Raw genomic sequence first — 65,769 nt, forward strand, 5'->3', positions numbered from 1 at the left:
GCTGTGTGTTTTCCTGTCTTCTCGTTTTGCTTATCTTACTGTGTTTGGGGTCTCCTTTTTGCAGGCTTCAGGTTCGTAGTTCCTGTTGTTTTTGGTGTCTGCCTCCAGTGGCTAATGTTGTTTCAGTGGGTTGTGTAGGCTTCCTGGTGGAGGGGACTAGTGCCTGTGTTCTGGTGGATGAGGCTGGATCTTGTCTTTCTGGAGGGCAGGTCCACGTCTGGTGGTGTGTTTTGGGGTGTCTGTGGACTTATTATGATTTTAGGCAGCCTCTTTGCTAATGGGTGGGATTGTGTTCTTGTCTTGCTAGTTGTTTGGCATAGGGTGTCCAGCACTGTAGCTTGCTGGTCGTTGAGTGAAGCTGGGTGCTGGTGTTGAGATGGAGATCTCTGGGAGATTTTCGCCATTTGATATTATGTGGAGCTGGGAGGTCTCTTGTTGACCAGTGTCCTGAAGTTGGCTCTCCCACCTCACAGGCATAGCACTGACTCTTGGCTGCAGCACCAAGAGCCTTTCATCCACACAGCTCAGAATAAAATGGAGAAAAAGTAGAAGTAAAGAAAGAAAGAAAGAAAGAAAAGAAAGAAAGATGATAAAATAAAATAAAGTAAGATAAAATAAAGTTATTAAATAAAAAATAATTATTAAGAAAAAAATTTTTTAAAAAAGAAAAAACACACACACAAAATGGACGGATAGAACCCTAGGACAAATGGTGGAAGCAAAGCTATACAGACAAAATCTCACACAGAAGCATACGCATACACACTCACGAAAAGAGGAAAAGGGGAAAAAAATAATAAATCTTGCTCTCAAAGTCCACCTCCTCAATTTGGGATGATCCACAGATGCAGGGTACATCAAGTTGATTGTGGAGCTTTAATCCACTGCTTCTGAGGCTGCTGGGAGGGATTTCCCTTTCTCTTTGTTCTCACAGCTCCGGGGGCTCAGCTTTGGATTTGGCCCCGCCTCTGCTTGTAGGTCGCCAGAGGGCGTTTGTTCTTCGCTCAGACAGGATACGGTTAAAGGAGCATCTGCTTCGGGGACTCTGGCTCACTCAGGCCGGGGGCAGGGAGGGGTACGGAGTGCTGGACGAACCTGTGGCAGCAGAGGCTGGAGTGACGTTGCACCAGCCTGAGGCGCGCCGTGCGTTCTCCCGGGGAAGTTGTCCCTGGATCCCGGGACCCTGGCAGTGGCGGGCTGCACAGGCTCCCCGGAAGCGGGGTGTGGATAGTGACCTGTGCTCGCACACAGGCTTCTTGGTGGCGGCAGCAGCAGCCTTAGCGTCTCATGCCCGTCTCTGGGGTCCGTGCTTTTAGCCGCGGCTCGCGCGCGTCTCTGGAGCTCCTTTAAGCAGCGCTCTTTATCCCCTTTCCTCGTGCACCAGGAAACAAAGAGGGAAGAAGTCTCTTGCCTCTTCGGCAGGTCCAGATTTTTCCCTGGATTCCGTCCCGGCTAGCCGTGGTGCACTAACCCCCTGCAGGCTGTTTTCACGCCGCCGACCAGAACAACCTATTTTCTCTAACTCACTAACATGCTTATCATCCTAGAGAGGGAAGTAGTGAAAGGAATTGCACAAAATAATTGCAAAATCATTTGCAAAAATTAGTAACAGTAGAAAATCTGACAACCCTGCTGCACATGAACTGGGCCATTCCCCTGTATTCCTTCACACTGATGAGCTTGGTTCTTTTTTTTTTTTTTTTTTTTTGCGGTACGCGGGCCTCTCACTGTTGTGGCCTCTCCCGTTGCAGAACACAGGCTCCGGACGTGCAGGCTCAGCGGCCATGGCTCACGGGCCTAGCCGCTCCGCGGCATGTGGGATCTTCCCGGACTGAGGCACGAACCCGTGTCCCCTGCATCGGCAGGCGGACTCTCAACCACTGTGCCACCAGGGAAGCCCTGTTACTACTTTTAACAACATTTTCCCCATAGGCTTGAACATATTTGATCCACAGGGATAGATTGCATTTAATTATCCATTCACATATTCATTCATCTATTCAACAGATATTTACTTAATATCTTCAGTATTCCAGTCATCTAAGGTGGAGACAGGAGAAATGGGTCAGTACATTTTCCATGGTACCTTGAATTTGTGCTATAAGAGATTTGTACAAAGTGTTACAATCGCACAGAAGATAGACATTAGTTCCCCTGGAAGACTCGGGCAAGGGGAGACAGTAGAGTTGGCCTGGCTCTCTGGTTCCTGACCTGCATTAACCTTCATTCCTCCTCTTGGAGGTTTGTCAGATCTACATATCCATATCCTTTTTTAATCTTTTTTTTTTAATTCAATTGCTTCAAAAATAACCTCATTCTAAGCAATGATATCCATGGAAACATGATTAGTATTTTGATTTCACATTCAATATTATCCCTGTACTACATACTATCATCTGTGCCTACAGTGGTTTGCTTTCCACCCTTTGGGAAAAACCTGAGGGTTTCTCCTCCCTTCTCAGCAATCCAACCTCCTTTTCTGAGAGCATGAACTCGACAGGCAAAATAGAGGGAGCGTTCATGCTGTATTCTTCCTCTTCCTCCTCTTTCCTTCCTAGCCCATTTGATTTCACAGAATTCCACGGGCTTTACAAATCTCTGCCCTCAAACTTGTGACCCCAACATTACCTTGTACACAGTAAGTACAAGGTAATGGACTCGTGTGGACTTCCAATGTATGATGGGTAAGAATTTAGTTTGCTCCCTGTCAATTTAGTGTTTAACCACAACTTCCTCTTCTCAATGGAGTATTACATGAGTACAAGCAGAAAAGGGGAAGTGAATGAATTTCTCAGGAGAAATCAAATCTTTTTTTTTTTACAGAGTACTTCTGATGCCTGCAAAGGCAAGGGATGTCAGGAAAGGAGGTATTTTCTAGGACAGGTGGCACACAAGCCATTTTTCCCAGCCAAGGTGAGGGAGTATGCGCACTGAGTGGAGGGGCTGTCACCTCAGTTCTTCCCGTGCTTCCAGCCAGGGATTTCCAGTCTCGCTCAGTAGCCACGGTGATAGGAAAGGGGACCCCTGGTGAACTCAGGGAACCATGATTGTGGTTTAATAAAGACTCATACAACAATAAATCTAGGGGTTATTCAATATAGTGCTTGGTAACTAGTTTTTTTAATTGCTATACACTTTGCCCAAGCAAAATCCTTTGTATGTATCCTCCACATAGATGAAATTAAAGCAGTTTTATTCTGATTGAGGTGGAGTGGAGGTTGGTGTACTTAGTCCTCCACTTCTAACCTCTGGTTCCTCACTCCGCTGCTGCCACAATCTTTGGGATAACTGCTCATGCTAGAGAGCTCTAATGTGTAAGGGCATGTGCTGACTGCTGACTTTTCCCTTAGTTAAATAATCTCCAGTCCATTCTTATTCTTGGTGTTCTTCACTGCTGACAGTGTGGAAGCCCTCATGCTACATTCCTTACTATACCATACATTCCATCTTAATATCAACTATAGAATGTTCTTTAATGCTCAGAAGTCCAACTTAATTTGGTTCTGTTTCAAATTTTCAACTCATTTTGAGGTTGAGTTTCTTTTCTAACTGTTTTAAGCAAATCTTGCCAATGGTCTTTGATCAGAAGCATTCATCATTTGATGTGTCATGTTGAGGAAGCTCCACCCCATACCATCTCATCATATTTTATTTACTCCTTAGTCAATCGTTTTCACATGATAATTGACAGTTAGTGAATACCTACTGTGTGCTGGGTGCACTCTCTGAGACTTTGTATACTTTGTGCATTTAATCCTTACAAGACTCAGGTGGTAGAAAATGGGATTTGATCCCATTTAAAAAATAGTAAGAAGTTGATGCTCAAAAAGGTTAAGTAAGTAACCCAAGATCACAGCACAGGTGAGATGTGGAAAAGGCTGCTGAACCCTCATCAGTCTGACCCTAGAGTTCTGGTAGTCTTCATTCATTATGCTCCAGTGTCCCCAGGCCTGAACACATTCACACATCCTAGAAGTTCTCACTCCTAAGTGACAGAAAATATCACAAGGAATAAGAATTGGCACAATTATCTCCCACATTCCCATGAGACTAGGGAAGAAGAATTCCCATGGCACCAAAGGTCTGATGCCACATGTTCTTACCCTACAGTCCTCACCAGGTCTTTACTTCACATGGTATCCTTTTAGATTTTACCATGGAAATCTCCAGCTGGAAGGAGATTAATTAAGAAATGAAATCACACTTGATATGTTATGACATGGTCCAGTGGAGGCAGGAGGGAAAAATGAAACTACTACATGGAATAATTTGTAACCAGATTGACTTTCGTTCAAATTTTGTTTCCACAGTTCACCAGCTCTGTGACCTTGGGGAAGTTACTTACTGGTAAAGTACAGATCATAAAGGTTAGAATGTGGAAGGTGTCCTGTTAAGTGGTAGACCCCTTCTCCTTGCCTTTGCTTGTGTAATGTGTGGCATTCCAGGCTTCCTAAGACTGTAAAAACACACGGGCACAGTTTAGATTTATTCTCCTAGTCTCAGTGCTCTTATCATCCTTCTGCTTGCCTGGAAAATTCACTCCTCACCTTAATACTAGATGCAGTATCATTTGGGTATCCCATGGGTACAATATTTGCTCTACCTTGCTTTTTCTGCCTGAATTCAAAGGCCCAAGTATTGTTGTATAGCTTTCATTAGTGGAGCACTTTGCAAACATTTCATTTAATTATCTAAGCTTCCTCTTCACTTTTTTTTCTTAAAGGACAGAATTCTTATTTCCATTTTATGATTTTCCCCTAAAGGAACTCCTCTGCAGTGGTCATTAAGACATTCACGGATATTACTATCTCACTGGGAGGGGTTTCATGAAGATGAAAGAGCTGAGAGAACCATCTCCCTCCTCACCCAGCTGCTCCAAAAAGATGCTGTCTGAGGTCAGAATTTGTTTCTCACTGCTAGTCTGCTGCCACCACCACCATTGCTGGTAAAATTGATTGTCACTGTTGGCTAAAATTGGGCAGACTGGAACAATGCTGTTGCAGCCTGGTGCAAGGGAGCCATATTGCAATTCTTGAGAATCAAGGCAAATGTTCTGTCTACTGGCTGTGAAAGATGATAAAGGGCCCTCTTTGACCAACTCTAGTCAGACCCCACTAAGCCCTCTAGGCCTCAACCTTGGCATCCATTCTTTTTGGGCCTGCCTTGTCCAGTTGTAACAAGAATCTTCTAAAAGTCAGGTTAGCAGAACACCCTACCCTCGATATCTCTAAGTATTTGATTGCCTTGGTCAGCCTTCAGCAAGAATCCTGTCAAGTCAATTTAACCAGAGTCTCCCTCAACCTTAATGCTTCCTTTTAATAATTTTCTATCCACTGACGTCCACACTGCTCTTTGGCTATAAATCCCCCCTTGTCCATGCTGTATTCAGAATCAAGCCTAGTTCTATACCAATTCTCTCTCTCCCTATTGCAATAGCTCTTGAGCAAAATCTGATTTTACCATGTTGACTGCTGTCCAGATCTGTTTTTTATTTTTAAGGAAGGAGAGGTGCCATAAAATCACCTTGGGCCCTCAAAGTGGGCTCTCACTCAAGCCTCACAGTCCCACAGGGAAGTGCGATGATTGAGCTACTTGCTTCTAGGATCCTGTAATCCCCAACGGTTGCTGTGGAAAGGTCCCTGCTGGTTTAAAGTGTGTCACAGGCAAACTAGAGAGACCCAAAGGACTGCAACTCCTGTTGAGTCACCCTCACTTTCCCACCTTAATGTGAATCCTCTGGACCTCCTTCCTCCCTCTATTGTCTCCCACTGTCCAGGATTTCTCATTCAAATTCACCTGAGATCAGAAATGTTTGTGCTCCTTGGATTCACATTTGCTCCTCAGGGTGGTCACGTGATGATAAGAAGCAAGTTGCTTGTCTGTACCTGGAATCAGAAGTCTTTTAGAAGATTTTATTATTGCTATTTCATTTGCTCTGGTAGTTTACTCCATCTATTAATAATTTTCTATTTTTGCTACATTAATCAATATCTTTTCAATGAAAATTTTTTCTCTTTCTTCCCCTTCTTATCCTTGTCCTCTTTAATCCTAAAAGAAACTTTCCAGGATCATACTTCCCCTTCAAGCTACTTCTCTGTCTCTCTTTTGTCCTTCATAACAACATTTTTTTTGCAAGGAGAGTTTATACTCCCTCCCTCCACTTCCCCATCTGGTACTTAGGAGATGATCCATAACTATTGACTGAGTGAAGGAACAGATGAAGGGATGGATTTTTCAGGTTCAATTACTTGCAAAAATACCTTACTCTATGATTAGATTAGTTTATTTTATCTTCTTTAGGATGAATAATTGCTTAAAATATCGTAGAGAGAATGAGTGTATGTTGAGTGAATGGTCTGAGTGAGACATTGTACATAAGGATTGATATCCTTTCCCAAGGTCATTTCATGTCAGCTTTGACTGCACGCTTTGTTCATTTTCATGCCGACAATATTTCCTCTTTTGTGTAATTTATCAAACAATCAGTACGATATGCAGATTTATGGCATATCAGTACAGACAGAAACCACAGTCCTTGTACAAGCCAAAATATCTCTTAAGTGTAGCTCTTCCTAAGAAGTTCAAACTAAAATGGCTTGTAGTATGGATCAGCTGAGATTAGTCAGAGCCAGCCTCTCCTAGCCCCCAACCCTGTGCACAAGGGTTTGAGATATATGAGGATGCTCAGGACACCTCTGAGATCTTTGTCATGCTGCAATGACCAGACTATGACTTGCTTGTTTGTGTGTCTTTGGTTGTATGTTTATCTCTTACCTTCAGATCTGTTTTCTGTGAATCATGTTTAGATGACGAATCAGATTATGTTCTATTTTGCTAAATTTGCTTCTGTTTTTTGACAAAGAGGAATATTACACAATACAAAAAACTATAAGATTTGTATGCATTCTATTTTTATTTTTTTAGGCTATTCATTTCTCAGTTCTAATTTATTATAATGCCAACTGGTTTGAGCTATTGTTTTTCTTCAATTACTCAACACTTGATCAAATGTGCACTAGATGAAAGCAAAAATATTTAACATCTTTAGGGCTTTACACCTTTTACAAACATGATCTTAAGTCTGTCTTTGCAACAATCCTATAAGTCAATTAGGGCAGATACTATTAGTCACATTTTATAGATAAAGAACCCCTCACAGAAATTAAGGTACTTGCCTGAGATTGCACAGCCAGTAAGTAGTGGAGGAAGGAATGAAACTCGGGTCTTTGGAGCACAAAACAAGAAACCAAGCTCTCAGTGCATATCAGGAAACAATGCAGACATCTTGGCTTTTGAATGAATTGTTAAGGGAAGATAGATGATTATAGAAGCTTCACCTGTTTTCTCTTTGCTTGTCTGTATGTGTTTATTTGTATATGCTAACCATTTTTTCTTATCTCTCCTTTCCATTTTTATTTTAAGTACAAGTTGTCGAAAGTCAACTTTACCATTTAGTCTTTAGGTAAGAGATATTCTGTGACAGGAATAATACGAACAGACAGCAATGGATACAAGTACTATTGGGACTGTGTAGTTCCTCATTTTGGGGAAGAGGTTACATACTTCTTCGCTTGCAAGAAGGATAACTTCATCTTATTAGGTGGAAATAAAAATGTTGCTTCATTGTCGTGTGAAAGTTCAACTATGTGTAGAAGAGTACATATGGAACCTGAGTAGCCAATGAAACGGACTGAGCCATTTATCAATTCACTGCTTGTTAGATTTTTACCCATCAGTGCTTGTTATACAATAATGGAGATGATCCCAGTAAATCGTTCTCTTTTGTTGGCTAGCATCGTATTCAGTTGTGCCAGTAGTGGGCTCAGCAGGGACATTGGAAGAGACCTCTTCAGTCTCTTCTCTTGTTTCTGGTGTGCTTCTCTCTCCAGGTTCTGCAGTGTGTGTGTCCTCCCCGGTGACCAGCTCCTGTGGTGTGTGCATTCTCCAAGTCTGGCTCCTGCTGATATGCCCCAGTGGCCAGTAGTTTTCCATGACATTCCTTCAGTTAGGTTTGTGGTAGAATGCCTCCCAAGGCTCTTCCTTGTAAACAGTATCCCATGGCACCCCCTTGGGCAGCTTTCTAGAAAGTCCCTGGAAAGTTCCAGAAAGTTACTGGTACACCACCTCAGCAACTTCTCTACCATCCAGTAAGCTGCAGCCACGTCCTCTACAGTGAGATTTGGATTGAAGTCTTCAAGTGAGAGAAATCATTTGGAGCTCTATCTCAGCTGTTGACATAGATTGTATCTGTTATTCATGTATTCTTCAGAGTTCTCCTTACTTCTCACTGGCCAATCTTTCATGACTCAGCCCTCTTTAATAGTTAATAATTCTTTATATTAAACTTTCCCTGCTCAAATTACTATACAGTTTCTGTCTCCTCTTTGGACCCTGACCGATAAAACAAGTGTATGTTTGCCAGGAAATTTTCTCAAGAGTACAGCAATGGTAATGCCACGTTCAGCATTTACAGTACTAATTTCCATAAATCCATTATCTCTATTCTCCTGAGCATGCCACGTTCCGGGGGACTTTATCTTGGCTAGCTAGCTTCTTATTAACAGTAACAGATCTTGGGAAAATGGACATGAGTTTTCCACCTGGCATTCTTTGGAGATTTAACTAAAGAAAACTTAAAGGAGTTGCGTGTTTATATAGTTTGCTAAATTTTGGAAAATACCACTTGCTGTCTAATAGTTCCTGTGATCTGTCTGACATTCTTCTGTGGGATCCAGGAGAGATGATAAAATTGAATAATCTCCAAACTTTTTCAAACGCTGAAACTTGACTAAATATAAATATGGTTTGGAGTTAGAGATAGAAGTTAAGGGACATGGAGAGGAAATTCTAGTTCTACAACCCACATTGTGTAAATTTTTAGAGATTCATGCAATCTCAGGAAGTGGGTTAAATATGGTCTTTGTGTTTCCCATGGGTGATTTTTTATCTCCAAGTTCAACTGAAAGGGGAAGTAACTTCTAATGTTTACCAATTTCTCATTACTATTTTTATGATATTACCATTATTTTCTATAGGTATTTTTTATATGCAAGGAATTCAAGATGGTGCCTGTCACAAATACATGCTAATATTTTAAAATAATTTTTTAATTTATCTGCATCTATTTTTATTTAATTTGTAATTATTATGATTTTTAATTTACCAAGTAATCACATTGTAAGCTAAAGGACAGAGAATTCCCATAGTCCTAAAACCCACGATTATATCTTAAAATATTAGGTGTTAGCAGTGGGTAAAATTGGACCTCTAGAAAGGCCAGTGCTCTCCACCTCAGGAAAAGCATGGTACCTGAGGAAGAACAGATCCCAGACTACGCTCTCCTCAAAGGGAGAACAGTCTGTTCTGGAGCTGAAGATGTATAGAAAGAGTGAATAGGGCATAATCATTTTCAGAGAAAACCCCTCCCAGGCCATGGCTAAGATCCCACAAGTGGCTCTCTCCATGAAACTGCACAAGCACATTAGTGGCTTATTATTCTCCCTGGCTTTGTAAGCCCCATCTGAGATCATAGTTACTTTCAGCTTCTGCATATATGTATATTAATGGCTACTTATTTGTGTACCTGCATATTTATTTCTATATTTCCACACACACATATATAAATATATAGGTGGGCACTCTGTGTGTGTGTATGTATACATATATACAGACATATATTTATGCACATATATTTTTGTTTTCTGGGGATATATGAATTTAAAAGCATAGTAACAGGATAATTTATTGAGATACTAGTTTGTATTACTTTGCCTTCTAATTTTTCTGAAATTTGTCAAGAAGGAAGCTAGATGCTTTGTCATCTCTAGACTTAGATTGGTTTCCAGGATGGAAAGTAAAACTCCTTCAAGGCAACATGTCTCTGCCCTTTGGAAATCTCAAGACCACCTGAATATCTCATCCTCCATGTCCTGCAGTGGGAGGGTTGAGGTAAAGCTTTGGAAAAGCATCAAAGGAAAAGGAGCAGCCCTTCAGTCTGGAGAATCCTGCTCCACTTTCCAGCTCAGTGGCAACTATATGTGGGAAGCCAAGATCCAGAGGACATCTGTGGCATGATGAGAGAAGCCTGTTTCTCACTAGGCACCTAGAGGAAAGGTACCAGTTGATCTTTTTGACAGGTGAGGAAAAATCAAGACTTAGATTATCCTCCCCAGTTGGGATGGGAGCAACACAGCTGAACTGACTTCAAAGTCAATGTTCTTTCTGGTTTTTGCGCTTTGTTCCCTCAAATAATGACTTTGGGTCTGAGGAGAGCTGTGCATGTGTGAGGATGGAGGTGGTCCTTTTACACCTTCCAAGCAGCAGCCTTGAAAAGCACAGGGTTAGAGTCAAAGGGTCTAGGTTTAAGTTCCAGCTCCTCCATTTATAAACTTCACAAACGTGGAGAATTTCCTTAACCTATCTGATGCTCAATTGTAAAAAGGAAATTATAATGCTTCACCCACCAAATTTTTTAAAGCGTAACTGTACTGATGAATACTTTTTGAGTTGTGCTAATAAAAACTATAATTATTATAATTTCCCTAATAGATTTTCTCTGTGATCAGGTATATAAAGGAGAAATGTTGTACATAAAGTGTCTTTCTGGCATAAAAAGAGAGAATATAAACGAAAGTACTAAAAACATAGAACACATATCATAGAAACCCTGAGTGATTGATACTGTAAGTAGCTTCATTGCAAATGCTGAATAATTTCATAATCATAGGCTCATAATTTGTTGGATGGAAGGCAACATTTTGAAGTAAGAGGATTAAGATTTTGGGGAGAGGAAGATAAAATTTTGAATCCTAAGTCTCTTCTCAACTAGGTATGAAGAACTTGGCCGGTTAATCTCTCTATGGAGATTGGTCTCCTTGACTGGAGAATAGGAAGAATGATAAAAATATCTTCCAAAAAAAAGGTTTTTGGGAGAGTTAAATGGAACAATGTGTGTGATGTATCTGTAGTTCATGGTTTGTCACACTGAAACACATTTCTCAATGAGTGTTCATTCTTCTTAGAGTTTCAAGAGATCTTTTTAAAAATCATCTAATTAAACTCCACATGAAAGATGGGAAAATTGAGAAATCCTAGGTTGTTTTATTTCTTAGAAACAAAACAACTGGAAAATGATTCAAGGAATAGAGTGAGAGCATTCAAAGTGGATTTCAACTTCCTAAAGGAATGTAACTCTTGAGGAAACTGCAATGAGAGAAAAATATTTTCAGTTGAATTCACATTATAAACTATACATTGAATCATGTCCTTTATCAGTTTAGGAGCCTTGCGCAGGAGACATCCATGTGGTCAGGTGTTCCTGCACAATCATCATCACCACAAGTTAAATGCGATTCTAAGAATAATTGTTAAAATGGCATGTCTCCAAGAGAGATAAACTGTGCCCTGAAGTCAAGTATCTTGCATAACCAAATTTTGGTTTAGCTAATGACAATGTAATACCACCTCATTAATCTTGTTGGGAAAGCTTTACTGATATAATCACTTAGGATTCAAATTCTGGATATCAACAGATCTATCACTGCCATGTTCATGCTCCAGGGAAGACTCTTCCCAAAGAGCTGTGTTTACAACTGACCTTGCAGGGATCAAGTTTGTACAAATCTTTAAATATCTCTGTGGCAGATAAAAAAATATGGCCTCAAATTTTTGGCATTCTATTCCCCCCAGCTTTTGAAAGGTCTATGTCCTTTCCTCTTAAATCTGGGTGAATTCTATGACCGCTTTGATCATTAGAAAAAAGCAGAAATGACATAGTGCCTTAGGAGATTGGCAGCCTTCACTTTCTGTCTCAAAAATCTACCTTTGCTGAGGCTACATGCTATTAGGAAGACCAAGTCAGCCAGATGGAGAGGCTGCATTGTAGGGGGTCAGGCTGTTTCCGCCCTTCCAGCCAGGCGCCAGACATGTGAGTGAAGAAGCCTGCAATGACCAGCCCCAGTAAACATCTGACTACAGCCACATAAGAGCGGGAATGAGAACTGCACAGCTGTAAACAGTTAACCCACAGAATCATGAGGGATTGTCAGTTTAAGCCACTAAGTTTGGGAATTTGTTTTTGTTATGCAGCAATAAATAACCAGAAAATCTCCCTTGATTAAATCTTTGGGAGGCCAGGTCATTCCTTCCCCTGCTCACTTACTGAAATAATGGTTGTCTACTGAGTTGCTGAAGAAATGTATCATGTAGTAGAGGGTAGTTTGGTGTGCTTCTTAGCTGACTGAGTACATTATTTCAAAACGTATATCCTGCTTGCTTCAAAAATAGATTTGATGCCATGATTGAATTATTATTGAATTAATAAGTGTGTAACTGAATCATGAAATAAATAAGGTAAGGTTAGTCATGAACTCTGTGGAGGCATTTATCTCAACTGTCATATATATTAAATAGAATTTCGTGGTCTTAATTATAAGTTGAATGCTTCATAATCTTCTCTCCAAAATATACATCAAAAGTGCCTACTCTTTTTTAAAATTTTTTAAAAAATTAATTAATTTTATTTTTGGTTGCGTTTGGTCTTTGTTGCTGTGCATGGACTTCTCATTGTTGTGGCTTCTCTTGTTGCAGAGCATGGGCTCTAGGCCTGTGGACTTTAGTAGTTGTGGCTCATGGGCTCTAGAGCACAGGCTCAGTAGTTGTCGCGCACGGGCTTAGTTGCTCCACGGCATGTGGGATCTTCCCGGACCATGGCTAGAACCTGTGTCCCCTGCATTGGCATGCAGATTCTTAACCACTGCACCACCAGGGAAGTCCCACTTATCTCTTTTCTTGACTCTAACCAAACATCTTGGGAGTCCCCAAACATGACACGTCATCTAATATCTCCATGCCATTGCTCATGTGGTTCCCTGCACCTAGAACACCCTTCCTCTCCAAACTGGTGGCTTGACAACTCCCACTCATTCTTTACTCTAAGATCAAACACTACTTCCTGCTTAGACTTAGAGACCCATTTATTCATTCATTCAACAATCATTTATTGAGCACCTACTTCATGCTAACTATTATGCTCTTGAGCAATTTAGAATGGTAAATAATTCAAGGAAGTTGCATCCTGATATGAGACAAATTTGAGGCACTAGTTATAATAGAGAGTGAAAGTGCATTGTGAGCACCTGGGCATGATGTAACACATCTGGGAGAACAAAGGGAGCATCTCAGAGAGGTAGCTCCTGAGCTGAGCCCCAAGCTCAAGGAGGTAGCTGGAAAGCAATGGAGAAAATGTGTGGGGGATAGCTTTTGTGGTTTATTTGATTTTCTGTTTAACCAAGTCAATCAAATTGAACTACAGAAGGTTTATTTTAAGAAGTTTTCATGGCAACAAATAATAAAAGTACTTTGAAGAACAGGTAGAAAGGGAAGATTTCCCATCTCCTCTCCCAACTTTTCCCAATTCTCCCTGTTCCAGTTGCTGGGATCTCACTGTCTCTATCAGAATATTAGCCTTGGTGTTAACAGGAGTGTTGAGGATTCATCTGTTACAATACAATTAGGTGCATAATTAATTTTTAGACTTGATTTTCAGTAGTCTGAATGCCAACTACACACAGAAAATGCTTCAGTCAGTAGAGTTCCCTGATTTTTTCCCCTCTGTGTAATGCATATCTTTACTTGTATATTATAGGCTAGTGCTATTCAAAGTGTCCTCTTTGCTGGTCCAGGAATGGCTTGTTATTATTCTATAATGAGATAAGTACAAAAATGGGGAATAAATGCTTCGAGGCTCTTCTAGCAGTTTGACAGAGATTTCTGTCTATTGAGTCTAAAAATTGAGCACTCAAAACGTCATTTTATTTTCTTAGTAATTACTTTTTATTGTATTTCACAAAAGTATTGGTCGATAATTTATTGGGAATTTAAGAAACTGGTCCTTCACAACCAGTGGTTTGAGAAGCACTGCTTTAGACCACAAGGTCTAAACACCTTCTAATACTCTAATTTCTCTCTACCTTGACCACCTCATTCTCCCTTACTCTCTAAATTCTTGCTCTTTGATTTTCCACTTAAGTGTTTTTTCCTCTTGATGGCCTCCCATGACTCATCAGTATTGGCTATTGGGATGGAACTTCTTCTAGGTGATCCCACAGCTCTGTGTGCTTCCACCATATGGCCAAAGCACTTGTGATTGTATCACATAGACTGTTCACTTCTCAGTCTCCCTCTAGAGAATATAAGCTCTGCAAGAGGAGAGGCATGTCTGTAAAGCTCTATGTCCATGTCTCTAATATAATGCCCACTGTACAGTAGACTTCACTGAATATCTAAGTGAGTGGGTTAGTCAATGAATGAAGGAGTAGAGGAGGAACAACTGCCATCCACCCTCCAGGAACCTGTTTCATGCAAGCACCTCTTTCTCCATTTAGAGAACAGTCAGGGCTTGCTTCTTAGGTAGACTGGCTTGAACTCTCTCTGCTCGTGGTCTGTGAGGCATACACACCCTTCTAATAGGTTTTCAGTCTCACTCTGGGGTTTAGAATAAAACTGCTTTCCAGGCTGCTCTCCCCTTCCTCATCTCCAGGTTGCTTCCTAGGCGGCCTGGCCCAGTGTAACTTCCTAATGTAGTCCTAATTATGCCATCTTAGTCTTTTCCTTCTTCACTTTGCCCCTTCATCAATTCACAGACTTCTCCTCCTTAGGTTTGTTCATACCTGGATCATCTTCGGGCATTTCAAATGTGGTTCACACTTTCTTGCCTAAACCTGTACTTACTGCTACCAGGTCACCTTTTACCTTCTCTCTGTCTCTCCTTCTGCCTCTGTCCATCTGTCTCCCTGTCTCTCTTTTCTCTATCTGTGTGTGTTTTGCTCTGACTCTACGATTTCTCTGTCTCTTACAAGTGTATTTAACATCTGAACCCTAATACTTGTCAATAACAAGAAAAGATTTTTATAACTCAAACACATCAGACTTTTTATCATTCTAAATTCATTAATGGCTACAAAAAATGTGTATTACTTGGTGCCTGGATAAGAAGGTAAAATAGAGAAAGAAAAAGAAAAATACCCCAAATCAAGCAAAGGCATCAATGGCCAATTTTCCCTACCATAAAATTTTGCCTTTGAGCTCACCCTTGATGCAGTCGTACATCTTTCTATGTCACAGGTATCACTGCCAGATTTGGAACTCCAAAAAGTGGTGAGACATTTCTGCCTTCACACCTTCTTGAGCAGGATTTTTTACTTGAATTATCAGATAATTATTATGTATGTGTGACTCCAAATAAGACCACTCACTGTATTAGATATGTATTACTGGTTTAAAAATTACTTCAAACTTAGTGGATTAAAACAACACACACTATTTCCGTTTCTGTGGGATAAAGTCGAACCATGGGTTTTCTGGGATTTCTGTATAGGATCTCAAGGAGTCACTGGAGACTTGACTGGGGAAAACCCACTTCTGAGCTCACTCAGGTTGTATTTACTTACTTTCTTTTGTGTCTCATCACCACCATCCTATGGCTATTTATTGACAAGTCCCTGACTATTCACAATCACAACACCCTTCCATATCTCCAAAGCTAGAGCCACTTGATCCCTTCCTGAAGTTGCAGTCATATATTTTCCAATTTCTGGAACCAAAATTGACCAGAGGCAGGAATCACTAAAATATCCACTGCACATCTTTTTGAGAATTCTTCTCAATTCACCATTAGTGCTGGTCTTGTCATAATGTGAGAGTTCAAGTCTGTTTAATAGTCTTTGACTTTAGTTTGGGTAACTTATAGTCTGTCTTTTGTTTCTTCTAAGAAATTCTTGTTCTAAGACTAGGTTGTCTATGGCTGGTCTCCTCATATTTATGTTATACCACCTGCACCCTTGCCTCATAATTTGGGGCTTTATTCTTGAATAGAGGTTGGGACCCAGGTACCTAGTCATATCCAAACTTCCAAGTGCCTGTGGCATGCCTCTCTGTCTGAATTTCCCAGTATTTATTAGCTCAGAGTGTTCTCCAATGACTAACCTTTAATTAATTAATCAATCAATCAAAACATCTTTATTGGAGTATAATTGCTTTACAACGGTGTGTTACTTTCTGCTGTATAACAAAGTGAATCAGCCATACATATACATATATACCCATATCTCCTCCCCCTTGTGTCTCCCTCCCACACTCTCTATCCCACCCCACTAAGTGGTCACAAAGCACTGAGCTGAACTCCCTGTGCTATGCGGCTGCTTCCCATTAGCTATCTATTTTACATTTGGTAGTATATATTAATCCATGCCACTCTCTCATTTTGTCCCATCTTACCCTTCACCCTCTCCCTGTTGTCAAGTCAATTCTCTACATCTGCATATTTATTCCTGTCCTGCCCCTAGGTTCTTCATAACCTTTTTTTTTTTTTTTAGATTCCATATACATGTGTTAGCATACGGTATTTGTTTTTCTCTTCTGACTTACTTCACTCTGTATGAAAGACTCTAGATCAATCCACCTCACTACAAAAAACTCAATTGTTTTCTTTTTATGGTTGAGTAATATTCCATTGTATATATGTGCCATGTCTTCTTTATCCATTCAACTGTCGATGGACACTTAGGTTGCTTCCATGTCCTGGCTATTGTAAATGGAGCTGCAATGAACATTGGGGTACATGACTCTTTTTGAATTATGGTTTTCTCAAGGTATATGCCCAGCAGTGGGATTACTGGGTCATATGGTAGTTCTACATTTAGTTTTTTAAGGAACCTCCATACTGTTCTCCATAGTGACTGTATCAATTTACATTCCCACCAACAGTGCAAGAGGGTTCCCTTTTCTCCACACCCTCTCCAGCATTCATTGTTTGTAGATTTTTTGATGATGGCCATTCTGACCAGTGTGAGGTGATACCTCATTGTAGTTTTGCTTTGCATTTCTCTAATGATTAGTGATGTTGAGCATTCTTTCATGTGTTTCTCACCTATCTGTAAATCTTCTTTGGAGAAATGTCTGTTTAAGTCTTCTGCCCATTTTTGGGTTGGGTTGTTTGTTTCTTTGATATTGAGCTGTTTGTAAAATTTGGAGATAAATCCTTTGTCAGTTGCTTCATTTGCAAATATTTTCTCCCATTCTGACGGTTGTATTTTCGTCTTCTTTATGGTTTCCTTTGTTGTGCAAAAGCTTTTGAGTTTCATTAGGTCCCATTTGTTTATTTTTGTTTTTATTTCCATTCCTCTAGGAGGTGGGTCAAAAAGGATCTTGCTGTGATTTATGTCATAGAGTGTTCTGCCTGTGTTTTCCTCTAAGAGTTTTATAGTGTCAGCCTTATATTTAGGTCTTTAATCCATTTGGAGTTTATTTTTGTGTATGGTGTTAGGGAGTGTTCTAATTTAATTCTTTTACATGTGGCTGTCCAGTTTTCCCAGCACCACTTATTGAAGAGGCTGTCTTTTCTCCATTGCACATTCTTGCCTCCTTTATCAAAAATAAAGTGACCATATGTGTATGGGTTTATCTCTGGACTTTCTATCCTTTTCCATTGATCTATATTTCTGTTTTTGTGCCAATACCATACTGTCTTGATTACTGTAACTTTGTAGTATAGCCTGAAGTCAGGGAGCCTGATTCCTCCAGCTCTGTTTATCTTTCTCAAGATTGCTTTGGCTATTCGGGGTCTTTTGTGTTTCCATACATATTGTGAAATTTTTTTTCTAGTTCTGTGAAAAATGTCATTGGTAGTTTGATAGGGATTGCACTGAATCTGTAGATTGCTTTGGGTAGTATAGTCATTTTCACAATGTTGATTCTTCCAATCCAAGAACATGGTATATCTCTCCACCTTTTTTTTATCATCTTTAGTTTCTTTCATCAGTGTCTTATAGTTTTCTGCATACAGGTCTCTTGTCTCCTTAGTTAGGTTTATTCCTAGGTGTTTTATTCCTTTTGTTGAAATGGTAAATGGGAGTGTTTCCTTAATTTCTTTTTCAGATTTGTCATCCTTAGTGTATAAGAATGCAAGATATTTCTGTGCATTAATTTTGTATCCTGCTACTTTACCACATTCATTGATTAGCTGTCGTATTTTTCTGGTAGCATCTTTAGGATTCTATATGTATAGTGTCATGTCATCTGCAAAGTGCCAATTTTAATTCTTCTTTTCTTATTTAGATTCCTTTTATTTCTTTTCCTTCTCTGATTGCTGGCTAAAACTTCCAAAACTATGTTGAATAATGGTGGTGCGAGTGGGCAACCTTGTCTTCTTCCTGATCTTAGAGGAAATTGCTTCAGTTTTTCACCATTGAAAATGATGTTGGCTGTGATTTGTCATATATGGCCTTTATTATGTTGAGGTAAGTTCCCTCTATACCTACTTTCTGGAGGATTTTTGTTATAAATTGGTGTCAAATTTTGTCAAAAGCTTTTTCTGCATCTATTGAGATGATCATATGGTTTTTGTCCTTCAATTTTTTAATATGGTGTATCACAGTGATTGATTTGCATATATTGAAGAATCCTTGCATTCCTGGGATAAACCTCACTTGATCATGGTGTATGTTCCTTTTAATGTGCTGCTGGATCCTGTTTGCTAGTATTTTGTTGAGGATTTTTGCATCTATGTTCATCAGTGATATTGGCCTGTAGTTTTCTTTTTTTGTGACATCTCTGTCTGGTTTTGTTATCAGGGTGATGGTGGCCTCATAGAATGAAATTGGGAGTGTTCCTCCCTCTGCCATATTTTGGAAGGTTGAGAAGGATAGGTGTTATCTCGTCTCTAAATGTTTGATGGAATTCGCCTGTGAAGCCATCTGGTCCAGGGCTTTTTTTTTTTGGAAGATTTTTAATCAGTCTCAATTTCAGTGCTTCTAATTGGTCTGTTTATATTTTCTATTTCTTCCTGGTTCAGTCTGGGAAGGTTGTGCTTTTCTAAAAATTTTTCCTTTTCTTCCACGTTGTCCATTTTATTGGCATATAGTTGCTTGTCGTAATCTGTCATGATCCTTTGTATTTCTGTAATGTCAGTTGTTACTTCTCCTTTTTCACTTATAATTCTATTGATTGGAGTTTTCTTCCTTTTTTTCTTGATGAGTCTGGCTTATGGTTTATCAATTTTGTTTATCTTCTAAAGGAACAAGCTTTTAATTTTGTTGATCTTTGCTATCATTTCCTTCATTTATTTTTTATTTATTTCTGATCTGATATTTATGATTTCTTTCCTCCTGGTAACTTTGGGTTTCTTTGTTCTTCTTTTTCTAATTGCTTTAAGTGTAAGTTTAGGTTGTTTATTTGAGAAGTGTCTTGTTTCTTGAGGTAGGATTGTATTGCTATAAACTTCCCTCTTAAAACTGTTTTTGCTGCATGCCATAGGTTTTGGGTGGTTGTGTGTTCATTGTGATTTGTTTCTAGGTATTTTTTGATTTCCTCAGTGATCTCTTGGTTAGTAAGTAGTGTATTGTTTAGCCTCCATGTGTTTGTATTTTTTTACAGATTTTTTCCTCTAACTGATATCTAGTCTCAAAGCATTGTGGTTGAAAAGATACTTGATATGATTTGTATAATCTTAAATTTACCAAGGCTTGATTTGTGACCCAAGATATGATCTACCTTGGAGAATGTTCCATGAGCACTGAGGAGAAAGTTTATTCTGTTGTTTTTGGATGGAATGTCCTATAAATAAAAATTAAGTCCATCTTGCTTAATGTATCATTTAAAGCTTGTGTTTCTTTTATATATTCATTTTGGATAATCTGTCCATTGTTGATAGTGGGGGGTTAAAGTCCCCTACTATGATTGTGTTACTGTCAATTTCCCCTTTTTTGGCTGTTAGCATTTGCCTTATGTATTGAGGTGCTCCTATGTTGGGTACATAAATATTACAAATGTTACATCTTCTTTTTGGATTGGTCTCTTGATCATTATGTAGTGTTCTTCTTTGTCTCTCGTAATAGTCTTTATTTTAAAGTCAATTTTTTCTGATATGAGAATTGCTACTCCAGCTTTCTTGGAATTTCCGTTTGTGTGGGATATCTTTTTTCATCTCCTCGCTTTCAGTCTGTTTGTGTCCCTAGGTCTGAAGTGGGATTCTTGTGGACAGCATATACACTGGTGTTGGTTTTGTGTCCATTCAGCCAATCTCTGTCTTTTGTTTGGAGGATTTTATCCATTTACATTTAAGGTATTCATCGCTATGTTTGTTCCTATTACCATTTTCTTAAATGTTTTGGGTTTGTTATTGTAGGTCTTTTCCTTCTCTTGTATTTCCTGCCTAGAGAAGTTCCTTTAGCTTTTGTTGTATAGCTGGTTTAGTGGTGCTGAGTTCTCTTAGTTTTTGCTTGTCTGTAAAGGTTTGAATTTCTCTGTCGAATCTGAATGAGATCTTTGTTGGGTAGAGTAATCTTGGTTGTAGGTTTTTCCCTTTCATCACTTTAAATATGTCCTGGCACTCCCTTCAGGCTTGCAGAGTTTCTGCTGAAAGATTTGCTGTTAACCTTATGGGCATTCCCTTGTATGTTATTTGTTGTTTTTCCCTTGCTTCTTTTAATATATATATTTTTGTATTTAATTTTTCATAGTTTGAGTAATATGTGTCTAGGCATGTTTCTCCTTTGGTTTAACCTGTATGTGAGTCTCTGCCCTTCCTGGATTTGATTAACTCTTTGCTCTTCCATATTGGGGAAGTCTTCAGCTATAATCTCTTCAAATAATTTCTCAATCCCTTTCTTTCTCTCTTCTTCTGGGATCCATATAATTCGAATGCTGTTGCTTTTAGTGTTGTCCCAAAGGTCTCTGAAATTGTCCTCAATTCTTTTCATTCTTTTTTCTTTCTTCTGTTCTGCAGTAGTTATTTCCACTCTTTTATCTTCCAGGTCACTTATCCATCTTCTGCTTCAGTTATTCTGCTATTGATTCTTTCTAGAGGATTTTAAATTTCATTTATTGTGTTGTTCATCATTGTTTGTTTGCTCTTTAGTTCTTTTAGGTCCTTGTTAAACGTTTCTTGTATTTTCTCCATTCTATTTCTAAGATTTTGGATCATCTTTACTATAATTACTCTGATTTCTTTTTCAGGTAGATTGCCTATTTCTTCTTCATCTGTTTGGTCTGGTGGGTTTTTGCCTTGCTCCTTCATCTGCTGTGTGTTTCTCTGTCTTCTCATTTTGCTTAACTTACTGTGTTTGGGTTCTCCTTTTCACAGACTGCAGGTTCGTAGTTCCTGTTGTTTTTGGTGTCTGCCCCCAGTGGGTGAGGTTGGTTCAGTGGGTTGTGTAGGCTTTCTGGTGGAAGGGACTGGTGCCTGTGTTCTAGAGGATGAGGCTGGATCTTGTCTTTCTGGTGGGCAGGACTGTGTCCGGTGGTGTTTTTTGTGGTGTCTGTGACCTTATTATGATTTTAGGCAGCCTCTCTGCTAATGGGCGGCATTGTGTTCCTGTCTTGCTAGTTGTTTGGCATAGGGTGCCCTGCACTGTAGCTTTCTAGTTGTTGAGTGGATCTGGGTCTTAGCGTTGAGATGGAGATCTCTGGGAGAGCTTTCACCATTTAATATTACATGGAGCTGGAAGGTTTCTGGTGGACCAATATCCTGAACTCAGCTCTCCCACCTCAGAGACACAGGCCTGACACCCGACTGGAGCACCAAGACCCTGTAACCCACACAGCTGAGAAGAAAAGTGAAAAAAAAGGAAAGAAAGAAAGAATAAATAAATAAAATAAAGTTATTAAAATAAAAATAATTATTAGAAATAAAAAATTTAAAAATAATAATAAAAAAGGAAGAAGAGAGCAACAAAACAAAAAAACAAGTCCACTAATGATAACAAGCTCTAAAAATTATACTAAAAAACATAAACAAAAAGGACAGACAGAACCCTAGGACAAATGGTAAAATCAAAGCTATACAGACAAAATCACACAAAGAAGCATACACATACACACTCACAAAAAGAGAAAAAGGAATAAAAATATATATATATCGTTGCTCCCAAAGTCCACCACCTCAGTTTTGTGTTGATTCTTTGTCTATTCAGGCATTCCACAGATGCAGGGTGCATCAAGTTGATTGTGGAGATTTAATCCGCTGCTCCTGAGGCTGCTGTGAGGGATTTCCCTTTCTCTTCTTCCCCCCGCCACCACCCCGCACAGCTCCTGGGCTTCAGCTTTGGATTTGGCCCTGCTTCTGCATGTAGGTCGCCTAAGGGCATTTGTTCTTTGCTCAGAGAAGATGGGGTTAAAATAGAAGCTCATTAGGGGGCTCTGGCTCACTCAGGCTGGGGGGGAAGGAGGGGTATGGAATGCTGGGCGAGCCTGTGGTGTCAGAGGCCAGCATGACGTTGCAACAGCCTGAGGTGCTCTGTGTGTTCTCCCATGGAAGGTGTCCCTGGATCACGGGACCCTGGCAGTGGCAGCTGCACAGGCTCCCAGGAGGGGAGTTGTCGATAGTGACCTGTGGTTGCACACAGAATTCTTGGTGACTGCAGCTGCAGCCTTCGCGTTTCGTGCCTGTCTCTGGCGTCCACGCTGATAGCCATGGTTCGCGTCAGTCTCTGGAGCTCATTTAGGCAGTGCTCTGAATCCCCTCTCCTCGCGCACCCCACTACAATTGTCTCTTGACTCTTAGGCAGATCCAGAGTTTTTCCTGGACTCCCTCCTAGCTAGCTGTGGTGCACTAGCCCCCTTCAGGCTGTGTTCACACAGCCAACCCCAGTGCTCTCCCTGGGATCTGACCTCTGAAGCTGGAGCCTCAGCTCCCAGCCCCCACCGGCCCTGGTGGGTGAGCAGACAAGCCTCTCAGGCTGGTGAGTGCTGGTCGGCAGCAATCCTCTGTATGGGAATCTTTGTGCTTTGCCCTCTGCACCCCTGTTGCTGTGCTCTCCTCTGTGGCTCTGAAGCTTCCCCCCTGCCACTCCCCTTCTCTGCCAGTAAAGGGGCTTCCTAGTGTGTGGAAACTTTTCCTCCTTCACAGCTCCCTCCCATTGGTGCAGGTCCAGTCCATATTCTTTTGTCTGTGTTTTTTCTTTTTTCTTTTGCCCTACCCAGGTATGTGCAGGAGCTTCTTGCCTTTTAGGAAATCTGAGGTCTTCTGCCCGCATTCAGTAGGTGTTCTGTAGGAGTTGTTCCACATGTACATGTATTTCTGATGTATTTGTGGGAGGAAGGCGATCTCCACGTCTCACTCCTCTACCATCTTGATTCTCTCTTCCATTTTATTTTTGTAATTTTAATTTTATTTGGAGTATAGTTGATTTACAATGTGTTAGTTTCAGATGTACAGCAAAGTGATTCAGTTTTACATAGACGTATATCCATTCTTTTTCCGATTTTTTTCCCATTTAGGTTATTACAGAATATTGACTACAGTTGCCTGTGCTATACAGTAGGTCCATGTTGATTATCTATTTTATTTATGGTAGTGTGTATCTGTTAATCCCAAACTCCAAATTTATCCCTGCTCCCCCCACCTTTGGTAACCATAAGTTTATTTTCAAAGTCTGTGAGTCTGTTTCTGTTTTGTAAATAAGTTCATTTGTATCATTGTTTTAGATTCCACATATAAGTGATATAATATCCTATTTGTCTTTCTCTGTCTTCAGTCACACTTCTGAGTGTCATCTGTTCCATGACACCACCGAAATCAATCCACCTTTATATCTCTAGATATCCTTATATCTCTATTACTTTATCAGCTTTAAATAATATTGCTATCCATCTTATGATAAAAAGAAATCAGCATACTTATTCCACCTCTTACTGCTCTCCCTCTCACCTCCCCACTTTTGTTGGATATATAATTTCCATATTGTCCAATTTTTAACATTTACATTATAATATTTACCATAATCCTCACATTCATTTTGATCTTATTTTCGGGGACAATGGATTCAATTCTCATAATCAATCCTTTTGCTGTAGTTTCTCCATTCATCAAAGGAGGGCTGAAGTTAAAAAGAACTCAAAAACTATATTCCTTGAATTTTTATATGTTCAAAATTGTTGCTTTTATGTTGAAGTGCAGTTTGTCTAGTTATAAAGATTCTTGAGTCACTCTTTTTTTCAAAACTTAATTGTGTTTGATTGTTCCAAAATTAGTTTTTTGAGTACTGATATAGTTTAAAAAGGCAAGAGAGAAAAGAATGAATATGGAAGACAAGCAAATCAGTGTCATGGACCAAGAAAACCAAAACAATGTAACCATGAAAATATTTAAAAATACAACTCAAGATAACTTACCAAAAATAAAAGACTTGAATCCACAGCTGGGATACATATGCCATATCCAAGAGAAAAAATAAGAGAATGATCAACACCAAAATCCATCCTAGTAAAGTTTCATAGTTTTAGTATATATTTATATATAGTCTGCATCCAGATAAAGAGATCAAGACTTAAGGAGGACAAAGTTCAAGATAGCCTCAGGCTTCTCCACTGACTAATCTTTAAACTTCATTTGCTCGACTAGATTATGACTGGTCTTGACTTTATAACCCTTTTGGAGCTGTATTTTGTCCACTGGACGTAATCTAATTAGCACCTGCATCTGAAATGGTTTCTTGCTCTAAGAAATTGGTCATGCCATAACTGATTCCAAGACTTACCAAATTTGTGCCAGAAGTTAATTTTATGTGAGAAGGTATCATGGACAGGGTGGAAAGTGTCCAGGTGAAGATTGGTCAGAGTAGGGGCAACACGAGCACAGACATGTAGTTGGAAATTTACAAAGATTGAGTAACATCTGTCATGTGTATCTCCTCCTGTCCACTCTGCCACTCTCCTGCTGAAGCCCTTTATTGTGTCTCTCCAGATGTAGCTCAGGCAGAGTTCACAGGATATGGCAACTGAGAGAATGTGGCTTGTGAGCAAAATAAGAAATCAAAGTAGACTGAGCCTTCAAGATGAATATATAAGGTTAGTGCTGTATCTAAACCAGGGAACACTGATGAAGAAACAAGTCTGAAAAGGACACATAGTGTTGAGGGAATAGAATTGTAAGCGTCAGAGTTCTCTTGTCTTTAGGAATCCAAAGGACTCCACTTGATATTGCTGAGTCTAACATCTCCGAACCTGTCAAAAAAAAGAAAATGCCATGAAGCCAATACTTCTCCATCAGTTCTGAGGAAAAATCTTGAATCAGTGTCAAAGATTCTGAGTCAGAATCTCGTTTGCTTTTAGTGCTTACTCTTCTCAGTTATTTTCATATGTATTCTGTAGAATCAGAAACACATTGGTGGAGATGATGTAGCAATATCAGAGAACTACAATCTCAGAGGACAACAATCTCAAAAAACTTTTGTGCCCTTAAAAGCAAAAACATTAACTAGAGTATAATGATTTATAATATGTTAATCTAACCTCAGAAAGAACTAGATCTTTGAAGCCAAAGAGTTCTGAAGTAGAATCTTGGTGTGACTGTTCATCAGTTCCTGATCAAGGAAAGCTTATCCTTCTAAGTTCTGAAATTGAGAGACATTACAATTTACTATATTATTATGAAGACTAAATGAATTGAACACATAAAGCACCTTGTACAGTGTCTATAAATTGAAGTTCCTTTTCTCCTTTACCCACCTCCCCAACTGAATAAATGAATTCATTAGAACCATTAATCTAGCCTGGAAACATAACAGAAAACATTTTCATTAGTGCTTTCTTTCCCAAAATTGACAGTGCACACTTTCCACCTTCTTATCTCGCAATCATTCTTAGTGGAAAATGTTGATGTTGCTACCTCTTTGTTAATTCTCTCCTTACCCACTGAATAGCAGCAGTGTGATTAAGGTGGGATTAAGCACACCTCCACCCTCCGGGGGTCTAAGCCAGTCGTGGTAGCCCTGCTCTCTCTTCCTCCGTGCGGAAGATTGATTCCGTGTGGCTCATAAACAAAGATAGCTCAATCAGAGGAGAGCAGAGAAATCTTATTTGGCAGATAGAGATAACATATTGAAGGAATGTAATGCCTGAAGTCATCAGGCCACCACAGCGAAATTCAACCTAAAAGATAAAGCTGTCATTCAGAGTTCAGAGCCAAAAGAACAGCAGAAGAAACTGGGTAAATTGAAACTGAAAACTGCCCAAAGACTTTTCTTTTAGTTGGTGAGCCAATGAGTTCCCTTTATTAAGGCAATCTTTACAAAAATCATCCTAAGGGATACTTTGGTCATATGTCTGCCACAATCTCCCCATCTATGCTGCCATTTTGGGGATCATCCATGACCTTCATATTACCGAATGAATGAGTTGCTTCTCCAGCTCTTTCTGCTCTGCCTAGACCTTAAGTATTAGAGTTTTTCAACAGACATACACCTATGAAATCACATATGTAAAAGGCTATTAATTACATTATTGCTTTTAAAAGCAAAATATTGAAAACAAACCCAAATGTGTACTAACAAGCGTTTGTTAAATAAATGATGGATTAATACCCTAGATTACTATGTCTCTATTTAATAGAATGAGGCAGCTTCTGTTACTGGTGTAGAACAATCTCCAAGATATAGTAAGTGAGAAAAAGTGAAGTTTAGAATAGGATATAAAGCATGTTACATTTTGGGTGGAAAAGACTTCGTAGACATACTTATAAGTGCATAGAAGAGATGGAAAGATTCACACAAAATTAGCAGAAATTAGTAGCATTGTTTTCCTCTGGAAAAGAGAATTGGGAGGCTGAGATGAAATAGGAAGAAGAACTTTTCACTAAATAAATAATATTTCCTCCCTTTTAGACCTTAGGTCATTTCCATGTACTTTCAATGCAAGAAATCTAGTGTAAAATATGTAAAATAAAGAAATGTTACTTTTTTGTGTGAGAAAAATGCCTTTGTGGTTATGACTAGTGCTATACACTAAATATTTCTGATTCTCCTCCCAGACATATGACAGGATATCATTTGTCAGTCTTTGGCATTAGAGGAGGCAATATAAATTTCCTTTGATCAATGAAATGTAGACAGAACAATGTTTGTTATACCTTCACACAGCTTTAGGAGTCAGTGTGAAATTTACCAATTCCTCTTTCCCTCTGCCACAGTTAAGGACAGAGCTCAAAGTGGTGGCTGTTTCATGAGTCTGGGTCTTGAAGTGAGGACACTTTGGTGTAGAAATCCCAATAGAATATCATGATGGACTTTTAGTTTTGATCCACTGAAATGTGGGAGTTGTTCTTGATCACAGCATAACTTGGCCTAACCTGAGGGACACATCATTTTACAGGGTTCAGTCCTGAACTGTTTTCTTTTCTATCTGCAGTCTCTCCATATAGCCTCATCAATTCCCATGACTTCACTAATTCGCCCAACCACCCACAGTTTTACTTACTCTGTTTTGGACTCCAGACTTCTTTCTCTAATGGACAATTGAAGTCTTTACTTGGTTATCTCACAGGAGTTTTTAAATTCAAAAAATGAGATGATTCCTCCTACACTCTTAACCATCTCCCACAGAAGTGCTTCTCTTCCAGTCTTCCCCCAACTGTGGTCAAGCCAAGAAGCTGCTTATGATAGAAATCCAGGAGTTATTCTTAACACTTTCTTTTCCCTCAGAACTCTTTATTTTCCACTTAAATATAATTTTTATTTATTTGAATATTCTTTCTTGCCCCCCCAGAACTCTTTATCTAGTTCATTGTTAAATCTGAATGATTTTAAAATGTCTCAAGTTCCGTCATATCTCTCAATCTCCCATGAGACGCCCTACCCTTTCCACTTCCCTTGTCATCTGTAATAGTCCTTTAACTTGTCTTCCATCTTTCAACATCATTTTCTTCCAATTGTCTACAGCTAGAGTAGTCATTCAAAATATGTATTGGCTTGTGTTGCTTCTTTGTTTAAAAACTCCTTCAACAAATCCATAATGCACTTAAAATAAAATACAACTCTTTAATACAGCTGAAAGACCCTGAACAATTTGATTTTTCCTACCTATTTAATATCATCTTATTCTACATTCACCCTCCAGCACCCTAATCAGGCACCCATCTTTTTCTCTTCCTTGAATATGCCGAGATTTTTCCACTTATGAACCTCGACATTATTTTTCATTTTCTCTTCCTAGAATGATGTATATCCTCCTATCCAACCACCTGGCTAATTGAATTTAGATGTTTTTTTGTTATTGTCCCAGAGAGAATTATTCTAACAACAAAACTTTACCAGGTAGCTCCCTCCCCACCAACATTATTCTCCCTTACCACTCCATTATTTCTTTAATAACATTCTTATAATTTATATATTAATTTGTATACTTTTTGTTTGATTTCTTAATCCCACAAGACAAAACTGAAGGAAGTTGGGTTAAATGTGTTTTCCTCACTATCCTACACCTTGTACCCAAGTCAGTGCCTTTCATTTAAGTGAATCAATAAAAGAATGAACACGATTTTTAGTGTACCTGGTATGATGTAATGCATAAAATTGGTGTTGATAAGCCTGTCATGCCATTGGCATGTCCACACAAAGTCTTATCTCTCAGGAAATGCCAGGTACAAAATGATAACAAGAGAATGAGACCAGATTTCTTAATGAGACAATGAGAAGGATATAAGAAATCTGGTCTTTAGAGCAGTCAGGGAGCACCACTGAAGAAACATTTGGCTTAAAAAAGAGGGGGCTGGGATTTCAAGATGGTGGAGGAGTAGGAGGACGTGGAGTTAATCTCTCTCCATGGATGCATCAAGAATACATCTACAGATGGAACAATTCTCACAGAGCACCAGCTGAACACTAGCAGAAGAACTTGGTTGCCAGAAAGGATAGGAAAAGTCCTCACATAACTGGGTAGGACAAAAGAAAGAAGAAAGGAAAAAGAAGAGGCGAGGAAGTGGGAAGGGACCTGCACCCCTGGAGGGGAGCTGAGGAAGAGGAGAAGCTCCTGTATCCGGGGAAGCTGCCTCACCAATGGGGAAATCAGTTGGGACAGAAGCAGATCAGAGGCTGCTGGAGGAGGGAGAAATGGCTGCTGTGGCAGACAGGACAGAGTGAGACCTGTGTCTCACTCACATGTGTCTGCCAGTGCACATGAGGCCTGGGAGCTGGAACATGGGGATTGGAGAGCAAAACCATGGAGATGACTGCTAGTGGCTGTGAGGAGACAGCCTGAGGGGATGGGAGGAAGGAAATGCACAACCAGGAATGCTTATGGAGGAAACCCCTTGCCATAGAAGCAAAGCATCACTGTTGAGTGATGCACAAGGGGTGGAGCTGCCATTGCAGTCTCTTCCCACATGCCGGCCCCTGCCTCCCCAGGCACTAGGAAAGGTCCCTGCCGAGGCTGGAACACACGTTCCTGCTGCCAGGTGCTAGGAAAAGCCCCTACTGAAGCTGGCCTTCTTGCACCTGCCGCCAGGCACTAGGAAAGTATCCCACCAGGGCTGGCCCTTGCATGCCTGCCACCTGGTACTAAGAAAGGCCACCGCCAGGGCTGATCCTCTCATGATAGTTGGAAGGCACTAGGAAAACCTCCCTCTAAGGCCAGATCTCTCATGCCTGTGGCCACCAACAGCCCCTGCACACCTGTTGCTCATGGGGCTTCCACAACCCCAGCAACTGTGCCACCTCTGTGCCCTGTCCTCACCAAGGCAGACCTGAGTGCTGCAGGGCAGCCTTGGGAGAAGACCCCTGTAGGTGGCCCACATGCAGAGGTAGGGCTTAAACCATAGCTGAGTCCCAGGGGAAGGGCGACTAAGGAAGAGGAATGAACATCTTTCTGTGAAGCTGCAAAAGCCACAGATTAAATCACCCAATTGACTTGGTAAACCCTGTGTCTATGGAATATCTGAATGGACAAGGAGTGTTCCCACAACTAAGACTGGTCTAGCTTTAGTAGCCTTGGCCTTTGGGGACAAGTACACATGGGAGTTGGGCCAGATCAGAGTCTGAGCTGCCCCACAGCGCCCACAGTGGGTCCAGAGACCTACCTAGAGGTATTGGAGGGCCTCTGGGGAGGCAGAGGTTGACTGTGGCTCACAATGAGGGCAAGGACACTGACAGCTGAGACCCCAGGAAAATATTATTACTATTATTTTTTATGCTTTGCTTTCTTCCATTGTTTTTAAATTAATATTATTAAAAAATTTATTATTAATTTAAAATTTTTTATATTTTTAATTTTGAAATTTTTATTTACTCTCATTTTTTTGTATTTTTTCTTTGTTTTTGATTTTTTCCCTTTGTTTTGTTTTAAATCTTTTTAAAAATCATTTTTGTGTGTTTGTTTTATGTTTTCTCCTTTTTTGTATGCATTATACTTTTGTGTTTTGTTTTTGTTAGTTTGTTTTTAATTGATTATGTTTTGGGTTTTTTTTTCTGATTTTCCTCTTTTTGTTTCTTTGTTTTTGTTTCTTTTTTTCTATGTGTGCTTCTTTGTTACTTTTAGTTTTTGTTTCTTTGGTTTTGCTTTTACTATTTGTCTTGGGTTTTATCTGTCTGTTTGTTTGTTTTCTTTTTTTTAATCGTTGTTTTCGCTGTTTGTTTCTTTTTGTATTTGCTATCTGTCTTGGGTTTTGTTTGTCTGTTCCACCACCCCCCCTTTTTTTTTCTGCACCATGTGGCTTGCAGGGACTTGGTTCACCAGCTGGGGTCAGTCCTGAACCTCTGGGGTGGGAGTGCTGAGTCCAGGATGCTGGACTGCCAGAAAATTCCTGACCCCAGGGGGATATTAATTGGTGAGAGCTCTCTCTGAAGTCTCCATCTCAACTCCAAGACCTGGGTCCGCCCAACTGCCTGCAGGCTCCAGTGCTGAATGCCCCATGCCAAACAACAAGCAAGACAGGAACGCAAACCCACCCATTAGTAGACAGGCTGCCTAAAGTTGTACTAAGTTCACAGACACCCCAAAACACACCATCTGATGTGGCCCTCCCATCAGAGGGACAAGATACAGCTCCACTCACCAGAGTGCAGGTACCAGTCCCTCCCACCAGGAAACCTACCCAAGCCACTGGACTAACCTCACCCACTGGGTGCAGACAGCAGAAGCAAGAGGGAAAGCAACCCCAAAGCCTGCAGAAAGGAGACCACAAACATAGTAAGGTAGACAAAATAAAAAGACAGAGAAATAGGTTACAGACAAAGGGGCAAGGTAAAAACCCACAAGACCAAATAAATGAAGAGGAAATAGGCAATCTACCTGAAAAAGAATTCAATGTAATGACAGTAAAGATGATCCAAAATCTCGGAAATAGAATGGAAGCACAGATCAAGAAAATACAAGAAATTTTAAAGAAGTACCTAGAAAAACTAAAGAACAAATAAACAGAGATAAACAGCACAATAACTGAAATAAAAAAAACACTATAAGGAAAAAATAACAGAATAACCAAAGTAGAAGAACAGAAAAGTGAGCTGGAAAATAGAATGCTGGAAATAACAGCCAAGGAGCAGAATAAAGAAAAAAGAATGAAAAGAAATGAGGACCATTTCAAAGATATCTGTGACAACATTAAACAACATTTGAATTGTAAGGGTCCCAGAAGAAGAAGAGAAAGAGAAAAGGTCTGAGAAAATATTTGAAGAGATTATAGTTGAAAATTTCCCTAACATGGAAAAGGAAATAGCCACCCAAGTCCAGGAAGTGCAGAGAGTCCCATACAGGATAAACTCAAGGAGAAACATGCCAAGACACATATTAGTCAAACTAAAAAAATTAAATACAAAAAAACCCTATTAAAAGCAGCATGGGAAAAGCAATAAATAACACAAGGGAATCCCCATAAAGTTATCAGCTGATTTTTTAGCAGAAACTCTGCAAGCCAGAAGCGAGTGGCAGGATATATTTAAAGTGATGAAAGGGAAAAACCTACAACCAAGATTACTCTACCCAGCAAGAATCTCATTCAGGTTCAACAGAAAAATCAAAAGCTTTACAGACAAGCAAAAGCTAGCACCAAGCCAGCTTTACAACAAATGCTGAAGGAACTTCCCTAGGCGGCAAACACAGGAGAAGAAAAAGCCCTACAAAAACAAACCCAAAACAATTAAGAAAATGGTAATAGAAACATACATATTGATATTTACCTTAAATGTAAATGGATTAAATGCTCCAACCAAAAGACACAGACTGGCTGAATGGATACAAAAACAAGACCTGTATGTAGGCTGTCTAAAACAGACCCACTTCAGACTTAGGGACACATACAGATTGAAAGTCAGGGGATGGAAAAAGATATTCCATGCAAATGGAAATCAAAAGAAAGCTGGAGTAGCAATATTCATATCAGACAAGGTAGATTTTAAAATAAAGACTCTTAAAAGAGACAAGGAAGGACATTACATAATGATCAAGGGGTCAATCCAAGAAGAAGTTATAACAACTGTAAATATTTATGCACCCAATAAAGGAACACCTCAATACATAAGACAAATGCTAAGAATCATAAAATGGGAAATCAACAGTAAGACAATAATAGTGGGGGACTTTAACTCTCCACTTACACCAATGGACAGATCATCCAGACAGAAAATAAATAAGGAAACACAAGCCTTAAATGACACATTAGACCAGATAGACTTAATTGATATCTATAGGACATTCCATCCAAAAACAGCAGGATACACTTTCTTCTCAAGTGCATATTGAACATTCTCCAGGATAGATCACATCTTGGGTCACAAATCCAGCCTTGGTAAATTTAATAAAATTGAAATCATAACAAACATCTTTTCTGAACACAATGCTATGAGATTAGAAAGATCAGAAACAGAAATGAAAGAAACACTGCTGTTTACCATTGCTAAAAAAGAATAAAATACCTAGGAATAAACCTACCTAAGGAGACAAAAGACCTGTACAGAGAATTATAAGACACTGATGAAATAAATCAAAGATGACCCAAACAGATGGATATACCATGTTCTTGGATTGGAAGAATCAATATTGTGAAAATGACTATACTACCCAAAACAATCTACAGATTCAGTGCAATCCCCAACAAATTACCAATGACATTTTTCACAGAGCTAGAGCAGAAAGTTTTACAATGTGTATGGAAACACAAAAGTTCCCAAATAGCCAAAGCAATCTTTGAGAAAGAAAAACAGACCTGGATGAATCAAGCTCCCTGACTTCAGACTACACTATAAAGCTACAGTAATCGAGACAATATGGTACTGGCACGAAAACAGAAATATAGACCAATGGAACAGGTTAGAAAACCCAGAGATAAACCCACACACCTATGGTCACCTATCTATGAAAAAGTAGGCAAGAATATACAATGGAGTAAAGACTCTTCAATAAGTGGTGCTGGGAAAACTGGACAGCTACATGTAAAGGAATGAAATTAGAACACTCCCTAACATCATACACAAAAACAAACTCAAAATGGATGAAAGACCTGAATGTAAGGCCGGACACTATAAAACTCTTAGATGAAAACATAGGCAGAACACTCTTTGACATAAATCACAGCAAGATCTTTTTTGACCCACCTCCTAGAGTAATGAAAATAAAAACAAAAATAAACAAAAGGGACTTAATAAAACTAAAAACTTTGCACAGCAAAGAAAACCATAAACAAGACGAAAATACAACCCTCAGAATGGGAGAAAATATTTGCAAAAGAAGCAACTGACAAAGGATTAATCTCCAAAATATACAAAGAGCTCATGCAGTTCAATATCAAAAAACCAGCAACCCAATTAAAAAATGGGCAGAAAACCTAAATAGACATTTCTGCAAAGAAGACATACAGATGGCCAGCAAACACATGAAAAGATGCTCAATGTTACTAATTATTAGAGAAATGCAAATCAAAACTACAATGAGGTATCACCTCACACTGGTCAGAATGGCCATCATCAAAAAATCTAGAAAGAATAAATGCTGGAGAGGGTGTGGAGAAAAGGGAACCCTCTTGCATTGTTGGTGGGAATGTAAATTGATACAGCCACTATGGAGAACAGTATGGGGTTTCCTTAAAAAAGTAAAAATAGTAATTGCCATATGACCCAGCAATCCCACTACTGGGCACATACCCTTAGAAAACCATAATTCAAAAAGACACATGCACCCCAGTGTTCATTGCAACACTATTTACAATAGCCAGGACATGGAAGCAACCTTAAGGTCCATCAATAGAGGAATAGATAAACAAGATGTGGTACATATATACTGTGGAATACTAGTCAGCCATAAAAAGGAAAGAAATTGGGTCATTTGTAGAGATGTGGATGGACCTAGAGAGTGTCATACAGAGTAAAATAAGTCAGAAAGAGAAAAACAAATATCATATATTAACACATATATGTGGAATCTAGAAAAATGATGTAGATGATCTTATTTGCAAAGGAGAAATAGAGACATAGACATAGAGAATAAATGTGTGGACACGAAAGGGGGGGTTGGGAAGAATTGGGAGATTGGGTCTCACATACACTATTGATACTATGTATAAAATAGATAACTAATGAGAACTTATTGTATAGCTCAATGCTCCGTGGTAACCTATATGGGAAGGAAATCCAAAAAAAGAGGGGCTATATGTATACGTATAGCTGATTCACTTTGCTGTACAGTAGAAACTAACACAACATTGTAAAGCAACTATACTCTAATAAAGATTAATTTAAAAAGTTAAAGTACTAGAAGACTATGAAGACCCTCCATCTGGGAATAAAACTGCAAATAGTAATAAATATGAAAAAAGAGAGGGGGCGGGGTTCCAAACAAGTTTTTTTCCTCACCTGTAAATGATGACACAGACTAGATGATTTTCTAGGTTCCTAAGCACCAACATTCTAGAATTCTATTTCCCAATTTTGTCCAGAACCAGTCTTACAGGACAACTACTGATTAAGCTCTTTCTTCCTTAGGTGTGTAAGGAACACTTACACTATCTGGGAGGTGAAAATAAAGGTCGTCTTGGAGGAGAGGATGGGAGAAACTACATGACAGCATATGCCCCATCCAGGGAATATGTGTTCCTACTACACTTACCAGCAGAACATCTGTCCACAGTATGGTCGTTGTATTGAATATGAGTTATTCTAGAAAGTAAGGAACAGGTCCAAAATCAAAATTTTTATTAAACAGTAAATAAAGCACTCATGGATGTAGATTATCTTGCTTATTGCACATGAGTATTTTTCACTTCTATTCAATGTAATCTGACAGCAAGTGGAGCAGTCCAGATAAGTGCTGTATGACCATGATGTCTGCAAGGCTCATCTTCTTTGGCAATGGCACATGTAGGAAGAATTAAACATTTTGAGTGGTAATAAATGATGTGCATAATTATTAGGTTCACTTAAAATGAATCTGTCTTTCCCATATCTCACCTAACAATATAACCAGCTGTTACTCTCCAATACACGTGTCACCATCCTGGCATTAGGGTCAAACTCAAACTGTGATGACCCACTGAACAAATAGAAAAGTCCTATGAATTTAAAAGAGGAAAATAATGGGGCATTCTTCAAATAAATTAATTTTCCAACATGCATAACTCAAAATAAGAGTGAGCTAATAATGAGTGATATTTATTAAGTGGTCCTGTGCCAAGCACTGTGCTAAGTGCTTTACATGATTTATTCACCTACCCGTACAAAAAAAGTATGAAGTATTATGAATGAAGACAAAACTAAATATAAAAAATATTTTGCAATTTTCCAAAGGTAACATCTCTAATAAAAGATGGAGGGAGAACTCCAACTCTTTTGACTCCAAAGCCAGTGATCTAAAAACATTAGATTATACTACCTTCAAATAGATAAAATTCCAGGATTATTTTAAAACCTTCGTTTATTCCCCTCTTTCTTCCCAATCCCCTTTCCCCCCACGAGGTACTTAATCACAGCTTGAGATGCAATTGGACCCAAGAAAATCAGGCCGACAATAAAATGCACTGGAGGTCCATTTCCTGCTTTGCATACTTTAAGGCCAAGTTATCTTAGTAACAAGATCAGCAATCTTATGAACATTATGATGTCAAGCCCTGGCAGCTCCCTCCAGAATTCCTTAAAAGCAGGTACCTGTTTTGCTTTCCCATCCGCTCATTACCAGGAATCAAATTGTGTCTCTTTTCAGCATATAACAGGACTAACATTTATTTACAAATGAATTATTTAATGTAGACAATTGCAGCTTGCAACAGAAAGCCAGACAAGGCTCTTTTAATCTCTCCTTGGGATAGGAGAGAATGGACAACAAGGAGGAGACAGGGGAGAAAGACAACCAGCCATTAGTAAACCTGGCTCTCACTTGGTTGTATTTTTATACCAAAATAGTGACCTGAAATGGCTATGATGTGAAGAAGCATCTTTTGATTTTATGTGCAAGTATGAAACAGACTTGGAAATTATTCAAGAAAAAAATTTAAGCCCAATTAGCATAAATTGGAAAATGAAAATTTTCTAGAGTTTAGAGTAAAAAGGTTATAAGCTTGAACAATTTAAAAATTGGTTTGTGTCTCCTCTTCATTTTGATACCATAAAATGCCCCAAAGTGTCCCCACTGGCAATGCAATGAGTGTCCCCTTACCAAATGCCTGTACACAGCATCAATCTTCAGCTCAACTCCTGAAAAGTCATCAGCTATTATTCTGGGGAAACCTTGCTCCATGGACTGGCTATTTTCATCAAATCTGTACCAAGTAAAAAAAATACAATTCAGCATTATGTAGAGCCCCCATTACATGCAACAGTATGATATCATGTTAATGTTCCAGTGTGAAATCCTGGATAAAATTCTCAAGTGGTATAAGGAAGTGTTAAACATTTTTATAACTATACAAATATGTGACTTTCTTAAACTTAAAAGCTTAGCACATAAATCAATATTTTCTCCAGATACAAGGACATCATGCTCTTCTACAGAGGTTCCATACATATGTCTGAGGTTAATCTTCTAAGCCTAGACACAGAGAGCCCAAGTGCCTTTCTGCTTTGAATGCATGAGAACTATATACAAATAAGATGCAAAGTGAATTAAATCATTTGGCTAAAATAAGCTTTTGGTTCTTTATCACACTTGCCCTGTAGACCTTGTCTCTATAGCCTGATACACCTGGGTTTCCTATGGTGGCTCATTGTCTGGACCTCAGTTTGTCTCTCCTGATGTCTTTTGGTGTCTGGACATATAACCCAGGGATGAGCCGTTATGAGAGTCCTTTGTTATATCTGGGAAGTTGAATAATTACAAGTTGTTTTCCTCACAATCAGAAAGTTTGAAGTTAGAGGAAGTTTGATTGTGGGAGTGGGGGATATCCTTAAAGAAAGAAAATAATTTTCCTAATTAGGCTCCATACAAAGTCATTCCTATTGCTTCTTACCTCCAGTATTTGTCCTCTACAAAGAAGTATGTTTTCTTCTTTTCTTTACCAGAAACAGCTTCAGTTTCCCTTATGGTTGGAGGAAAACCCAAGGTGTGGATGCCTCTTAGATAACCTGCTTGCCCCTCAATTCCTCTGACAGCCCAGAACTTATTGCCTATCAAAAAAAGAAGCCCAAGAAAATTTCAGTGAAGACTTTTAGTTTTAGAAATGCATTTAGGACACTGTTGTGGAAAACAGGAAGTCTTGGTTTTAATTTCAATCAATTAATCTACAGCAAAGGAGGCAAGAATATACAATGAAGGAAACAGTCTTTTCAAAAAATGGTATTGGGAAAACTGGACAGCTAAATGCACAAGAATCAAATTAGACTACTTTCTCACACCATATACAAAAATAAACACAAAATGGATTAAACTCTCTAATGTAAAACCTGAAACCATTAAGCTTATAGAAGAAAACATAATATGCTCTTTGACAGTGATCTTAGCAATACTCTTTTGACTGTCTTCTCAGCAAGGAAAATAATAACAAAAATAAACAAATGGAACTACAACAAAATAAAAAGCTTTTGCACAGGGAAGAAACTATTAACAAAATGAAAAGACAGCCAACTGAATGGGAGAATATATTTGCAAATGATATATCCGATAAAGAATTAATATCCAAAAACTAAAAAGAAGTCATATAACTCAACATAAACAAACAAACAAACAAACAAACAAGCAACCTAATTTAAAAATTGTCAGAGGACCTGAATATACATTTTTCTAGAGAAGACATGCAGATGGCCCACAGACACATGAAAATATGTTCAATAGCACTAATCATTAGGGTCAAGTAAATCAAAACCTCATGTAGATACTACTCACACCTGTCAGAATGGCTGTCATCCAGGAGACAATAAATAACAAGGATATGGAGAAAAGACAACCCTCATGCCCTGTTGGTAGGAGTGTAAATTTGTGTAACCACTATGGAAAACAGCATGGGGGTTCCTTAAAAATTAAAAATTGAACTGTCATATGTGATAGTGAAGTAGAACAGCAATTTCACTTCTAGGTATTTGCCTGAAGAAAGAAAAAACACAAACTCAAAAAGGTATATGTACACCAATGTTTATTGTAGCATTATGTACAATAGGAAAGTAATGGAAGCAACTTAAGTGTCCATTAATAGATGTATTTATAAAGAAGATCTGGTATATAAATGTAATGAAATATTAGTCATAAAAAAGGGAAATATTACCATTTGCCACAATGTGGATGCATCTAAAGGGTATTATGGCTAAGTGAAATAAGTCAAACAGAGAATGATAAATACTATTTGATCTCACTATATGTGGAATCTAAAAAAAATGAAATAAACAAGCATAACAAAATGAAAACAGACTCATAGATACAGAGTACAAACAGGTGGTTGTCAGAGGAGAGAGGGGTGGGAAGGGGTGAAATAGGTGAAGAAGATTAAGAGGTACAAATTTTCAGATATAAAATACATAAGCTACAGGGATGTATTATACAGCATAAGAAATATGGTCAATAGTATTGTAATAACTTTACATGGGGACAGATGGCTAGACTTATTATAGTGATCACTTCATAATGTATGCAAATTACTATATAGTACATTTGAAACTAACATAATATTGTACATCAACTATATTTAATAAAAAATACTTTTCAGCACATCTGGGCTTATAGAAAGTAAGGGAAATCTCCAAACTCTCCTCTCAAATCACTCCACAACAAGTTTGGTGTGTTAGTGATTTCCTGCTATAGCTAGGATTTGAGCTAAACTGAGACCTGACTTTAGTCATTTGCCTGAAAACGATGAGGGGTGAGGGAGACAATTTGGGAGGAGGACGCGCATTATCTTGTGAGATGCTGAGTCACATATGGTCTTTGTTGATTCTCTACGCAAGGGTAAGTTGTCCCCCTCTGTCAAGAGGGAGATATTATTGATACTTCTACCCATGTGGAGCTTTCAGAGAAATTTAGGTGTTCAAGATTTTCAGGTTAGTTTACCCATTATTCCAGCTAGAAAGTGTCCAATTTTGCAGTTAGATCTGGGATTGATTTTTGGCATAGTCTACAATAGATGAGGATTTTCTTAAATGTTGCCATTAAAGTCTGTTAGCTTTCACAGTATGTCTTGAGTTGATATTTGGCTTCTCTAAGCCTATTACTTTCTTTGTCAAATTTCCGGGGCAGTTAACCAGCTCACTCCACATTTCCTAAAATTACCCTCCCTCTCATACTGTTGAAGTGTCCCAGACACCTGATAACCCAACACCTCACCATTCATCATCTTTTCACAACCAACCACAGATGAAAGTCTTAGTAACTGTGATGCCACTACATACCAAGCGTTATCACTACCACATTTCAGCACAAGTTATCTTAATCTAGCATTCCTAGAAAGCAGAGCCTGAGACAAAATTTAAGTGTAATCCAGGGAGCTGGATTGAGAGACATGGAGAGTAAAGCAGGGAAAGCAGGAGAGACAATACACAGATGAATTGTCAACTGGATACAGATATGAGAAATGTGTTGTACGATATGGGACTGTCTGAGGGACTACTGGAAATGTGTCTTAGAAACACCCTTCTGAAGAAAGAAAGGGAAATGCATTTATTCATCCATTACTCTCACATTGGTAAAATATTTGTCCCACAAACTATTACTCTTCTCACTTCTAGATTGTATGTGCATGAGCTCTGAATGAGTTCCATAACAGAGCTGGATGGAACATCAACAGAAAAGATGGAAAAACCTAGAGAAGGAAGCAAGAAACACACTGCACAGACCCAACGAGAATAGCTACTAGTTTAGAAGCTGGTTTAGAACCTGTACAAAGCCAGTCACCACTGCTGTGTCAGGGATAAAAGAAAGATGAGGCCAAGGAAGAATCTGAAGAGTGTCTGATAATCTCTATGACTCAGCAATTGCACTCTTCAGTATATAATCAACAGAAATGCCTACATATGTGCAACATTATTTATAAAAGCCCCCAAATGGTAACAACACAAAGCCCATTACCAGTGGATAAATAATGTTCAACACAATAAGGTAGATACAAAATAATACACAGTTGTTCTAATTTAGTTAAAAAATAGGTGAATATAATCTAAGGTATTAGAGGTCAGCATAGTGGTTATTCTGGGAGATAGAGAATATATAGAGAATGCTGTTGGTACTGTCCCCAGATCCCCCTCGGCATCCTCATGGATACTGCAAGTGTTGACTGCAACAACTTCCAGTTGTCCCCTGTTACTTTGCCAAATGGGATCATCTTGCCTGGGAGCAATGCTCCTCTCCCCAAAACAGACCTCAACTGATAACTGATTGACACAGAGGTGCAAAAGTGTAGTTCCTTTGCCTCAAGGTAGGACTCACTGTAATTCAGTTTTTGCTCCAGAGCTCCTTGTTCATAAGATCAAAGCAAGCTCTGTCTGAGATCACATTCTTTAGCTTTTTCCCTGTTCTGAACTATGTCCCCCACTCCTCTTCTCCTGAGAGCACTCCTCCCACAATGATAACACCAAAAAATTCCTGTTTCAGACTCTTATTCTGAAGAACTAAGCTAAGAAAGAGTTGAGCAGTGATGGGATCATGTGAGGGATACATACTCTCTTGTGAGATGTCTCTTGCATCTTTGGTTAAGCCACAAAAAAGGCTTATTGGTTTGACTCAGTATTTGAAATGAATATAAGATCCTACACATCAATGGCCAGATGTTGGATCCTATAAATTGGTAATTTGAAAGGAAGACTTTTTTGAGAGCCCTCATCATAAACAGCTGTCATATCAGTACTTATGGGGGGATCAGATTGACAGCAGTGGCATCCCTGCGTCTGGTGGTAGTAGGACATCCTTATCTCCAGAGGTAGGGATGCAGGACTGAATATACAAACCTTGTTACTGTTTTAGTTTACTACCCCAAGCCCAAACTCTCTTTAGATTCTTCACCAATTAAATTTCTTCGTCTTCTCAATTCCTCACAAATTTATTGTTTCTTTATCTAAAAAGTATAAAAGCTGCCTGCTTTAGCCAATCCTTAGGTTTCATTTCTATGATACCTCCATGTGCATGAATTAAATTAACTTTCTTTTTCTTCTGTTAATCTGTCTTGTGTCAACTTTATTATTAGTTCAGCCACAAGCACTCAAGACGGGTAAGGGAGATATTTCCCCCTCCCTGACACTGGTAATGTTTTGTTTACTGAGCTGGGTGAGAATTACGTGGGGTTGTTAATTTTGTGATAACTCATTGACATGAACATTTATGATATGTGTGCTTTTCTGCATTTATGTTATACTTTAATATAAAAATGTTTAATGGAGAGAGAGATTTGTCCAAAGGGAAGGTTACACTGCTGTCCAAATTCTTGAGTTGAGAACTGCCTGCCTCAGAATCATGAATAACTCAAAATATTCTCAAGACTCTCTGTGTATTTGGAAAGTCTGCAAACACTCTGAGCACTCTCTGAGCTACTCAGAAAACTCATAGGGCTTGGAAGCTACCTACAGGACTCCTACCTCCATTAACATCCTCCCAAATTAGGCATGATAAACTAGATAATGTTTGTCTGGAAAAACTGGGTTACACAGCTTTAACAAAATCTAAAATCTTAGTGGCTTAACACAATGAAAGTTTATTTCTTAAGCAAAATCTACTGAGGTTTAGGGTAACTGTTCAGAGTGTTGGCCCAGGAATTCAGGCTTCTTCAACCTTGTGGAAATTCTCTCAAGATGTGCTTTTACAATCATCATAACGCTGGAGAAGTTTGCACCAGCAATCCAATGATTCCATCTGGAAGTGATATTGGTCACTTCTGGGCACAATCCACTGGCCAGGACTATCCAAATGTGACTGCCTATCCCTTCCTTCCACATCTGCAGAGAATTGAACTGTGGAGCCATGAATTTGACCTCATTTGTGGAGCTAAATTATAGCAGTACATAAAACATTACATTCTAAGTCATAAAAATTATGCAGAATGGGGTATAAATAAGATTATACTTCGTAACTCTGTATTTTATTTAAATATATATCTCTTCAGGAAAGCACCTTCCTTGGACTCATGAAATATATTTTTCTGTTTAACTTTTTAACAGGTGGTCAATTTTTTCTGCAGTTGAACCAGCTATTAGCTTTTTGGAGAGTCAAAATTCTCTTAGTTTTGGTATCAAATTTGTATTGCCTTGTTCCATGGAAGAAATAGAAAAATCCTAGAAATAAAACAAAAGAGACATTACCTTATACAAATGATTGCTAGGTTTAACTTTAATTCTTCAAAAATCCAAGTCATTTGTGAGAATAAATATTTTTGGTATTTTCTGTTCCAAATAACAATACTGATGCTATTCCGTGGCAACAAAATAGAGGAAATATGTATATATTCACTTACCGTCTTTCTGGAAAACAGCATCAACTTTGTTGCCAATTCCAGGAAAATCTTCTGCTATCATTTTGGGATAACCTGCATCCATGGATTGTTTATATTCATCATACCTGGTAAAAAAATAATTAGAAGTGTCAGAACTATTTGTTACATGTGTAGCCTTCACAAAACCATTACAGGGAATCCACCAGCAAGAATGTAATAAGACCTTTTAATTCCATAGGTCATGTGTAAAAATAGGAGGTGGAACGATGTGAGGTAGGATGTTGGGTGGTCTAGAAGATTTATAAGTTCCCTCTGAACTCCAACATCTAATTCTACTTCTCCAGTAGGTGCTATTAATGTCAAATGCAGTGAAAGATAAGTCCCTGTTGGCTACAGCAGCTCTATGAAGATGAATGCCCTCCTTTTCACATCTTCTTTTTCAAATTCAGGTCCACATTCTCCCTGGATCTCTGGGACAGGAATTGCGTGATGATTATTGGTCAACCAACTTGGAAGCTGGACAAGCTACAGCCATTCCCAGAAAAGGCAGCTTAGCCAAGACACTATGAGACTCATTTTTATATGTTTCAATTTAGTAACTTCTCTCTATGTAGAAAGAATAGATACCCTACCATTTTCTGTAACCAGTCTTTACCTCCAGCATTTGTTAGCAACAAAGAAGTACGTTTTCCCAGTATCTTCATCAGAAACAGCAGCGTCGATGTTCTTCACAGTCCTCGGGAAACCAAAGGATCTGTAGATGTCCTTGGGGTATCCGTATAACACATTTTGCCCCTTGACAGCCCAGTACTTATTACCTGCAAATCAAGAAACAGAATGAAAACACTTGCCCAGGGCACCAGTAGACAGTAAGTGGATTTCCAGCTAAATGCTTAGTCTCGTGTGCTAGAAGAGTATCCTGACTGCACATTAGAATCATCTAGGGAGGTTTATTTTTTTTTTAATGCCGATGTTGGTATCCTACACCATACCAAGTAAATCAGTATTTTTCTTTAATTTCCTAGACAAGTCTAACCTGTAGCAAGCTTTGAGAATGACTGGTTTGTGGAGTTGGGGGCTTCATTCCAAAGCCAGATGTTCAAATGACTACAGAGTTCATCGTGCCACCTCAGTGATAGAAACCTCACTTCTCCAGGTTGCCCATGGGTTGTGGAAGTTCACACCAAGGGTATCCTAAAGGCCAGAGTGTTGTAATGACTCACAATCTGTAATGACTAGCAACCCAGGGTAGAAATCATTGCACCTGACTACAGTTCCAAATGCTTGAATTTAGGCTGTGTCCAGATTCTGCATATTTAGACTTAGTAAATTCCATGTCATATAAAACTGGTCTTACGTCTTGTAGCCAGGCTTGTACTTTTCGCTCAAGTATCCTTATTTATCTCTCAGGAAAAACCAGTCTGAAACTTTGTGTATATAAAATCCCATTTAATTTCATTATATAAGGGCTAGAAAGCCCGTTTCAAAGTTTTTTGTCCATCTGAACTGTATTGAGTTCTTTGCCTTGAGTGTGTGACTGGGTCAGGTGTCTTAATGTTTGTCTGCACTATGCCAAACATACATTTGGAGAAATACTGATGTTTGGCATAGTGTCTTCAAAGTCAGGAGCTGATCACTGGAGCATGTTTCATTCTGGTAGAATCAAAGAAGTTTACCCCATTCTATTCATGGTAGTTCAGGACTTCTCACACTTTAATGTACGTACGAATTGCCTGGCAATCTTGTTAAACTTCGAGAAGGTCTGGAATAGGATCTGACAATATGGACGAACTTTGTCAGTATTATGGTTAAGTGAGATTCTGAATTTCTAACAGACCCCAGGACAGTGTCAGTGCTGCTGGTCTGAAGACCATACTCTGACATCAAGGATGCAGCACCCCCATCTGGCTGCCCTGTGGGGCCTCCTCTCTCAGGAGAGTTATTAGTATAAAATAGGCTCTAGGAAACCATCCAACTCAAATGTTTCTGCTCCATCTTCCCAGTTTTACTGCTGAGCACCCCAAGAATGTGGAGAGGGTTTAAAATACATAAACAGTTTGCACAGAAAACACCTACATAAGTCCACATTCACGAACAGGCCATAAAATATATATCTCCAGTCATATGCTATTCACTTAAATTTATTCAGACATGCACCATGCAATTCTTAACTAAAGTGATAGACTCCCATTGATTTGCTAGATTTTCCTAAGTCTATGGAAATAAAGTAGCTAGTAGTCTCATATATCAGCCCAAAAGCAGAAGAAACTTTAATGCATAAAAACTGAAAGATAATTGGAAACATTACCTTTGAAAAACCGAACTTCATCTCTATCGGCAACCTCATAAGCAGCCTGAAGTCCATTTGGCAGATGGGGCCAGAAAAGAGAAATGAAATTGAGCTCAGCTTCTGGGTAGAAGGGATTTGTGCGCATGTAGAACCTGATTTGAAAGGAGGAAAAACGTTTTTATCTAATCCATAGCAAGCTCTGGCTGTCATTCAGGTCCTTCTATTGCTGGCACTAGCAGTGTGCTCATAAATGTTTAACATCTGGCTCTCCACGATGGGGCTGGGGAGGAGTCCTGGTTTGTAGCATTTGCTTATTTTCATGGTGGAAATATTACAACCACTGCAAATCAAGAGATTTGCGGTGGTGCACCACTGTATAGTGTTTCCACTATACGGATACATTAGGCATAAACTGCCTCAGGAACATAAATAAATAGTAAAATGCAGCAAAACAATTACAAAGGGATGAATTCTGATTACTTTTATTACCTTTGGTTTAAATACAATTGTAAGTTGTATAATTTAACTTTTAATAATGCTGTTTAACAACCAGCTTGCAAAATTCTCAAAATGTAACCATCATCTTTGGCAAGCACACCAGGGCCTAGGACACAGCACTAACATCCTACATTTAGTGCACACTTTACCTACATCATGCCCTACCTCACAAGTATCCTACAAGAGAACATTGCTTTCATCTCACAGATTAGCAGTTGAGGTCAGGGAGGTGAAGGGAGGTGTCCAAGGCCATGCAACTGTTAAGTGGCAAAGGTTAACTTTAAACTCAGATCTAGCAGCCACTCCCTTTGTCCTCCTTTGGTTGGTGGTTTACAAAGTTGACTGGGGTAACGGCAAAGCATAGACTGTCACATGGGCCGACAGAAGAGTTTTCCCAATTCCAGGCCACAGGGAAGACTCTGGCCTTGGAAGTCAAATCTGACTTCTCGATCCAGTCCTGCCTCTGCCTGGCTGTGAGACCCTGGGCAAGTCAGTTACTATTACTGTTTCTAGACTTAACCTTCTGTGGCTTCATGACCTGGTGACATTTAAATGATCTCAGTGTCCTTTCAGTTCTTGCAAATCTTAGGCTTTTTCCTGTTCTTTGGAGTCATCCTTCAAATACTTGCTTTGATAAGCACATCCTGCTATATTGAGAGATTTCCTTTAAAACCAAGTCTTTCCTAGCACTCCCCAGCATTGAGCCACACCCTGTATGGTTTATATCCATCCTTATCTTTTATACTCAGAAATAGTAAAGCACAGGATGGGAAGCATTAGGAGCCAATACACTGCCTTCTGGGGTAGATATGATCACAAAGTGGTAAAACAGTTCCAGTGACACTCCAAGAAGAGAGGTGAGGAGAAGCGAGCCTTTTAGAGCATCCCTACTTTCTATGTGCGGCAGACTGTATTATTCAGAAAATGACTGTATTATTATCTTGCCTTGTCCTTTAGGAATCAGAACTGTTTGCAGAGCAGGCCTATTCCTTGTGTGTGAGGGGACCTTAGCCTTCCTGAGGCCACATGCTGCTGAGGGAGTTCTAGGACCCTCCTCTGAGGAGGGAAGCACATTGTGACTGCCCATTATCCCCTGACCCCCAACAGACAGGGTCCTCATGGATTCCTGGGGATTCTCCCTGCATTGGCTCCTATCTTTCTTTGCCCCCTCCCAGGGTAAAGGGGTGGGGACAGAGTCCTATTATGACCACAGGCTTTGGAAGGGCTGTCTTTTCCAGGATGATACTTAAAAGGGGTCTACACAATCCCTCTCAGCATGATGGTGCTATGAAAAGGACTGATTTCTCCTAATAAAATACTGACACACTTATCATTCTAAAGAGTGACAAAAATGAGAAGAGGCCTGGAGTAGAGGTCAGAAGACCAATTACCGCTTTGTTGCCAAGGAACTCTGTGCCCTGAAGGATCTCTTTCCTTCTCTCTGCTTTACTTTACTGATCTGTAAAATGGAATTATATTTACTGATTTTCTACTTCAATGGTCATTTTTGTGAGAATCAAATGACAGAATACATGCTGGGGAAAAGGTTGTTATAAGTTCATTATGTTGTGCAAGAGCAAGCAATTGTTTACACTCAACTATAATTATAATAATGTATGTAAACAAATGTAAGATAAACAATGTGTGAAGCATAGTAGTGGCCCATATGTACCCATAGCAGTGAGTCCTGTTATTACACATACATAACACAAAGAAGAATTGATGTCTTACCTGTCTTTAAAGAACATCACTTCTCCCCGGACTGTAGTTATAGCATCAAAAGTTAGCTTACTATCACACACTTGTGGGGTTTGCGGGCCAGTTGGCTGAGTGGGATTTTGGGAAGGTCCTAAAGGAACAAGACATCTGGAGTTAGTTCCACCTGGCTTTGGAAAACTACATAACCAATGAAAACTTCTTAAAGGATAAAGCCAATGGCTGTTCTAATGACCCCTTGTCTATAATGTTTTTCTTTATACTCACCATAGATGGCCTGGATCCCACTGATGTCATCCTGAGATAGCTGAACATCACCACTGAAGATGTAGTTGGGGTACATCAAAGCCCCAATGTCAGTAGAATGAGCAAGTCCAAGGGAATGGCCCAATTCATGAGCTGCCACACGATACAAGTTATAATCTAAAATGGATAATAAACCCATTTGCAATTATTTGAAATATTTTCAGTTTTGAGACATTTAATTAAGAAGTAATCTATAACTCTAAAGGATTAATGTTCTTATTTTCTCAATAGCTTTTTGAAATGTATAAAATAAGTTTCTGAAGGTAAGAAGAATGCATTTATTAATAGTGAAGAGACCAGTTAAAGCCTAAACTCTATGATTACAATTAAAAAGCAAATTCAGCCAACCAAGAGTCTAGCACAGATTAGTCAGTCTTGTCAGTGGCTAGATGGCACATATTATTTCACAGAGAAGAAATAGTCTTCTATTAACACAATTTTTTCCTATTTACAGATTGATACATGCTTAATGCTGGAAATTTTGGAAGATATATACAGCCTCTCTTCTCTTGATTTCCACATATCTTACTAACATTATTACACTTTGGTGTCTTCTTCCAATAAAAAAGATTCTATGTAGATGCCCACAAGGAAAACATTAAGATTTTCAACATTTACTTACTAGAAATTTCAGAGTAGCCTATTTGTAGCCAATAAGATGTTCTTACTAACAGAAATAATTCTTCTCTTACATTTTCTAAATGCACCATTAATTTTCTAAGTGGTAGCAGAAAAATGCATACTTTTTTAATGCATTCTTTCAGTTAAGTCAACCAATATTACAATGAACCAAGAAGGTGGGTGGGGGGAGAAGGGTTGAGAGAGGCAAGATGAGCTGACTTACCTCTGAAATTGTTGGTCCACCTTTCATCTTCATCAAAATGGACATCCCCGCCGATACGTGGGCCTGGTTGAAAAGCATGAGCGAGGTTTCCACCCGGTCCGTCAAAGGGAGAATTGTCATGATGATCTGCAAGAAACAAAATTCAACAAAAGTTCCTCTTGGTTCTTATTTAGGCTAACCCAGGAGAGTAAGCATTAGCTTTGCTAAGAGGCCAACAGATTTGCAGCAAATGCAATATAGTTTTCATTCTTAAGTCCGTAAAATAAACGCTTTTCTCAAACAAGGAGATCTAGTTGCAAAGCTGAAGAGATTCAAAGGCAGGGGGAAGTTAAGGTGAGAATACTTTCATGCTACAAGAAGAGCTTACCTCCCCTGACGAAGGATATCATTATGTCTGCTTGACCCTCAGAGACCTTGGTGAAGGTCAAGGGTGAGATACTGCTCCAGAGTTGAAAGGCTTTCTCAATGGCATGGTCCACAGCTGCTCTTGACAGATCTGGTGTGTAGTTTTCAATCCTTCAAATGAAATAAAATACAGACACATTGGATTTCATTTCTGATGGCTCTGATGGGAAATAGCATTCCCACTCTGGTGCTCAGTCTAATTACCTGTAGGTCAGGTGTGTGTCTTCCCACTGCGGGTTCCCCTGAGTGAGAACAAACTGAGCCATGTCAGGCACACCACATCTGGGCTGCTTCATCACATTCAGGGTTTCAGCATCTGGTTTCCCCGTCACCTTCAGCCCAAAGAACTTTTGCATTTGCTTTAGTTTTTCAACTACTGGGTCACTGTTTCTCTGTCTTTCAACTTGCTTCGCATCACTCTTCAGGTTGTAGTAGTTTTCCAGGTATTTCTGATGAAAGATAAAATTATTGAAACACTGGATGGGAAATCTTTCTAATTTTTCTAAATATTGACAGTATAAAGTTATAGCTGAAACACATAACTACTTTTAAAATTGTGTTTAGATTGCATGGTCCTTATTATTCTTATTATTGGTGGAAACTGTAATTTTGGAGTAGAAATTTCCCTACCATTAGTTATTATGAAGTCAGAATTATAATTTGTAGAGACAAATTTGCATATTGTTCCTTTAGTTCCCTATCATTTCTAACTGGAAAAGGAGAGCCTATGCATGGATAGATACATTTTTGGGGATAGTGCCCTTTCTGACAAAAATTTATCTTTGTAGGGAATCCATCCTTAAATAAATTCTATTATACTGTTGTTACTCTGTTATACTGTGGAAAAATGTAAATAAAGGCTTTTGCATTTTGGGCATGTGAAATTCAGCATTTACCTGCACTGTCTCCACATCTTGCTCTTGTGTTTCTGAAGTCGCTGTTGGGAAGCTGTGAGACCCCACGCCCCAGAGAAGCAGCAGCAGCAGCAAAGGCAGTCTGGGCATGCTGGCCTCTGTCTTCCTTCTCAGCTTAAGGGATCTGATGGCTCTCACCTCTCTGCTGCTCCAATGTCTCAACTAGGAAGCTGCCTCTATATATATAGGGTTCTGGCACTTCCAGAAAGCCAGAGGCTGTCTGACTCATGTTTCATAACATCCTCTTTATTAGCAGTGAATAACCTGAGAAATCATCACAAATGGTGACTCCAAGCAGATTATTTGGGATTGTTCGGTGTTGCAAGCTTATGATTAACGTTAAACAGAACATGGGCAAAGGAGACACATCCAACATGTAAACAGCTGTTTTCTTCAATTCATTTCTATCCTGTTTGAGAAAGACGTTATTATATCTGCAGATCACAGAGTACTCCACAGACTTTTTAAAAAATAGACTTTGGTACTTGATCCTGCTGGTCATAAAGTGCTCCGGGTTATACACACACCTTTCTCCCCAAGCAGAGGACAGAATTGCTGACATGCATGCCCTATGGCTGTTCACCTCCTGTACTGACAGGCATTCATTTGGGGGTGGCTCTCCCAGGTTCAGTGGGGTTCCCTTCTACCTTTGCTAAGCTGCCTTGTACACTATTTTCTTAATACCATAGTTTCCCTTAATTTTCATTCAGGCCCAAGATTTGAGAACCTTGGCTTAGAAGGTCCCCGTCCACAGGTGGGGTATGAGGTAACTCCCCACCCTGTGTAGGCACTGCCCAGCGGCATCATGGGACAAATAGGATCCTTTTCTGAAACCTGTCAGAATGTAACAGGTGAGCCAGGGGCTAGCAAAAGACCAAGTATGAGTCTGAGGTCTTATTTTTAATCATCCTCCTTCCCCTCAATGTGAGCACATCTCTGCTCCCTGGGGCTAGGCAGCAATTGTTTATTCTTTCATGTACATTCATTCATGTATTTATGCATTCATCTATTTCAAAGATCTTATTTAGCACCTTCTGTGCACCAATTATGATGGAATGGGGCTAATTAATAAAGAAACATCTTATGGGACACCTTAAGATGGCTTTAAAAGAAGTCTGTATGAAGTTGCACAGATCAGTTTTACCGGAAAGTACTGGGATATGAGAGACTCTGGACCTGGTCTAGCCCTAGTTTTCTGACTTTCATTAATCCTTCTACCTCTGTCATGATTTTTGCCAAATCTTAGTGCCACCTCTAATATCATTTTTGTGTTTTTCTTTAAATTTACTCTAAAAGTTTTGCCTCATTATAAGCTATCATATCCATAAAATCATAGCTTAGTGGGTCATTATTTTTGTCTGCATATTAAAATAAATACATGGCTATGTAATGAAAAATGTATATTCATTCTTCAGGATCCACATTAAAGTGTCTTGGGGCCACCAGTGGTATCTGTTCCACTCTTGGTAAGGCAAGCTGGTCTAAATCTGTAGCTTCCTTTACCCACGCCCCACCCTCCTTCAAAGAAAGAGTTTAAATGTGACATAAAGTTGAGAAACACTTGCCTGTGTTCTTCCACATTAGCACCTGATGGTGTCGTCCACCTTCCCCATCATGCCAGGTCTGATTTCTCAGGACTTTTCTCACGTTACCAAGTTCTGTTTTCCTCGCCACACTAAGAAATGCATCTTATCAATAAATCTTGCTTCAGTAGTTGTTGCATTGATGTGAAAGAGCTTATTTCCTCCTTAATCTTTAACCACAAGTTCCTCATCTGAGTGGAGTAACATGTGAGTTCATGGAGGCGAGAGGAATTGGAAGAAGCTCTCATGAAGATGAAACCTTCTCCTTCTCACAGGCATTAGATGGAGGGTGGGGACGAAAGAACACTGGCAATTAAAGACACTCCAGCACAGGCAAGGTATATACTGAAAGGAGCTCTTTACATTAGAGGTTGAACACAGATTGTGTGTTCAGTCAAAGGGTGGTTGACACACTTTGTTAGGGAATCTGGTCAATGTGAAGTTGCCCCCAACTCCACTGGGGTCTGGAGAACAAGGGTCACTAGGTTAACGCAAGAGAACAACATTGTGACCATCTGGGATGGGGCCAGAAATTACATAAGCATCACCCTGGAAGAGTCTCATAAACTGTTCAGTCTGGCAAGAGTCTATATCTTATGGTCTAGAAGTTTTCAAACCTTGTAAACTACTGTATCCTTTAAACAAAATCTCTTTTGGGAGACCAATTTGTAAACCAGATGATAGGAGAAGTGCTCTAATGAAAGGGGAAATGGGCTGCGAGACCCATCTATATCACTCCCAGTTTGCCCCCATCCCCCTTTCTTTAGCAAAGTCCCCAATTTCTGAGGAACAGTGAGGGTTCAGTGCAGTGAGTCTCAAAAACCATGGACCTAGTCCAGGACCCTGATTTTCCAGTTGAAACTAAAGGACAGAGTAGTTGCCTACAGATCTGGGGTCACACCTCTGCAGGGATGGGAGGATAAGGGTGGGGGGAAAGAGAAGACAGAGCCTGGACTAACACCTTTTTCTCATGGTCTGAGTCCAGAGCTCTCGACTTAAATGCTCTAAGTCTTTTGTTACAACTTCAGATATGCTGACGTGGATTGGAAACTGGATACCTAAAATAGCTTTTTGTTAAATTTCTTCCTAAAATAACAAAGAATTTTAAGTTAAGTTTTGTTTAAAGCCTCAAAGATTCACATGGTCCTAAATCTTGAAATTTCCAGCTAGGTATTTATACCAGAACACGTTAACTCCCAGGCTCGTGCTTGTGAGTGATCTATTTGAGAGTGAAAAAGAAAACACAAAAATCTAGAACAAAAAGCCGGTGATTCAATCCTACCAAAATCCTAGTAATGCTTGCACTGAGTATAGTTTCCGAGAAACTCAAAACGTGTTAAAATTGTATTGCTCTTCACATCTGAATGTTTTTTTTCTCTGGAAGCTTCTTCTTTCCCCATAATCCCCTTTTGGATGTACTTTTGTGGAAATTATCCTGCTACCCTTTTCCCTCTGGGAGAATGACAGGCTTAAGAGGGCTCTCAGAAGTATGGAGTGTCAACTGACTCCTATTTCCAAACAGGCAAATTATTTCCATGCTGGCTGCTTTGTGGAAAGACTCAAATGTGTTTGTATTTTTCCATATTAAATTCAATCTTGGAATTTCAATTTTGCTTCATATTTTTTATGCTTGGAAATTCAACCCTTTTTAACTTTTTATTTTATGTTGGAATATAGTTGATTAACAGTGTTGTGTTAGTTTCAGGTGTACAGCAAAGTGATTCAGTTTTTAATTTTATAATTCAATTTGATTGTCAGATATTTTTTCTCTCTTTTCTTTTTACTTTTTTTCTTTTTTTTTTTTTGGTCCTACAAGTCTTGAAATGGCTTTTAGCCAGAAGCTTTAAATATTTAATGCTGCTTTGTTTTGGGAGTAACATGAGGGAGAGATCTATCCAACCCAATATATTTTCCCTACATATGGCCACATGGTGGCTTTTTGGATAACCACTGTGTGCCAGATGCTTAACAGACACTTTGCGCCTTTGGTTACTTCAGTCCTCGTGGTTACCCTCCAGGTAAAAATGATGGACACAGCAGCACTAAGTCATTTACTGACATGTGTCTGTGAAACTCCAGTCCACCTCCTAGCAGTCTTCATGGTGCTCTTGTCAGGAGACATGACACACACACTCTGGATATAGAAACTTTGCCTCCCTAACAGAGATAATGTTGTGAGATGCTAGGCTGTCTAATGTCATGTCATGTCTACAATAATGTCTCTGTGCCACCACCCTGCCCCTCAGAGCTGAAAGTATCTTCCTCTTAAAGCTACCACTCAATAACATTTACTTCTTTACCAAAGTTAATAAAATTGTAGCCTATAGTTACTTCCTCAGCATAGTAGGTATTTACAAATGATTGTTGAATGAATGAATAAAAAAATGAATGAACGAATAAATGAATGAATGAATGAATAAATAGATACTAAATGACACAAATAAAAGGGCATTTCTTGGAAGGCTCAATTGTCTGCAAAAAGTCTCATACCCATGGTTAGATTTTTATTTATTTCATTCTCCTAAGATTAAAATTATTTAAAATATCATAGGCAAAATCTGGACATATCCATTCAGTGGAGATTTTGAATAAAGCACTGCACATTTAGTTTTGGCTATTTGTATGTCATGCTATAGCCATTTATTCACCGATTATTTTGAGCATTTTAATTTGTTTGCCAATAATACTTCTCCATCTAAATATTTTATTAAACAGTCTGGAAAATGCTCATCAGGAACACATACTTGAGAGTAGCCTACAGACTTTTGCAGCTGTAGCACTCCTCTAAGGAAGTTCAAATCAAGTGTCCTGCAGGGGATAAGTGCTGCTTGTACCATGGCTCAGCCCAGACATGTTGGAACCATTCTCTCCCAGCACTGAAGTCTGTAATATGGATTTGAGATGTGTGAGGAAGCTCAGGACACCTCTATGAGATTTTGATGATGAGACAATGCCCAGACCATGACTTGCTTGCTTGTTTGGGAGTCTCTGATGTATACACCTTTGCTGGCTTCAGAACTTTTTTCTATTATTATTTTTCTTTTGAAAAAGTAAAATGTTCACTAAGCTCACTAGCTTTTTATCCATTTCTTTTTAATTCTCAACTACTCATGCCCCAATTATAATTTATTGTGATGACAGCTGGTTTTCTGAGTCAGTCAACACTTATAAGTGCTGAGCAAGAGAAATAGCATTTAACATTTAGTGAGCCCTCAATGACTTTAACATACATGACTATTTTATCTTCACAATAATCCTGTGTAATAGGGCAGATACTATTATTTTTACTTCATAGATTAAGAAACTGTGGCAACTTTCCAAGATTAAGTCTCTAATTCAGGGTGTCCCACTAGCAAGTGGTAGAGATAGAATCTTTGTGGGGTTTTGTTGCTGTTGTTGTTGAAGTATACTTGATTTACCATTTTGTGTTAGTTTCTGGTGTACAGCAAAGTGATTCAGTTATACACATATATGTGTATATTCTTTTTCATATACTTTTCCATTATAGCTTATTATAAGATATTGAATATAGTTCCCTGTGCTATACAATAGGTTTGTATATAATGTGAAAGAGTGTTCTAACTTCATTTATTTACATGTGGCTGTCCAGTCTTCCCAGCACCACTTACTGAAGAGACTGTCTTTTCTGCATTGTATATTCTTGCCTCCTTTTTTGAAGATTAATTGACCATAGGTGTGGGGGTTTATTTCTGGGCTCTCTATTCTGTTCCATCGATCCATATGTTTGTTTTTGTGCCAATACCAAGCTGTTTTAATTACTGTAGCTTTGTAGTATTGTCTGAAATCTGGGAATGTTATGCCTCCAGTTTTGCTCTTTTTCCTCAGGATTGCTTTGGTAATTCTGGAAGTAGAATCTTGAAATTAGATCTTTGGTTACAAAATCAGGTGACTCAGCTCTTAATACAAAACATTATACCATGTAGACATCTTTATATACTTGACTTTGGGATGCATTTTTTAGTTCTAGTAGAAAATTTTTGTTGAAACAGCCAATGAGACACCACAGTACATTTTTGCTTAAGCTGACATCTCCCCTTTGTGAGTTCAGTCCTTCTCTCTTCCACAAGCATGTTTCCTTTGGTACAGAGCTTTTTCCTCATCCTGTGAACCAGTCTGTGCTGAAACAGATTGATGACCCCAGTGATAACTATTATTTCAACCTGCTACTCTTCTCTTTACCATCAATCTTATGACTAAGCTTAACCTTGACTTTCACCCCTTCCACTGCACTCTCAATGGTTACTACTAACTCCCACCACCAAGTCAAATGACTTTTTCTCAGTTCACATTCTCATTGATACTTTCTGGTATTTGATGCTCAGTCTTGGAAATTCTTCTTTTCCTGGCTTGGGAGTTTCTGCACTTTGCTTTTTCTCCTTATACCTTTCTGATTATTTTTTCTCCTTTGCTGGCATCTCATCCTCTTCCCTCCTCCTGAATCAAGCCATTCACTAAGGTCCCACTCTGAGTTCTCATCTTTAATCTCTGGCCACTTTTTTTTTGCCAGGACAGTTTCATCTACTTCTATGACTTCAGCCAACATCCTCATCCACCCTAAATTCTGGCCCTAATTTTTTCTTGAACTCTTATCTCAGTTTCAACTGCCACCAGGGCATCTACATTTGGACCTATTTTCTCATAACCAGTACTCCTATTCCTCACTTTCCTACTTCTTATCTAGTGCAGAGCTTCCTAAACCACAGATTCAGGTTCAAATGCTTGCTCTGCCAACTAATAGCTAAATGACCTATTAATCTTTTTGTATCTTGATTTTCTCATCTGAAATATAGAAATAATAACAGCTTATCCTCAGATGGCTTTTCTGAGATTGAAATAAGGTAATCTTTGTACAGTATATTAATACAATGACTGAAACACAGTAAGTACAAAAAAGGCATATAATTAATTTTATGAAAAAAATCCTTCAGTGGTTTACATTACCTACCAAAGCAAATACTTACCAATTGTAACACTCAGAACCTGCCATGTTTAAAAATGACTGAAAATGACTTCTGAGCTTCACTTCCCACTCTTCCAAACAAACTGAATTACATTATTTCTCAAATGTGTCTTGAAACTTGTTCCCCTACCTTGTCATACTTTTTATTCCCCTCTATTTCTACTTAATACAATTCTACCTATTCTTCAAAGTCCAGTTTAAATGTTACTTCATTCACAAAGTTTTCCCTTTCCTTGCTCTGTGAGATAGTTCTACTATGAATTTTCATAGAACATTATACTTCCTTAAAGCACTTTTCATATTTTCCTTACCTTGACTTCACTCTCTTAAAGGAAGGTAATTTGTTGAAAGGAGAGAAGGTGTTTTACCTGTGTTTATGTTCTTGACCTTTTTCCAGGGCTTACTGGATTTACACAAATTTGGTTGATATGGAAAATTGTAGGTTAAGTTCAATATAATAGAAAAAGTGGCACATTAACACTTTTTGAGAGTGTTTCTTCTTTCAGAAAGAGTTATTTTAATTGGCAAACCTAAAAGGAATCAGAGTCACTAAGAGGGCTGAAATGGTTAAACCCAAGGAATCATAATGAACTCTGCAAAATTATAATTATCAGGTTGCTATCGTATATGTGGACAAGAACACGTTAGTTAACCATTTCCCTGACTTTTGTATAAAAAAATTGAATGCATATAGACTTCATTTACTCCCATTTACTTAACACATATGGTATAGAAGGCATCAGGCTACATGCTAGGAATTGCAAAAAAAATTAGACACCAATTTTGCTCTAGGGGGTTAATTCTCTCATGACATAGATGCAGCCTGATATTGTATAAATGATCATTTCTTCAAGTATCTGTTAAAATCTTAGGTGTAATTTATATTATACCAAGGAACATTTATGTAGGCACATACCTCCACAATTAGTATGGAAGACAAAAGGAAAAATAAGATTAAAATACAAGTATATACTTTCCAGTCAATTTATCCAGAAATTTATTAATGGCTAAAACAAATTAAGTCAAAGTCTCCTTTTGCTACTCATATAAGCATGCCTCTTTTATTTCTGATACCTTTTAGCACTGGCAAGAAATCTTGTTGGCATAAGGAACATCCGCTGGCCTTACTGGAAATGTGAGTGGAGAGGCACTTAAGGGAACTGTGGTTGGACAGTTGGCTGGAGTATCTTTTTTTTTTTTTTTTTTTTTTTGCGGTACGCGGGCCTCTCACTGTTGTGGCCTCTCCTATTGCGGAGCACAGGCTCTGGACGCGCAGGCTCAGCGGCCATGGCTCACGGGCCCAGCCACTCTGCGGCATGTGGGATTCTCCTGGACCAGGGCACGAACCTGTGTCCCCTGCATCTGCAGGCAGACTCTCAACCACTGCGCCACCAGGGAAGCCCTGGAGTATCTTTTAATAAGCTCTCTTGGAGGGTCTTCTGCTGAGCCCTGGGAGCTGATGAAAGTGAAGGGCTCTCAAGCCATCCATACACCAAAACATAAGTATGTATTAGTTAGGTTTCATTCATTCATTTATTCATTCATTCATTCTATATTTATTTATTTACCAAATAAATCACATATAACTAGAACATTTTCTGCCACAGAAAATGCTAAGGAAGAGTTAGCTTTATTGTTTTTATTATTATCTGTCCTTCACCAATTAAACTCAATGTAATGTAAAGTACAGAGGTAGCCATAGCCATAGCCTGTCACTTCCAACGAGATTCTGTGGGGGTCTGGGCATGGCATGGATTCTATACAGAAGCTCACAAAAGACAGTGCCCTCCCCTTAGGCACAAGCCGGTTTCTCTCCATGGTATAGGAAAAAGAAACTAGTTTCCCAGGTCACACAGCTTTCAAAAGGAGCAGGAGAATGTGTACAGATAGAATGAATGGGGCATAAGGGATTTTAGAGAAATATTCTTCAAGGATAGGAACCAGAACCATTTAGAGGGATCTACCCTAAAATCTATACAATGAGCGCATAGGGCTATTTTCTTCCTTGGCCTTGGAGCTCAGCCTGAGGTCATAGAAGCCCCTCAAGTCCCCTAGAGTCCTCTTTTTTATCTCTCACAGGGCCTTCTGTCAAGGTTGTAAGGACAAATGTATATACATACTATACTGTTTTATGTAAGGGACTTGAGCATCCACGGATTTTAGCATCTGCAGCGAGTCCTGGAACCAATCACCTACAGATACTGAGGGACAACTGTACTCATTTACACTGAGGGATTAGCACAGTCTCTGTATAAAAAGGAACAAGTGTGTACTACATATTTTATATAAATATCCATAAATCTTCATGATTCAATATATGTAAATATATGTATCTATAGAACAGTACATACGTAAATATACTTAACACAGTGTCTGCAAAAGAATATGTATATATAGTTCTATAGAGAGTATATGTCACAAGATAGTATATTGAGATGTAAAATTGTGGTTTCTGTTCTATAGTTTCCTCTGACCTTGCCAAGAACTGTGTTCCCTAGTCTCAGATGTGCCTTCAGGACTACAATCAAAAGTTACTTGCTTGAAGGCAACATCTCTTTCCAACCTTGGGAAAACCTAAGATCATTTGACAAGGTTATGCCAGGTGTCTTCAACTAAGAGGAGAAAGGAAAAAGATTTGAAGGAAGCATGAGAGAGAGGAGCAATTTCTATAAACTGGAAAGTGGAATATTTGGGCAGTTCCCATCAGGCATAAAAACCCCTGCTCCATTTCCAACTCCTTGGAAGCTGCTGGTGTGGTGGTGAGGTGGGCCTAGGGAGTCTGGATCCCTTAGAACTGGATCCTTACACAGTGTAGATGAGGAAAAATTGAAAGTCAGACATTATTTTCTCCAAGGCACCGAGAGGTGGCAGAGTGGAGATTTAAGCTCAGAGCTGTCTGTTAGAAAGTCAATGCATGGGGAGACGTTCAAGATGGTGGAGGAGTAAGATGTAGACATCACCTTCCTCCCCACAAATACATCAAAAATACATCTACATGTGGAACAATTCCTATAGAACACCTACTGAAAGCTGGCAGAAGACCTCAGACTTCCTAAAAGGCAAGAAAATACCCATGTACCTGGGTAGGGAAAAAGAAAAAAGAAAAAATACACACAAAAGGATAGGGACAAGACCTGTACCTCTGGGAGGGAGCTGTGAAGGAGGAAAAGTTTCCACATACTAGGAAGCCCCTTCACTGGTGGAGATGGGAGGTGGGTGGGGGCAAAGCTTCAGAGCCACGGAGGAGAGTGCAGAAACAGGGGTGCAGAGGGCAAAGTGGAGAGATTCCTGCACAGAGGATCAGTGATGACCAGCACTTGCCAGCCTGAGAGGCTTGTCTACTCACCTGCTGGGTTGGATGGGTGCTGGGAGCTGAGGCTCAGACTTGGGAATTCAGATCCCAAGGAGACGACTGGGGTTGACTGCATGAAGACAGCCTGAGGGGGCTAGTGCACCACAGCTAGTGGGGAGAGAGTCTGAGAAAAAGTCTGGACCAACCTAAGAGTCAAGAGACCATTGTTTCAGGGTGCGCGAGAAGAGGAGATTCAGAGCACCACCTAAATGAGCTACAGAGATGAGCACGAGCTACAGCTATCAGCTTGGACTCCAGAGATGGGCATGAGATGCTAAGGCTGCTGCTGCAGCCACCAAGAAGCCTGTGTGAAAGCACAGGTCACTATCCGCACCCCCCCAGGAGCCTGTGCAGCCCACCACTGCCAGGGTCCCATGATCCAGGGACAAGTTCCCCAGGAGAACACGCAGTGCATTCAGGCTGTTGCAACCTCACTCCAGCCTCTGCCACTGCAGGCTCACCCTGCATGCCAATTATAACTACCGTACCCCTCCCCTCCCCCCAGCATGAGTGAGCAAGACCCCCTAATCAGCCACTGCTTTAATGCCATCCTGTCTTGGTGGGAACAGATGTCTGAGGGAGACCTACAGGTAGAGGTGGGGCCAAAACCAAAGCTAAAGCCCAGGAGTTGTGCGAACAAAGAAGAGAAAGGGAAATTTCTCTATGCAGCCTCAGGAGCAGCAGACTAAATCCCCACAATCAACTTGATTAACCCTGCATTTAAAGAATACCCTGGATAGACAGTGAATCACCCCAAAATTGAGGCAGTGGACCTTGGGAGCAACTGAAGACTTGGGATTTGCTGTCTGCAACTGATTTGTTACTGATTTTTATGTTTATCTTAGTTTAGTGTTTAGCACTTGTTATCACTGGTGGATTTGTTTATTGGTTTGGTTGCTCTCTTCTTTTTATTATCATTTTTTAATAATTTATTTTTAAATTTATTATTCTTTCTTTCTTTTTCTCCCTTTTCTTCTGAACCATGTGCTGACAGGGCCTTAGTGCTCCAGCTGGGTGTCAGACCTGAGCCTCTGAGGTGGGAGAGCTGAGTTCAGGACATTGGACCACCAGAGAACTCCCAGCACCTTGTAATATCAATTGGTGAGAGCTCTCCAAGAGATCTCTGTTCCAATGCTAATACCCAGCTCCACCCAATGGCCAGCAAGTTCCAGTTCTGGTTGTCCCATGCCAAACAAATAGCTACATAGGAACACAACTTCAACCATTAGCAGAGAGGCTGTCTAAAATCATACTAAGTTCACAGACACCCAAGAACACACCATTGGACAAGGCCCTGCCCACCAGAAAGACAAGACCAGCCCCACACACCAGAAAAAAGGCACCAGTCCCCTCCACCAGGACCTCTACACAAGCCACTGAACCAACATCACCTGCTGGGGGCAGATACTAAAAGGAGCATGGGCTACAAACCTGCAGCCTGGGAAAAGGAGACCCCAAGCGCAGTAAGCTAAACAAAATGAGAAGACAGAGAAATATGCCACAGATGAAGGAGCAAGGTAAAAACTAACCAGAACAAACAAATGAAGAGGAAATAGGCAGTGTACATGAAAAATAATTCAGAGTAATGATAGTAAAGATGATCCAAAATCTTGGATATAGAATGAAATAAACACAAGGAATGTTTAACAAGGACCTAGAAGAACTAAAGAGCAAACAAACAATGATGAACAACACAATAAATTAAATTAAAAATTCTCTAGAAGGAATCAATAGCAGAATAACTGAGGCAGAAGATTGGATAAGTGACCTGAAAGATAAAACAGTGGAAATAACTACCACAGAGCAGAATAAAGAAAAAAGAATGAAAAGAATTGAGTACAGTCTCAGAGACATCTGAGACAACATTAAACACAGCAACATTCGAATTATAGGGGGCCCAGAAGAAGAAGAGAAAAAAGAAAGGGACAGAAAATATTTGAAGAGATTATACTTGAAAACTTCCCTAATAGGGGAAATGAAATAGTCAATCAAGTCCAGGAAGATGAGAGAGTCCCATACAGGATAAATCCAAGGAGAAACACACCAAAACATATATTAATCAAACTATCAAAAGATAAATACAAAGAAAAATATTAAAAGCAGCAAGGGAAAATCAACAAATAACATACAAGGGAATCCACATAAGGTTAAGAGCTGATCTTTCAGCAGAAACTCTGCAAACAAGAAGGGAGTGGCGGGACATATATAAAGTGATGAAAGGAAAAAACCTACAACCAAGATTACTCTACCTAGCAAGGATCTCATTCAGATTCGACGGAGAAAAAAAAACCTTTACAGACAAGCAAAAGCTAAGAGAATTCACCACCACTTAAGCAGCTTTACAACAAATGTTAAAGGGACTTCTCTAGGCAGGAAACACAAGAGAAGGAAAAGACCTACAAAAATCAAACCCAAAACAATTAAGAAAATTGTAATAGGAACATAAATATCGATAATTCCCTTAAATGGAAATGGATTAAATGCCCCAACCAAAAGACATAGACTGGCTGAATGGACACAAAAACAAGACCCGAATATATGTTGTCTACACAAGACACATTTAAGACCTAGGGACACATACTGGCTGAAAGTGAGGTGACAGAAAAAGATATTCCTTGCAACTGGAAATCAAAAGAAAGCATTACTCGTATCAGACAAAATTGACTTTAAAATAAAGACTATTACAAGAGACAAAGACGGACACTACTGAATGATCAAGGGATCAATCCAAAAAGAAGATATAACGATTGTAAATATTTATGCACCCAACATAGGAGCATCTCAATACATAAGGCAAATGTTAACAGTCATAAAAAGGAAAATCGACAGTAACAAAATCATTGTAGGGGAATTTAACACCCCGCTTTCACCAATGAACAGATCATTGAAAATGAAAATAAATAAGGAAATACAAGCTTTAAATGATACATTAAACATGATGGACTTAATTGATATTTAGAAGACATTCCATCCAAAAACAACAGAATACACTTTCTTCTCAAGCGTTCATGGAACATTCTCCAGGATAGATCATATCGTGGGTCACAAATCAAGCCTTGGTAAGTTTAAGAAAATTGAAATCGCATAAAGTACCTTTTCTGACCACAACACTATGAGACTAGATATCAGTTACAGGAAAAAAACTGTAAAAAATACAAACACAAGAAAGCTAAACAATACACTACTAAATAACCAAGATATCAGTAAAGAAATCAAAGGGGTAATCAAAAATTACCTGGAGGGCTTCCCTGGTGGCACAGTGGTTGAGAATCCACTTGCCAATGCAGGGGACATGGGTTCATGACCTGGTCTGGGAAGATCCCACATGCCATGGGTGGCTACGCCCATGAGCCATGGCCACTGAGCCTGTGCATCCAGAGCCTGTGCTCTGCAATGGGAGAGGCCACAACAGTGAGAGGCCCACGTACCACAAACAAACAAACAAAAAATTACCCAGAATAAAATGACAATGAATACACGAGGACCCAAAACCTATGGGATGCAGCAAAAGCAGTTCTAAGAGGGAATTTAATAGGAATAAAATCCTCCCTCAAGAAACAAGAAATATCTCAAATAAACAACTTAACATAACAACTAATGCAATTAGAGAAAGAAGAGCAAAAAATCCACAAAGTTAGCAGAGGGAAAGAAGTCATAAAGATCAAATCAGACATAAGTGAAAAAGAAATGAAGGAAACAATAGCAAAGATCAATTAAACTAAATGCTGGTTCTTTGAGAAGATAAACAATATTGATAAACCATTAGCCAGACTCATCAAGAAAAAAAGGGAGAAGACTCAAATCAACAGGATTAGAAATGGAAAAAGATAAGTAAAAACTGACACTGCAGAAATACAAAGGATCAGGACTGATTACAACAAGCAACTATATGCCAATAAAATGGACAACCTGGAAGAAATGGACAAAATCTTAGAAATGCACAACCTTCTGAGACTCAACCAGGAAGAAGTAGAAAATATAAACAGACAAATCACAAGTACTGAAACTGAGACTGTGATTAAAAATCTTCCAACAAACAAAAGCCCAGGACCAGATGGCTTCACAGGTGAATTCTATCAAACATTTAGAGAAGAGCTAACACCTATCCTTCTCAAACTCTTCCAAAATATAGCAGAGGGAGGAACACTCCCAAACTCATTCCATGAAGCCATCATCACCCTAATACTGAAACCAGACAAAGATGTCACAAAAAAAGAAAACTACAGGCCAATATCACTGATGAACATAGATGCAAAAATCCTCAACAAAATACTAGCTAACAGAATCCAACAGCACATTAAAAGGATCATACACCATGATCAAGTGAGGTTTATCCCAGGAATTCAATGATTCTTCAATATTTGCAAATCAATCAATGTGATACACCATGATAACAAAGTGAAGGATAAAAACAACATGATCATCTCAAGAGATGCAGAACAAGCTTTCAACAAAATTCAACACCGATTTATGATAAAAGCTCTCCAGAAAGTAGGCATAGAGGGAAATTACCTCAACATAATAAAGGTCATATATGACAAATCACAGCCAACATCATTTTCAATGGTGAAAACCTGAAGCCATTTCCTATAAGATCAGGGACAAGACAAGGTTGCCCACTCTCACCACAAATATTCAATATAGTTTTGGAAGTTTTAGCCAGCAATCAGTGAAGGAAAAGAAATAAAAGGAATCTAAATCAGAGAAGAAGAATTGAAACTGGCACTTTGCAGATGACATGACACTATACATATAGAATCCTAAAGATGCTACCAGAAAAATATGACAGCTAATCAGTGAATTTGGTAAAGTAGCAGGATACAAAATTAATGCACAGAAATCTCTGGCATTCCTACACACTAATGATGAAAAATCTGAAAGAGAAATTAAGGAAACACTCCCATTTACCATTTCAACAAAAAGAATAAAATACCTAGGAATAAATCTACATAAGGAGGCAAATAACCTGTATGCAGAAAACTATAAGAAACTGATGAAAGAAATTAAAGATGATACAAACAGAGAGATATACCATGTTCACAGATTGGAAGAATCAGCATTGTGAAAATGACTATACTACCTAAAGCAATCTACAGATTCAATGCAATCTCTTTCAAACTACCAGTGGCAATTTTCACAGAACTAGAACAAAAAATTTCACAATTTGTGTGGCAACACAAAAGACCCCAAATAGCTGAAGCAATCTTGAGAAGGAAAAATGGAGCTAGAAGAATCAGGCTTCTGTACTTCAGACTATACTACAAAGCTACAGTAATCAAGAGAGTATGGTACTGGCATAGAAAGAGAAATATAGATCAATGGAACAGGATAGAAAGCCCAGAGATAAACCCACACACATATGGTCACCTTATCTTTGATAAAGGAGGCAAGAATCTACAATGGAGAAAAGACAGCCTCTTCAATTAGTGCTGCTGGGAAAACTGGACAGCCACATGTAAAAGAATGAAATTAGAACACTCCCTAACACCATACACAAAAATAAACTCAAAATGGATTAAACATCTAAATGTATGGCCAGAGAGTATAAACTCTTAGAGGAAAACATAGGCAGAACACTCTATGACATAAATCACAGCAAGATTCTTTTTGACCCATGTCCTAGATAATTGGAAATCAAAACAAAAGTAAACAAATGGGATTTAATGAAACTTAAAAGCTTTTGCAAAGCAAAGGAAACCATAAACAAGACGAAAAGACAACCCTCAGAATGCAGAAGGTATTTGCAAACAAAGCAACTGACAAAGGATTAATCTCCAAAATATAAAAGCAGCTCATGCAGCTCAATATCAAAAAAACAAACAACCCAATCCAAAAATGGACAGACTACCTAAACAGATATTTCCCAAAGAAGATATACAGATTGCCAACACATACATGAAAGGATGCTCAACATCACTAGTCATTAGAGAAATGTAGATCAAAACTACAATGAGGTATCACCTCACACCGGTCAGAACGGCCATCATCAAAAATTCTAAAAACAATAAATGCTGGAGAGGGTGTGGAGAAAAGGAACCGTCTTGCACTTTTGGTGGGAATATAAATTGATACAGCCGTTACAGAGAACAGTATGGAAATTCCTTAAAACACTAAAAATAGAACTACCATACAACCCAGTAATGTCACTACTGGGCATATACCCTGAGAAAACCATAATTCAAAAAGAGTCATGTACCTCAATGTTTACTGCAGCACTGTTTAGAAGATCCAGGACATGGAAACAACCTAAGTGTCCATTGACAGATGAATGGATAAAGAAGATGTGGCACATAT

At 39.1% G+C, this 65,769-nt stretch overlaps 1 protein-coding gene across 5 annotated transcripts; it reads right to left on the bottom strand.

The window, feature by feature from the left end:
- Positions 1-24,932: 24,932 nt before the first annotated feature.
- MMP1 (matrix metallopeptidase 1) lies at positions 24,933-49,722 on the bottom strand. Of its 5 annotated transcripts, none has more exons than XM_022560537.3 (13): positions 49,542-49,722; positions 48,850-49,094; positions 48,608-48,756; positions 48,241-48,366; positions 47,358-47,513; positions 47,106-47,223; positions 44,895-45,028; positions 43,242-43,404; positions 42,608-42,711; positions 37,196-37,352; positions 36,406-36,508; positions 34,864-34,913; positions 24,933-24,999 (listed from the first exon to the last, which is right to left on the bottom strand). In XM_022560537.3, the coding sequence occupies exons 1-13, from the start codon at positions 49,647-49,649 to the stop codon at positions 24,948-24,950; spliced, it is 1,665 nt and encodes a 554-aa protein (XP_022416245.1). In that variant the 5' UTR covers positions 49,650-49,722; the 3' UTR covers positions 24,933-24,947. The 5 variants fall into 5 exon arrangements, with proteins under 5 accessions (XP_022416245.1, XP_022416248.1, XP_022416247.1 ...); XM_022560540.3 differs by lacking the exon at positions 24,933-24,999 and adding an exon at positions 27,394-27,424 and having other exon boundaries at positions 49,542-49,721; XM_022560539.3 differs by lacking the exons at positions 24,933-24,999; positions 34,864-34,913 and adding an exon at positions 34,926-35,094.
- Between the last annotated feature and the right edge of the window lie 16,047 nt (positions 49,723-65,769).

Source organism: Delphinapterus leucas, chromosome 7 (genome assembly GCF_059928025.1).
Source record: "Delphinapterus leucas isolate spDelLeu-1000000601 "Yukka" chromosome 7, BTC_Dleu_Yukka2, whole genome shotgun sequence".
Lineage (NCBI taxonomy): Eukaryota > Metazoa > Chordata > Mammalia > Artiodactyla > Monodontidae > Delphinapterus > Delphinapterus leucas.

Excerpts from the sequence above, each read along its gene's own strand:
- MMP1 (XM_022560537.3), bottom strand. The coding sequence starts at position 49,649 with ATGCCCAGACTGCCTTTGCTGCTGCTGCTGCTTCTCTGGGGCGTGGGG. Across the intron at positions 47,514-48,240 it reads GTGGACCAACAATTTCAGAG|ATTATAACTTGTATCGTGTG; the intron begins GTAAGTCAGCTC and ends TATCCATTTTAG. Across the intron at positions 43,405-44,894 it reads TGAAGTTCGGTTTTTCAAAG|GTAATAAGTACTGGGCTGTC; the intron begins GTAATGTTTCCA and ends CTTGATTTGCAG.